At 37.8% G+C, this 72,089-nt stretch overlaps 1 protein-coding gene across 1 annotated transcript; it reads left to right on the top strand.

The window, feature by feature from the left end:
• The first annotated feature begins 13,881 nt into the window (after positions 1–13,881).
• LOC131073947 (3-oxoacyl-[acyl-carrier-protein] synthase, mitochondrial) lies at positions 13,882–64,480 on the top strand. Its single transcript, XM_058010476.1, has 14 exons — positions 13,882–14,119; positions 14,510–14,739; positions 32,647–32,754; positions 32,930–33,001; positions 37,822–37,908; positions 38,158–38,309; positions 56,735–56,815; positions 56,936–56,969; positions 58,767–58,833; positions 59,017–59,093; positions 63,594–63,654; positions 63,759–63,841; positions 63,942–64,013; positions 64,108–64,480. Exons 1-14 carry the CDS (start codon positions 13,972–13,974, stop codon positions 64,270–64,272), a joined length of 1,437 nt encoding a protein of 478 aa, XP_057866459.1. The 5' UTR covers positions 13,882–13,971; the 3' UTR covers positions 64,273–64,480.
• Positions 64,481–72,089: the final 7,609 nt, after the last annotated feature.

Below are 72,089 nucleotides of genomic sequence, written 5' to 3'. Positions count from 1 at the left end.
TGCAATCTCAAAATTGAACCCTATCAAGATTGTCGAAAAATGCAAAATTTTGAATTTTGAAAAAGAGAGGGAAACTGAAATTTTGAATTTTATGATTTTAGAGGGAATGTCAAGAGCAATGCAAAATTTGAAATTTGAAAATTGACTCAATTTCACGCAAAATTCAATTTTGAAAGCGGAAATTGAAGTTGTTGTAATTAAGCACTTAATTTCAAAAGTCACAAAATGCAAGAATTTGAATAAAGCGCTGAAATTTTGAATGAATGCAAACACAATTTTCAGATTTAGGACAGTAAGAACACAATTTTGACACAAAATTTCAATTTCAACAATTTTTGAATGATTAGAAGCCTTAGAACAAGCAATCGCAAGACCAACTTTGACTGTAATTTTGAAAGTGTTATAATTGACAAAATCAGCCAAAATTCTGGATTTTAGCAGGAAAATACAGCAAGATCTCGCTCCCGAAATTTCGGAAAAAATGTCGGGGACGATGGCGCTCGGAGTGCAACACGGTCCTCGCAACTTTTTTCCAAATTTTCAGGGATGAAGGATATTGTGATTTTATTGCAGAATCCAAAGTTACAGCTGATTTGGAGATGTTTTGATTGGTCAAATTGTCGGACAAAGGTTGAATTAAGAGGGTTTCAAAAATTAGGGTTTTGACATTTAACCACTTAATTTTCAAAATTAAAGCACAGATATGAATTGATAATTTGTAATAGAAGAGCAGATCTAAAACAAGCATTAACAACTAAGCATTTCACAAGTTTAATTACTAAAAAGAAATTTTAGGGTTTTTATGCAATCACCTCTAAAATTTTGCAAAAGATCAAACATGGAAATGTAATCAATTTTTTCAGATCTAAGCATGAAAAATCAGAAAGGATGTTCACGTCGGGTTCACCAAAATGTAAAGCGGAAAATCGCGATCGAACCCTGGTTGTTCTCCCCTCTTCCAACTCCGAGGAGAGAGAAGGGAGGTTCGCTAGGATTCGATGGTTTTCACTTAGGGGAGAGACTTTACATTCAAAAGAGGGGTTGAAACCCACAAGATCCAATCCCACACAATGCAAGATTGGATGCTAAATGTGTTTCAAGGGTTAAGAAAGCAAGGCTACCCTCTTTTGTAAAGAATGTGCATAGAAGAATTAAGCTAGGAATACATAGAAAGTGAGAAAGATTCGCTTATAAACTGAGATAGGAATATAGTATGAAGCTGCGGACCTGGAATTAGCAGTAAAATGTCGATACGGCGCTGTCCTGCAAATTTGAGCAAAAGTTGTCGGGACGATGGCGCCCGGCGCCACGGTCCTCCGAAAAATCCGCGAAACGAAGGGGGATCGGTTCGTCTCTGCACAAGGATTTCAGATCTTCAATTTCAGCCGCGTACCTGCAACCTACACACAGAAAAGCGAAGACAATTGGGGGGATAGGGATTAGGGGTTTGCCTTTAGGTCAAACCCCGATTTTGGAATTAACCAAGAAATGAGCAAGAGCTGTAAATGTAAATGACTGTAAAACAAGTACTAATACCTTGTTCTAAGGATGTTTGTATCCTTATGTGCGAAGGTATAGATGTTGTATGTTGTTGTAATAGCGTGTAGTAAGTGATCTCCTCTTCAATGGTTGAATCCTTGACTTGAATGCAACACTTAGCCTTGAATGGAGACTTGAAATGATCAATTGCTTGAAGGAATGCTTGAATGCTTGAATGCTTGAGTATAGTTTCCACGCTTTTCACATATATCCTCCTCATGTATGTCTTATCTTTTAAATGAGAGAGAAAAATGTAGTTTATATACTTGTCAATTAGGGCTGATAGACTGATTTTCCCGACCTTAGGCCGACCAGGAAATGTAATTTCCAAATTGCAAACAAAAAGACCCGAGCCCCTTAGGAGACCGGACCCAAAATAGGACCCAGGGACCAGGGCACGCCCTGGTCCTGAGGGACCAGGGCGCTGGGCGCTCTGGTCCCACCTCCCGGGACGGCAGGGTGCAAGGAGGTTCAGGCCAGGGTGCTTGAAAAATGCAGTTTTTAGTGTCGCGAGCAAGTTTTGGGGTCTCCATTCAGGTTGCGTGTTGCGTTGCCATCGTGAAGACCGAAATGCAGTTGAAATTGCAAGTGTCGCAATTTTAGGATGCTACAACATCATCATTGCTAACGACCTATTTAGGCGAGGCTTAGATAATACTTTTCTTAGATGTCTAGAAATTGAGGAGTCTCAATGCGCATTATCCAAAGTTCATGAAGGTGTTTGCGGATCTCATTCGAACAGTCTGACTTTAGCACGCAAACTACTAAGGGCAAGCTACTACTGGCCAGACATGGACAAGGAAGCTATATAATTTGCTAAAACCTATGAAAAATGTCAGTTGCATGGGAACCTTATACACGCTCCGGCAAGGGATCTCATACCCTTTGTGACACATTGGCCCTTCCAATAGTGGGTGTTCGATCTGATAGGCCAAATATATCCTGCGTCATCTAATGGACATAAATTTATTATCACTACCACTAAGTACTTCACTAAGTGGGTAGAAGCGGTTCCGCTCATCAAGGCAACCGGAAAACAAGTAGCTCTATTTATTCTTAACTATATCATCTATAGATATGATATACCTTCATCAATTATAACAAACAATGGAGGACAGTTTAAGAACAAAGATCTAGATGAACTCTGTGAGAAGTTTAAAATCAAATAACACTGGTCTTCAGTATATTACCCTCAAGGTAATGGACAAGCAGAGGCATCTAACAAAAACCTACTGACTATCTTGCACAGAACAGTGAACAAATCCGGGAAGGATTGGCATCTGCATCTCAATCCTGCACTGTGGGTTTATAGAACAAGTATCAGAACACCTACCGGGGCTACACCTTTTTCTTTGGTGTATGGGTCCGAAGCAGTATTACCTATTGAAGTAGAAATACCATCTCTAAGAGTTTCCTTGCAAGGTCTTGTTACTAATGAAGACTATAGAATATCTAGATTGCAAGAGCTCGAATTACTGGATGAGCGTCGGCAAGTGGCGTTTGATCATTTCAGAGTGTATCAAAAGAGAATGTCTAGAGGATATAACAAGAAAGTTCAACACCGTGAATTTCAGGTTCGTGACTTAGTTCTAAGAGAGAATCCTAAAAATCAACAGTTTCGAGATAACAAAGGGAAGTTTGAACCCAACTGGCTAGGTCCCTATATCATTACTGCAGCTTTTGGCTCTGGTGCTTATCAACTTTCAACATCAGAAGGAGAACAGCTCCGCGAACTGATTAACACCATCCATCTGAATAAATTCTTCACCTAAATATTCTCTACTCCAGCAACTTTTACAACGGAAAATGTCTTGAAGAAATCATAAAAATTAGAAAATGTCCTGAAGAAATCATAAAAATCAGAAGAAGTCTTGAAGAAATCCTAAAAATAAAAAAAAGTCCTGAAAAAATTCAAAAAAAGAAAAAGAAAAAGAAAGAAAAAAAAAAAGAAAAAAAGAAAAAGAAAAAGAAAGAAAAAAAGAAGAAAAAAAGAAGAGAAAATGCCCTAGTGAAAACCTAGTAAACAGGCACCTTGGTAAAAAAAAAATATATGAATCTCTACCAAGCAGGTGAAAACCTGGTAAATAGGTGCCTCTTGTACTCGAGCCCTCCATCTATCGACGCAACATTGGCATTCCCACTTTCCTGTATATTTGCTTTCACTTGTACATATTTCAGTCACTTTTGTGACATCCTAGTTCGTTGGAACCTTCATGGCTTGAAACCGATCAATGTCCTAGTTTTAGGTAATCAACAGAGCACATTACATGTCCTAAGCAGTATCAACCAAGTCAATCTTACATCAATGAAACCTGGTCGTCCACTCCGATCAGTTACCTGTCTCCTGACTACTGAAGAGTTTTATCACTAAGTTAACAAGCAAAACAACATAACGGAAAACAATCACTAAACAGTTTGAGGTATGCATGAAAATTTTATTTGTGTGCTATCTTTTATATTGGTTTTCGATTATTATCCCTTTGAGTAACTCGAGGAAGTCTATTGTGACTAAGAGAAGCAAGGATTGGGGGCATAATATTTTCTTGTTTGTTGCTTGTAGGAATGATCCCAATGATCTAGAAACATCTAAATTAGCTGAGTGTCTGTGATAAGAGCCTTCACATCAAGGTGGAATCACCTCACATACCTTGACTCTGCTTATTTGAATGCTACAGGGAGGTTCCCATCATTTATTTGTCTGTTTTGAGGGCATTTCTTTATTGTGCAATCCGGGTCCATGCGTAATTTGTCCAAGGATATGAACGAAAAAAAGGTCATTGCGGACAAGATCATTAGATATTGCACATGAAAAGCAAGGAACTCTACTCTGCCTACTATAAATTGTAAAACGCTCAATGATAAAAATTAAGCTATTCAAATCCAGTGACTAGGTTTAGGATTGCATCTCATCTTGCATTTCATTCTGCATTTTGTGCATTTAGAGTGATTTCGGTATAATAACAATGATCTCTTTATCTTTTGAACGAGAGTCGGGAGCGTCATCATTTCTTCGCTAAGTGGTCTCTTTTTATCATTTCTCCGACCGAGTACTTGTGTTTTGAGATGTTAGCTACATACATGAGCATCTCATATAGATCCATACATTTGATTTCATACTTATTTGCATTCATCTTATTGCATTAAACAAAAAAAATAAAAATAAACATTTGCATTACTAGTTACTCATTCAAATCATTTATTTGCATCATCATTTATTTGCATATGATAAGAAACAAAAATAGACATCCATGACCATTTGCATTCATACATTCATGCTGAAAAGAAATGCATACATATAGAATAAAGCATATAAAGGACATCTCATAAGCAAATCAACACAAGTACGATGAAGTCAAATCAGATCTTGTATATATATGTCAAGTCTCAAGGTACAAAATGATGTCAAAAGACATATACAAACTCCCATCAGAGCAAGAATCGTATAGGCTACAAAAAATGGGTGTGTCTACAAAAAATATCCGAGCTACAAAAAGAAATCATCTAGCTCGCTCCCTCTCCCTCATCGCATGGTGGTGGAGGAGGACCCTGATGTCCGGGATCCTGACAAGGCACCCGCTCTCCCTCTGACCATGCCATGTACTATGAGTAGGGTATCATCTGCTGCGCAACAGGAACTGCAACACTATACGCTGCAACATAGTAAGATGCCCTACTAGACTAGTGAAGGACCTCCTGTCGCAGGGGATCTATCTCTGCTCCATCTCCGCTCTCAGCGCTGCAATATGACGACCATGCTCAGTCCTCACCTCGGTGATTTGGCGATCACGCTCAGTCCTCATCTCAGCCAGTTGCTAGTCTTGCTCCACCAGCTGAGTCTAAGCCACTAGCAACTGTGACTGTAGCTCTGTAAGACGTGCCCTCATCGACCGTCCAACGTCTGTCCCCTGCTCTCTCATAGTCTCTCCACCCCCATCTCCACCTCCAGCTCCAGCTCCACCCTGCTCCTCTCTCCGTTGTCGAACCTGCCTAGGTGCTGCTCGTGCCTCCTCCGTCCCACCTAATCTCACACCCACTCCTCCTAGGTATCCACCCTCACCCCTCTGCTGTCCTCCCTCAACTGGCACCCTGTTACTGCTAGCACCTGGATCACCACTACCCCGTCGTGAAGTCTCAGCTCCCTGTGCCTGACCCTGCCTCTGGCCCTATCTCTGGCCCTGTCCCTATGTCGGTGCAGGGGCATCATCCTCAACATCCTCAATATGAGGAGCATGCTCACCTGGATCTGTAAAACATGGGAATGGATGCTGCTGAAAATGATCTCTATACTGGGGCAATACCCCCGCATCCACTATATCGTCCAAGTAATCCCACCTTAGGCGGTGTAACCCTGTCAACTCCTGCATCGCCAAAGCATATGACAACCGTGGAGACCATCCCTGTCTCTCCTCGTCAGCATATCGAGCATAAGCTATATACTCCTGTGAGATCCCCTGAGGAAGGCCATACTGCCTCATCACCCGAGACACGATGAATCGCTTCACAATGGTTTGTGACCTCCTAATCAGTGGGCGTGTAACAATCAAGTCCTTGCGAACTAGTCGCCAGTCATCCCATGGCTCCAAACCTCTATATGGTCTCCATACGATGGCTATCAGGTCATCGAGCTGCTGTCTCCAGAAATCTGTCTTGCCCAGATGGGGTTGTGTAATATATTTGACATACCTATAAATGATCGGCTGCCCAGGCTCTCTGCATCAGCTTCTATTGGCCGATACAAGGGAAGGTGCTCCCAAGCCCACACCTGCAGAATATACACACCAACGGCCATGCTCCGCCCATCTCTGTATACAATCTCATGCATCTCTCGATACATTTGGGCCAATAAACAAGAGCCCCAACCAAGTCTCTAAGGGGTCTCTATCAACCTCTGTAACATCCGGCCCCATCCGCACTGGAAGCTTTGCTGACCTCTGTCTGGCATAAGAAAACAACCTATCAATCCTGCTAGGACGCATGCCAGAGGATACTCCTCACTATACCTACTCATAAGAATATCCCAGCTCATGGACCACGTCAAAATGTTAGGATCACCAAAGACATGCCTAACGCCCTGCAATCCTGGAAGGTGCCCTGAATCATAATCCACCTTATCCCCAGCAAAAGGGATGCGGAGGATCTTGTATACATCCTCAGGAGTGATAGTCAACTCCCCCACCAGCAAATGAAATGTGTTATGCTTTGAATGAAAATGCTCTACCAATGTCGTGAGAATTTCGTGATTCACACGGATATCAGGTAATCCCAACAAATGAGTCATGCTGCACAAATCAACATGAGCCTGCTCAACCTCAGATAAATGCCGCACTAATGCCATGGTAGGAGGGTACACATATCTGAATAACACAAGAGGTAATCGAACCTGCAAAAAACCCAACAATGAAGCATTAGAAAACATTCCAAATGAGCCTACAAGAGAAGTAAAACATCACGCAAATCCAACTAAGTCAAAGGCAAAATCAAATTTTCACATTTACGCCTTCAAAAAATGTTCACTGTTTCCCGAACGACAAAGAACAGAGAAGCAGAATCTCGTACGAGTCAAGAATAGGTGTCGTACGACAAACCAAGCCCAAACGACAAACTTTTAGACCCCACATGACAAAATGGTCTTTTTACAGACCTATCGTACGACACATGGGTGGCCCTAGAACGACAAATCTAATGGCTTGAAATGACAAAACAAAATTTTCTAGTTTCTCGTACGAGATAGGATCTTGTCTCGCACGATAAAATGTGATGCCCGACCCCAAACATGCAGAAAAATTGAAAAATGAACAAAAAAATTCAAAATTGGAAACACAAACAGGCTTAAGATCGATCACTTACCGCTAGCTCATAGTTTCAAGGTCGATTATGTCTTCTCTGGCACTCGAATCGATGCTAACGAGTAGGGATCAACATTTTCTTTGCATAAGGCTTTTTGACTTTTCAAACTTGGAGGGTTAAAATGAATTGAAAATGACACTTTTGTCCCATATATAGCCAAAAACCTAATTTTTCAACTTGCTCCGATGGACAGGAAAATTGTACCCTTAGCTAATTTGACCGTTTTGATTCCATTTTCGGGATCGAAATCAAAAATTGAGATCATTTTGCTAGTCAATTTTAGAATTTGGACCACTTAGCGCTCTTTTCATCAGCTGCTTATTCTTTCTTCTAATTGTGCTCAATTTCTCGTTAACCAATGCCAAATCTCAATTTAATTTCTACAAATCAACTTTGCGCTCAATTTCTCGCTAATTTTTTTTTTTTAAATTCCTTTGATTCAATTTGTGCTCAAATAACTTATCATCGCTAAAAAATTGCCTATCGTCATGTACCCTCGCTATTTTTCGATTTCGCTCCCGAAGGGGCATACTCGTGACCTTATGATCTCACATCTTCAAACGTCGAGAAAATTTTCAAATCTTCATCGAAAGTCGAGCAAAAATCTCTTTCAACTAAAATCAATCAAATAAGACCTCATCGCTAGGGGCATCTCAACTTCATCGCTTTATATCAAGTTGAGATTTCTGAATCGAATCAATCTCAGAGGCATATCAGTTTCATCACTTCATATCAAACTGATATTTGTCTTTTATCTGAATCAATCTCTTAACATTTAGGAGTTTCTTTGATCACACTAAATCTAAGCAAGTGTTCAATATTCATTTCTTGATCAAGCTGAACAATTTATCTTCATCGTATCTTGATCAATCAAGTTTAAGATCAATTTTTATCATCACTCACTGTGTCTAGTTCAATCAAGTTCTAGATCAGTAAGATCCGCTTATTGATCAATCAAGTTCAAGTTTGGTATCTTTTGTTTTCTATCATTCCTATGTTCAATCAAGTTCGGGAACGATATCGCTTTAATCAGACTTCATTCAGCTTTGTCGCTTCGAATCAAGCTTAACACCTCACTTTTCATCTAGTTCGTGATGAATCAAGTTCAGAATTGGCATCTCCTAGACATCAAATTTTCTTTGAACTAACGCGCTGCTCACACATTAATTCAAAGAGGGGCAAATGTAATACCCTAAAAATGGTCATCTAAACCATGGGCCCCTAATCTCGACAACGTCACCAAGGTCCTAACCAAAGGCAATTAAATCAATCTTGAGCACACAATTAAATTCTTTAAACATTAAATGTCACATGGCAAAATTAATCAACCAATATTAATTAATTATTTATTTATTTAATTAAATCATTCCAAGTAAATCATTTTTAAACAATTATCTTATTTATTTTATTAAATATCTTTTGCATATTTAATTAAATAAATCAATTTGCCATCAAATCAAGAAAGAGGAATTAATTTTAATTAAATAAATCAATTGAGCACAAATCTTCAAAAATGGAAATAAATCAAAAAAATGAATTAATTGACCAAGAAAGAATTAAAAATTTGAGAAAAGAAATCAATTGGAAACAATCTTGAAAAACAAATTAAAAATTGATAAATAATATCAGAGAAAGCAATTAAAACAATTAAATATTCAAATTGAATGAAATAGAGAATAAATCAGTTTTTTTCTGATTTAATCTTATTTTTTCAATTTCCTTTAAAACTGAGAAAAGCATCCAATCACATCAATTCACCTGGATTGTGCTTCCTCTTGGAAAATCTTGACCGCTCATCATCATTTGATCTCAGGTGTTGGTTTCTTTCTGAATTTTCTATAAATTCAGGCTCATCTCTCATTCAAAAGAGGCTGGAGAATATATTGTTATTATACTGTTTTTGCTCTAGACTCATTGATATATTGCATGTTAGTTATTTCATATTGATTAAATCATTTAGCTTAATATTGCTTAAATCTTGTTAGATCAATATTGCATCCATCTAGCATTCATCATGTTCATATAGATTAAATCCTTCGTCTTGATGTTGTCTAGTCATTGGTATTGCTAAATAATCTGAGAGCAATCTTATACTCGCATCTTTTAGAAGGCAATGGGTCGATTTGTTATGGTTTATTATTCATTGATTAGATCTGATTAACCATGCATGTAATGACTTGATTGAAGTGTTGTGTCTTGCAGATACAGATTCTTAGTCCACTTTTTACACACACACCAAGCCTAGGGTATGGTGGCAAAACCGGAGATCGACCTTCCTTGCCTTAAAAACAAAATGAAAACATAATGTACAAAGCCTCCTAGCATTCCACAAGGTTTCAGTATGTGGTTCCACCATGGAATGCTAGGTTTGAGCCATGAGGTCTTTCAAACCTAGATCACTTCTAAAAGTCCAAATGACCTTTAAAACCATTAAACCACATCAAACAACCTATTCTAACATAAAACCAACTTATTCTACCAAGTACTCTACCTGACACCCTTAAGAGCCCATCGACCAACATTGGCCAATCAATGACTCCTAGAGTCCTTACATACATTTGAGTACTTGTTCACTAACCTATTAACCTTATAACAAACCAAATTATCATGATTCCTAACTCCTGGAACCCTACACAACAAAATTTGTTCAAGTGCTCCTGCACCACATTGATGGCAACATAGAAACATGGTAACTTGGCTACAAGATTCATAAGGAAGCATACACCGACATACACCGACACTAGGAAGCATTCACAGGTAGACACCAACATTGGAGAATCCAGGGTTACACCGACATTGGCACCGACACCGACGTCCAACACTTCAGTGAAGCTGACATCAGGCTTGGACCCGAAGGATGTTTTATTTGTATAAGGCCGACATTGTATATCTTTTGTAATGCATTGTAAGCCGACATCAGACATATTATTTGTAAGGGTATATAGGTCAGTTTGTTAGGTCATTTTGAATAAGACAGAATAAGTGACATAAGAGAATTATAGCAGAATTGTGTAATGCAAAGGATATGCATGAAGGTCATTTTGTATGCGAATGTTAAAATATAGTGATCTATAGATAGTTTGGAAAGCATTCTTGGAGGAGAAGAGATATTGGTAGAAGTGTTCAAGGTTTATGAACTGGTACACAGCAGAACTATAACCGAAACTCTTTTTGGCATGGCAGATGCATTTTGTGAGTTCATCAGTACTATTTTATTTCAGCAGAAGCTTGTAGTCAGTGAGACTCCTTTTGTGGTGAGCAGTGTGCTCTAGGCAGTGTGCCTTCCTGCATGTGCAGGCCCCCATTTTATGTAATATCCTTTCATATGGCTAGTGAAATGATATTGTGGGTCACAAATCCCACTGTTGTTTTTTCTCTTTGAGGTTTTCCACGTATAAATTCTGTGTTATGGTGTTCATTTATGTGGATGGTTCTTGCTTCAAGTTATATGTTTCTTCATTTACCAGTTTATATGTGTATTCTATAAAAGGATAAAATCATATCTTACCAACATAACACTGATTCACCCCCCCTCTCAGTGTTCTTGGATCCCAACAATTAATTGGCCAGAAGAGTGAATAAACAAAGCTATTGAAAGTGATGTTCAACTTGCTAGATATGTAATAAACTAACTCATGTATGTAGGTGATCTCATATTAATTATAAAAACAACACATATTAAAAGAACACTTAGGGATTTAGAGCTCTTCCTTTAGGAGGTCAAGATGCAAGTGAAACCAATGAAGCCAAAGTCATATCTTTTCATCATGGAAGAAAAAGAATCAAACTAACTTCCCTTTCAAAAGAAGCTAGCTCAAAGTGGTGGAAGAATACAAGTACCTCAAGCTTGATTTTGACAATAGACTCAATTGGTAAACATAAAGGAAAAAGGGAATATAAGGGGATGAAAGGCTTTATAGTCACTATGATGCAATAATGCATAATTATCAGACTTGAAAACCAACAAAACCCTTTTTAGCTTCCTCAACAAACAAATGGTCATTTACGAGCATGAAGTTTGGAGCATTAGTGTATTAGTTTGGAAATGGAGCTAGATAGAGAGAATTCAAAAGCATTTAATAATAATAGTATCAAAATTAAAACTTTAGTTTAATATGAGATTCTATTAACTAAAACTAGTACTTTTATGTGAAAAGAATTGTTGATGACATGGACATCAAGTTATCTTAAAAATACAAACTATGGAGAACCACTATTGACCTAGAAATAGTGACAGAGGAAGAGCTAAGCAAAAAGAAAAATATAGGGATGAAGAAAAACAATAAGTGGATGAGTAATGAGACATTAACATACAAGAGTGTCTAAACCTTAGTAAGAAAATTAAAAGTACATGCAAGAAAAAAATAGAGTTGCCAAATAAACAAAACACATTGATTAAAAAAAAGAAGCATTCTATATCAAAGAGTGTAACCTCACATGAAACCATAACAAAAAAGATTGTATATGAGCACAAATTGACTAAAAGGAAAAAATACTATTAATCCAATTAAGGACTAGCTCAAATGATCGTAGATGTAAGATTAATAGATGTAGAACACCTAAGGTGTAGAAAATTAGAATATGCCCATTTTGTAGAAATGAAGTTGTGAAAACATGACACTATAGCATAAATTGCTTACCTTATAATGACAATTATATCAAATATGAAGACAAGGGGAAAACAAACAATCCAACTACCTTGTTTAAAGAAATAAAATTAGACAAAATGACAAACTTTTAATCAAAATGACATAAAAATAACATTATTTTTTCAGAACTTCACAAAGCCCTCAATTTATTATTTTCATTTTTTCCAGTGATTTAAAGAAAATGGATTGTTTTTATTGGTTACCTAAAGCATTTTAGCAATTGGAGGATTCATACAATATCTTGTGCTTAATTTTTACTATGGCATTTAGTGGTCGTGTGCTTTACATAATTGTGTTGGTACTCTTTTTGACAAACATGAAGCTAATAATAATGAATCAACTTGCTAAAAGTGTATGTGGAGATAATCTTTGAAACTTGCGGCTATTCTCCACACAAAATGATATCCTATTCAAAAACACAAATCTACATAACACAATGGTTTTTTGTTTGATTTTTTGAGTTTTAACAACATTGTGGGTGTGGACTATGAGAATTGGGCGAGTGTAAATCTTGTGAAAATTTGTTGTGTTTTGAGGATTTTAGCTATTGTATGGATTGCTATTTTGTGTGGAGAATAGCTGCATCCATATTTGAATATTTATTCTCCCTAAAATGTGTATGTGGAGGGAATATGCTATCTATAGAAATCCATCCATAGATTAGTTATTAATTCTTGTCCAATACAATATTCCACCTTTTAAAAATTGTATCACCTTCTTTCCATCCTTATCCTCTTGTAGATATGTTTGTATTGCAAACAAGATGAGGCTTTCTTGTTCCATGATTGTTATGGTCCTATTTTAGTTTTACTTTAATATACATAAATTTTTTTAAAAATTATGCCGAGTTATGCCGAGAGGCATCTACAATGAAATCAAAATGTCCGTAAACAAAAATTCAATTTTGAAACAATTTGACATGCAAATGACGGGTAAATGCATGAAATATGCCATCTTTAGGTTTTTGTGGAGGTGTTATTTTATTACTCCAAATAAAATAGAACCCTCGCCACTTGTTTCCAACTATGTGAAACTATTACATTCAAATGATAGTGGAAGAGTGCCATAATATTTAAAAGGGAACAATAATTATTATCCTTAATTAAGCAACTCTATTATTATCCATATTTTTGAAACTCTTGTGTACTACTAATATTGTTGCAATTGTGAGATTTCCTTCTATAATAAGATATCTCTCGACATAATTTAACTATATTTTTTAAATATAGATATACTAGTTTTTTTTTAATCATATTTAATTTTACTAGGCTTTCATTATTTTGTGTTTTGAGGGTATTGTTTAGATTTTGGAGTGTCACATTTTAATATTTATCTTACGTTATTATGTAGGGGAAGAGCACCAATAGATAACATAGTTCTAATAACCGTCACCTTATTGTCATGTTGACCCATCAATAGCCATCATAGTGAAAACACAAATTAATAAATTTGTTTTGTTTTGTACCAATAGCCGATCATTTTTTGTAATTAATTGGTCCATTTGTGCACAACTATTGGAACATTTGTCCCATTTGTGTACCACTATTGGAACATTGTGCACCACTATTGGGACATTTGTCAACAAGTACTAGCGATTTTGAGTTGACGGTTATTGGAACATCTTTAGTTAGGTATAGACGATACTTTGAAATGTGTACTTTTTTACCTTTGTGCACATAATTGATTCCACAGCGTGCATCGTTACTACCCAGAAGCCAAATCAATAACTGTAAGTAGTTAAGTCGCATATGAAAAATCAAAATCTGATGTATCCTTTAGGATCTGTAAATGCGTGAAGTTAGCTATGACGGCCACTGGTGCTCTTCCCCTATAATTTCATCAAGAGTTAATGAGCCAATTCAAAATAAAAATATAAAAGACGTTGTTCGCCTTAAACCCTTCAAAAACCCTCTGGCATTCCAAGCAAAGCAAAAGAATGATGATGCGCATACAGAAATGGAACAGCAGACTAAAACGTTGCAATGTCTTCAGAAGCACAAACAGGAGATATTTCAGCAACTCTACAGCTTCTGATGTTTTTGGTCCACCTCCCACTTCTCCCCAGCGCAGAGTTGTTGTGACTGGTATTTATCGACTTGCTCACACACCTTTTTCTTTAATTTCAAAATGAACTTTAAAACCAATAAATTGTTGGAAGAGCAATCCAGGCTTAGACCGCACTTACCAGTTGAGTGGTAGAGCAAATGAGAGTTCTTGCATTGGATACTTTATGTTAAAATTTATTAAATTTGTAGGGAACAGCTAAAATTCAAACCTAACACCTCCTATTCTCTGATTGCTCTACCATTGAGCTACTGGTAACATAGACGGTGTTTTGTTTTCAATACTTCCATTTGCTGTGGGATGTTGTATCATTGATTGCTTCCAACGGGATTTGCTGCTGGCATGCTCGTTCCTTTGGTTTGGATCGTGAACCAATTTGACAGGAATTTCACTTTTGTTTTAAATACCAGGGCTCGGCATGGTTAGTCCACTAGGAACTGGAGTGAAAGCTTGTTGGGAGGCACTTATTGAGGGGAAATGTGGGGTTAGGGCTCTTTCTGCCGAGGACCTTAACATGGAAGGGTTTGAAAATGAAACAGTGCTTCGTACATTGGAGCAGCTCCCGTCTCAGGTGGTTGCAGCTGTGCCACGTGGAAAGAATGTTGGAGAATTTGACGAAGAATATTGGCTGCACCCCAAGGTTAATGTTCTCTTTTGCATTTTTTTTGTTTCAGTAATTGTATTTGTGTTTTCTGAATGCGAAAATGACAGTGGCTAATTAACGATTAATTAAGCTATAAAATACATTATTATAAGGAATACATGACTTACTGAATGGCAGAGGACCTGCTTGTTCTCAATCAAGAAACCATATGGAAAAGTAAAACATTATTTTTTAATGTCGCGTCCAAGTTAAACACCAATTGGCATATGAGATCATGACCAAGCTCAAGAGCAAGCTGACCCTATCAGCCTACCTGCACCTGAAGTACTTTAATAGTGTTTAAATGATAAATCTTACCCTAACTTAGAAAACTATAACAAATACCAACATGGACTATAAATAGTTTTCTGAAAACTACCGAGTGGACCAAGAGTCGAGATATATAGTCAGAGATAGAAACAATAGTAGAGAATGAAAATGATCAAACTTAATATATCTGAGGTTAGCCACCACCTGAATTGCTGCTGCAATTGGTTTTCTTACCAGGAGCTTCTAGGGGCTTATCAAGTGTCTGTGCCAGAACAAACTCATTCTTCTGGAGCATGTCTGCTGGGAATTGAACCTGGGTTGTTGCACAGAAAATGCTCCAGCTCGTCACTAGATTGTAGCCTTGACATTCCATTCATAATATATTCATTGATTGAGTCAAGAATCCACAACACGATAAGTCGATAACTGAGCACTTGGCCTCCTAATCGGGCATTGATGCTAGTTCTGGAGCCAACTTCAAATGCTGAAACGTAAGATGTTTCCTTCTTCTTGATTATGTTAGTGATGTTGCCAATAATTCTTTTGGTTCACCTTTTTTTGGAGGTTCTAAAAAGTGCTTTGGATATTGACAAGGTTGTGACTTTTCTTGTAGTAGATTTCTGGATAAGATCGTGTGCGAGTTTTTAGATCAACGTTTCGGATCACACTCCGTGATCCATCATCAGGATGCATGGATTGTGGAAATCTTATATCACTAAGGTTGTGACTGACGATGGTTTTGAAACTGCACTAAAATTTTGATGCTGCCTTCAAAAAGCTTTATTTCCAAACAAAAGAGTTAGATAGAATTTTAGCAATATGTGATACGAGTTTTGAAACCCAAGGAAAACTTTGACACATAATTTTGAAAGGGTTATGAAAGTATTGTTGGGAGTCGATGGGGTTACAAGAACCTTGTTGGGAGCCACTGAGATTGTGAGAACCTCTTTGGGCATTGACATAGGTTACGGAACTTGTCTAATTTGCATGCACTTTTAAACTTAAGCAAATTTAACTCATCTGAATCAAAAGATTCTCCCAAGTAGCAGAAAAAACTAATAGAACCAAATTGAACGGGAACTAAACTTGAGATATATTTTGTTTGGTTGATGCAAGATTGATTGTGAACCCGGATGCTCTTGTATCATAGTTATTTCAATCAAGGATGTGTGTGATTTGTATTTTTTTTTGAGAAGGCAGGCTGCAAGTGGATGAAAGGGTGGAAAATATTGGGTTGGATGAACCTTTTTTGTGTGTTGAAGAATATGGTTCGGCTAATAAGCCTTCATATTTCTTATCTCTAAGTAAGAGTTTGTGTGAATTGGTATCACATCCTTGGGTGTGTATGGAAGGGATTTAAAGCAATGAATTTTTGAGCAGTGTGCTGTATGGGAAGATTGGCATAGTACTACTAGTAAAATATTCTTCTCAGATTTTTGCTTTAGGTTCCTGTTGTGACCATTTCACACATCGCCCCAGATTGAATGGGGACCCCCTCTTTTTGCTTTTGTTTTGCTTTCTCTCTGTCTGTTCTTCTCTCTGCTTTTAGGATTTTGAGTGAGTGGTCTGTCTGGACTAGGGCTAATCCTTAAGGGTTCTTTTTTGGTATCATTCAAGCTAAGTCCAGTCAAATTTTGGAAAATTGTTAGATATCTCCCTGAGGAATTGAGATTGATGGAATGAGGTAAACCTTTCAGGAGAGCCAAATTGGTTAGGTCAGTGGAGTCAAATAGGTCTCAGGGTAGGTATAGATTGAATAGGGGTTTTTAGGGTAAGGTCCAGTTTGTTTCCAAGTCTGAGTCAGCTGAGCATGGTCGGTGAGGAAAGTGAGTCTAGTGGGCCAAGTTAGATAGGGAATGAAATGGATCAAGAGCCTGATAATGTCAAATTCGCTCCTGACCCTTGCTAAGGGTCCAGGGTGAAATTCCTTGTAGACTGGATTTCCTTCACAATTTTGACTAAGTGTTGACATGCTTGAGGGTGAAATTGTGTGTTCTTGCCTGGAGAGGTTTTTGATCAATTTTTGGAAAGTAAGATGATGCCTAAAATTCAAAAGTCACTCTTGACCCTTGCTGAGGGTCCAGGGCGAACTTCATCCTAAGCACAATTTCTTGTTTTGAGAAGACTTGCTAACTGGTTCCTGGCCTTGAAAATGACCTGACTTTGCCTTGTGAAGTGGTTTGAGACTTCAATTTTGAGCAGTTTAGCCTAAAAAGAGGATTTCGCTCTTGACCCTTGCTGAGGGTCCAGGGCGAAAATGTTGTTTAAGCTTATTTGGCACTGACTTTGGCTAACTTGTTTTGTGCAGGGTCTCTCGGAAGGAAGATTGGACGTCACTTGATGCAATTGAAGGTTTGAAAGTGTGAAAAATGATGAATTTTGGGCAACAAACACATATTCGCTCCTAACCCTTGCTGAGGGCCCAGAGCAAAATTTTGGGTTCTCCTTCTTTTGCAGTGAAAAGGACCAAGTTTTGAGCATGAGTGGAAAGTGAACAACTCCCTCTATCCGCTTGAGAAAGTTTTAACTTGAAAAGATGAATGACTTTTTTGAAAACCTAAATTTCGCTCCTGACCCTTGCTGAAGGCCCAGGGCGAAAATTCTTATTGGAGTCATTTCTAGCCTTGTTTGGTCAAATTAAGATGTCAAAAGCATGATGAAAGGTGAAATGAGCGTGATGAAGCCTCCAAACTTGTTTGAAGATCAAAGATGAAGGAGTTTTGCCCAGGAAAGACAATTTCGCTCCTGACCCTTGCTGAGGGTCCAGAGCGAAATTCTTTATAAGCACATTTTTTGACCTTTCTGGGGCATGAAATCCTATTCATAACACAATACAAGATGAAATCTTCCTTAGCAAAGAGGTTTTAAGGTGAAAAGTGAAGCATTTTGGTCTAGATGGCAAAGTTCGCTCCTGACCCTCTCTGAAGGCCTAGAGTGAAATTCTCAAAACACATTTTTCTTGCAAGACAAAATGATTTTTATGATTGGAATGGATGTAAGGAGGTATGTTTTACCCATTGAAGATAATTTAGATGGCCAACAAAGAAGCAATCAAGCTAAGTAGGGAAAATCGCTCCTGACCCTTGCTGAGGGCCCAGGGCGAAAAACCTAACATTGGACCTTTTTCTCCAAGTTTGAACGAAGCTAAGCCTAGGTATGAGTTTGAAATGATGTTTAAATTGCCTTGAAGTGAAAAAGGATTGTTGAGAGTAAAGGTTTTGAAGGCAATTATCAAAATCGCTCCTGACCCTCGCTGAGGGTCCAGAGCGAATTTCCAAGGTTCTCTCCTTTTTTTGTAGAATTAAGACAAAAGCTTGCTTGGATAGGAGAAGGGCGTGATGTGTTATGCCTTAGAGGTGATTTGAAGTCTAAAGAATGAAGGAATATGCCTAAAACCAAAATGTCGCTCCTGACCCTTGGAGAGGGTCTAGGACGAAAATCATAAAACCAACATGTTCCCTTCAAGGTTGTGCTAAGGCAAGGTTATGTTAAGGTAAAAAAGGCCTCCAAAGACGTGATGAATAATGATTTGCCTCTAAAACTTGATGATTCTAAGCCAGGGAACAAAAATCGCTCCTGACCCTTGCTGAGGGTCCAGGGCAAAAATTTTAAAAACTCTCATTTTACCTTGCAACAACAAAGCAAATTTGGATGAGATGGATAAGGAAGGACGTTGCCCAGCAATGAGTAAAAGTTTCAACGAAAAATGATGATGGATTGAGCCTAATTTGCAAAAATCGCTCTTGACCCTTGCTAAGGGTCCAGGGTGAAAAACTTGGAAAGAGGATTTTCTTGCTTAATTCGGATGCATAAACATGATCTTGCTTGGTGAAGAAGTTTTTTGATAAGGAAATGAGGATTTCTAGTCAAAGTTGCAAAAATCGCTCCTGACCCTTGGAGAGGGTCCAGGGCGAAAAACACCAAAATCACATTTTTTCTCCTACGTTGGATAGAGCTAAGTCTGGAATTCAGTAAAAAGACCTATTTGAGATGTCTTGAAGAAATTTTGAGCTTCAGAAAATGTCAATTTTTAGCCAAATTAGGAAAATCGCTCCTGACCCTTGCTGAGGGTCCAGGGCGAAATTCCTCTAAAAGCATTATTTCCTTGAAGATTTTTGATGAAGTAACTTGGTGATGCAAGGAAATAGATCTTGGAAATTGCGTTGAGAGTTCAACAATCAAAGCTAAGGTGGATTACAACCTAAAATGAAAAAATCGCTCCTGACCCTTGGAGAGGGTCCAGGGCGAAATCCACATTTCCACCTAAATTCCTCATGCAGAATGCTAAAATTTGAAATGCGAGACCTTAACTGGATATGAATTCACCCTCCAGGAGATTTTAGAGTCAAGGTATGAAATATTCAAGGCTAAAATTGGAAAATCACTCCTGACCCTTGGAGAGGGTCCAGGGCGAAATCATCATGAAGCTTCATTAAGCCTTGTTTAAACATGGATATTCCCCAATTTGCACTAAATCACCAAATTTGCTAAGTTCGAGGCATTTGAAAAATTTAAATCAAACTCGCATTAAATTAGAAGCATTTTGCATTTAATAAATTAATTTTAAACCTTGAAATAATCGAAATTTTATCTTGGAGGCATCTAAAATTAATTTTCTTAAAAATTAAAATTTATTAATGAGCGCTCAAGGCATTATTGTGCCTTTATTTTGCAAGTCGGCCACCCTTTTTTGGAGATTTTATTTATTTTTTTACCCCTTTTTTGCCAAGTCGGCCTTGAAGGGAGTAGGGTGAGCGCTCTATATAATGGAGGAGTGTTGCTTTGCATTTCAAATCATTCAATCATTCCTTCTAAGTGCGAAATTGAAGAGCAAATTGGAGGAGCGAAATATAGCTTGTTTGGAGCGAATTTCTACTAAGTGTTGAAGGCTAAGGAGGGTGGAATTTATTCTTTTTGAAGCTAGAGGAGGCGCAATTCATCCAAGAGAGGACTATAATCTAGGCCTTGTCCCTCAAAGTCTAGTTTTCTTTTATCATTTTTTTGAATATTCAAGAGGAGGTATGGCGAAATTATCTTAACATCCTTGTTCAAGACTTGATTTTTGGGCACTTTTTTTAGAAAAGTCTAAGTGTTGATTAATTAATTAGGAAATGATAACTCTAGATTTATCATGAAGTTTCCTAATTAATATCTTAAATCTTCCTTTTAAGTCTTATTTTATACCCTTTAATGCTCAAGGACTAATTTTGAAATGTTGTGTAGGTATCAAGATGGCGACTCCAAAGGCAGGAGCATCTACTAGTCGCCCGGCTCTCATCAAGGAAGATCAAAAGAATGACGAATTGGAGACCAGGATTGTGTCCAAATGGAGTAATATCGGAGACACAACTTAGGAAACTTCAATGTGAGGAAGTTTCGAGAGGTCCCCTACATTGGCAAGCCATCACCCGTTGCGAAGAAGATAATTGAAAGTGGCATCATCAAGGCGGCAGGTTTCCCTCCAGCAGTCAAGTGTCATGAGCTGATGATCGAGTGCGCTCGCCACTATGACTCACAATCAAGGTCGATCGTATCCAAGGAAGGGAACACCTTAGCTTATCTTTCAGAGGAAGCTATAAGTGAAGCTCTTCATCTTCCAGAGCATAAAGAAATGATTTACAAAAGCTTAGAAGGAGCCAGGTCAATGTATGAAGATGATCTCGACACATGTTTGAATCTCATCAATAAGAATTGGTTGCTCAAAAGTCGGCCTCGCCTGAACAAGATTCCCAACACACTGCATAGGATCGACTTCCAGGAGGAGTACAAAGATTTGATAACTTTGCTCAATCGAGTTACAGGGGCTCCTCAAGCCTTCTACTTCGAAAAGTGGATGTTCTTCTTCATTCAAGTAATAGTCCAAGGAAAAGGATTGGGCCAGAATTATTAGCAATAGTCTGGATGTGCAGTTGAGAAGGCTAAGACCTACCAAATCATTCCACATGAGCTCATATGTTATATATGCCTTGATTAGGAGTTTCGAGTATGCAGGGTTACCTCACAGAGGAGTGATTGGAAGAGGACCCAGAGAAGTGATAGTTTGTGACTCTTATGTTCATCTGCATCATCCGCCTAGAAGTGACTACAAGTTAGTCAATGAGACCTCTATGATGAACATCACTAGGATATTGCAAGGTGGGATTCATAATCGACTATCTCCGGATGCACAAGAACTTGTGAAGAAGTATGGTGCATGGTTCATCCAGTTTCAAAAGTTTACATACATTAGAGTTCATGGGTGTCCTTCACCTCCCTACATGTTGCCGAGGTATCCGACAGACAGGATAGTCCTACTTGAGGTGACTAGATAGTTGGTAGCGTATGCAAAGGCATCCAGACACAAGCATGGAAATGGGATTCCCGTGCCCATCATACTAGGGAATTCACTTGAAGTATGTCCTAACACCCAAGCCTCAGAAGATGCAGAGAAGGAATTAGCCTTATATTCATTCACATCTTTTGCCTCGCGGGAGAATTTTGACCCTCACGGTTATATGGAGGAGGCAATTGGTAAGAACTACAAACATGAGTTTCAAGTGGAGGACTTTTGGATGAATCTCCCAAGTGATTTAGAGGTTAAAAGAAAGATGCATTCCAGGCTACCTTTAGATTTCATCAGGAAATGCAAAGTTTATAGGGTAGCTGATCAAGCCCAAGATAATGGAAGATACCTCCAGTCGTCCTATGACAAAGAAGATAAAGGAGTGAAGATAGATTGGAATGAGCCTGAGGTTTTAAATTTGAGAGCTTTGATGGCTCCTGTTTTATCATGTACTTGCAGATGGGTGGATGTACAACATCAGAAGTTGAGAGAGCAGAATGTATCAATGACTTTTACTTTGGAGGCAAGACCAGAAGAAGGAGAAGCAAGCGTAAGTGAGAACACTTCTCATCCTAGAGGTGCAAAGAGGAAAGAAAGACCTGAGAAAAGGGAACCTTCCAAGAGGAAACAAGAAGCCAATCTTGGTCGCCCATCAAACACATCTTCTCGACATGAAAAGAAGGCAAGCCAAGGAGAAGATCAAGGGAGGATGGTACCTGAAGTTGATGAATCTATGGAATCCATAGTGCAAAATGACAAGCCGGAGAAGGGACAGATGCCTCAATATTCATTAGGTCAATCTCCCCAAGTTGATGCTAATGAGCTACATGAGAAGAATGATGATGAAGTGACATCTCCTCTCCAAGAGGATGAACCACTGCCTAAAGAGATACAAGTAAGAGAAACAAGATCCGCCATCCCGGATTGGTTAAAAGAGAGACTGACAAGGGTGATTGTGGTTGAAGAAGAAGAAGATGTATTTGATTTAGAAAGCCTCATAGGAAATTCTCAAGAGGTAATGGAAAAGAAGAAGGCCACAAAGATGTCCAAGGTAATGAGGGATGAAACAGGATCCAGGAAATTGCAAATTGCTACACCAGTGGTGGACAAGTATGAGGATGAGATTCTTGCAGATGAGTATGACTTAGAGACATTCGAGCTTGGTCCACTTACCACCGAACAAGTGATGGAAGAGGCAACCAATTCATATGAAGCACTTAAAGACAAACTTAGAGAAGAAATGGAAAAGAATAGGAAGCTTGAGAGAGAGGTCAATGCTTGGAGAGGCTATTTTAGTCATCTCAATCAGCCCTTGAGACGTCAGGATCCAGCAGTATCTCCTTTACAAGCACTTCCTCTTGAATTAGTTGGCGAAGTAGAAAGGGTCAAGAGCCTGGTTCAGCTTATGAGCTCTTGGATTGATAAATCCCACACGGTAGCCGTTGAATTTGCAACAAGAATGATGAAGACAATTCACCGAGCTATCCAGGTCCTTGAGATTATCCATAATCTAATGATAACTGTAGCCGCTTTCACTCACACTAGAGATGTTATCATTCCTGTCCTGCAAGTAATAAGACAAACACCAAGACGGATCGTGGCACAAGAAAAGATAATGGATGGAGGAACTCATAACCTCCTACAGTGGTCAGCTCTGCTCCAGATGAAAGAGGTCCTTTTTGAAGACATCAGCACCAAATGCAGTCAAGTTGAAGGTATCATCCATCCAATTCAAGATAAGGTGTTTGAAGTATTGTGTGCTATTCTTGGCAGGCGGATCGAGATTGAGACAGATGTGGACATCCAAGAGTTGGAGGAGGAGAGTTAAGGTCATCTTTTGCAAAGAGGAGAACGTCATCACAGATGAGCAACGAGACCTGATGTTCACTACCATGTTCCTGATTGAGAAGATCAAAGAACTTGAACCTAGATGGGAGACAGTTCTTCTCATTGCCTTTGATCAGGTCATTCATTTGGAAGAACGGATGAAGAATCTTCCTGAGATTCCCATTGCTGAGATTGAGGGAATTGTGTCCAGATTCGTTGGATATGCTAAAAAGGAGCATAGGAAAGGGAACAAAAATCTAGATGAAAAGTTGTTATAGGATGATGTGGCAGCTTATTTCCTATTGGTCTATGTTTCCTCGATATTTGTGCCAATTAAATATTTGGCTATGCATTTAATAATGTTCATCTAAATGGGGACCTTTTTTGTAACAAACCCTAATTAGGGTTTAGGTGTCAAAATCTCAACCGTTGATTTTCTTTCGATCTGGGCCATTCATTGTATTTGAGGATGCTATATATACCCTCACTCATTTTCATTTTGATAATAGTTAGAAGTTAGAGAAGAGAGAGAGCTTAGAGAAGAAAGTTATTGTGTAGCAAGATTGAGTAGTGAAGAAAGAATTTTGAACAATTGTTGTCTATTTGGCTTTGAGATCAATAAAATATTGAAGTTATGGTGTTTTATTGCAATACTTGTGGCTATCTTCATGATTGTTTATCTTCTTGAATCATTCTCAGTCGAAGTAGTATTTAAGTTTAAGTTTGAAGGACTAAGTGTTGTGCTTGATCTTTGGTGAGATTCATGTTCCAAACCACTAGCTTCTTACTGATTGTAAGGACGCCTTGTGTGGTCAACTGGAGATATTGAGATTGCTTAAACATTCAATCATTGTTGAAATATTGATATGTATCTTTATGATAGTATCTATATCCTTGATGATTTGAAAATCACTAAATCACCTTAGAAGATCGCATCAATTCCAGTAGAGTTGTAATTCCTTGGCAATACTGAAATTGGTAGAATCTTACCAAGTCCAGCTTACATTGAGTCATTCTTAGGATTAGATTAGCATTCATCTCTTGAAACCCTTATCTTTTGCTATTTTTGAGAATCTGTTAGTATTAGGAAAATCCTGTTCCTGCAGTCAAACGAGAGTAACACGGACAAGCTTTCTCAGAAAGTGCGTAAGACCCCTTGAAGAAACAACATTTGCAACGACCACTGGTGCTTATCCACACATAGAGATCCTACAACGAAGAACCTTGAAGTCACCCTGATTGATCCTTTTCGCGATATCTTCAGCATTCAGAGACTTTAATCAAGAGAGGATAAGGTACCATTTGGGTATATTATTCTGTGTTTGGTTGTGTACAAAATACACGTCAACAGTTCCTTAGTTGAGTTTTTGTTTAAGGTTATGTGGATGTGTTTTTTATGCATGACCAAACACAGAATAAAATACCCAGAGGTATCTTATCCTCTCGAGTAAAGTTACCGAATGCTGAAGATATCGCAAAGAAGGATCAATCGGTGAAACTTCAAGGTTCTTTTACGTAGGTTCTCTACTCGTGGATAAGCTCTTTGTGGTATGATGTGATTTTGCTGGAATCACAAGGGGATTTACACTTGATGACTGAATGTCTGATTTGCTTTGAATATTGCTGGAACACAGGATTTCACTAGTCTAGATTTTGAAAAAAAAAGGAAAAGGATGAGGGCGAGGAAAGGATCTAATTCTGACACTAAGAATGTAGGAGCAATGATTGATCTTTGATGAAATTCTAACTAAGTCTTGTTTTGACATCCTAGGACCATCTCCACAAGGTTAGTGCAATCTTCGGAGGAAAACTTTATGATGTTCAGATCATCGCTACAAGCATAGACACCATCAGGTTGATGCACATCAGTGAAGAAGCGATGATTGAAGTTAAGCTTAAACTGAATGATTCCAGTTGACTACACAAGGCAAGTTTGCAATCAACAAACTGTTAGTAGTATGGATATATGAATTTCACCATCAATCAAACACATTTCTTCCACTCATCTAATAACATGAAATCAAATCTGAGAAGTATAGAGACCATGCAAATTGTTGAATCGACCCATAGATTTCACCATTTCTTCAATGAAGTTTTACAAGTCTTTTACAACAACATCTTGGCAACAATCTTTGCCTTCTCTTCCTATTATACTCTAACTGCTATTCTATTTGCTATTAATCATTAGCTATTCTAACCTCTATGAACTAACTATTAACCTTCTAACTACTGACTAACTATTAGCCTTTACAAATGAGGAGCCAAGGCTTATATAGCGCCCTCAATACAATTCAATGGCTCAGATCAATTTGAGATCAATGGCCGAGATTTTACAATGAAAACCCTAATTAGGGTTTGTTACAACAAACTCAATTTTGGCCAATGAAATAATTGCATTATTTGGACACATGTCTTCTCTGGAATATTCGACCAATGGAGAACCGGGGTAGGTACATCGAAGTTTGTGCCATCTCCCATGAGTCAGGTACATTGAATCTGGACACGTTGAGGTGGACCAATCCGACTGGAGGAGTGATGACTGGGATGCCACCTTGTTTGACACTTGTAACTTGGTAGATATTCAATTTGATGTTGCTGAGAAGCTAGCTTTAATTAACTCTTCTGAAACTGTCTGCTTCTTCAATGAACCCTTGCTTTAACTTCCTTTGTCTTCGATGTGCAGGATGGATGGTGTACCTTTCCTTCAAATGGTGGACTGGAAGAGGTCGTCCCTGACGATGCTGGACTGGAGAAGGCTGTCCTTGATGATGCTGGGCTAGAGAAGGTCGTCCTTGTTGATGCTGGACTGGAGAAGGTCGTCCGTGTTGATGCCGGACTGGAGAAGGTTGCCTTTTAACTGCAAGACAAACAAAAAGATGATTAAGGACACATAATAAATTCATTTCAACATAGCATTTTATACCTTAAATCATCAACAAGAAGACATCAAAATTAAGTTTGTTCAAGAGTCTTTCCAGGGACAAGCCCTATAAGAATTTCGCCCTGGATCCTCTGGAAGGGTCAGGAGTGAATTTTGCACTTTTGGACAAACTCCATCATGTCTTTATTCCAAAATACCTTCCAAGGCAAGCATACACTAGTCTTTTCTCCACCAAGGCCTGGGAATCCATTTCTTGATTGTCATTGTGAGCAATTTAGGTGATACTGGGAATTTCGCTCTGGACCCTTTGGAAGGGTCAGGAGCGAAATCCAAGCTTTAGGTCTCAATTCCTCATCTCCTTCACTTCAATTCATCTTGTAGGGCAAAGTAACATCATTTGAACCTCAACTACGCCTTAGGACTCCTAGTCTTGACTTGACACAAGGAGGAAATAGGCAGATGAAGAATTTCGCTTTGGACCCTTTGGAAGGGTCAGGAGCGAATTTCTTGTTTGTAGCTTATTTTTTCATCATTTCAACTTCAATCCACCTCACAAGGCAAGGAAACACTTTTCTTCTCTCATCCAACCCAAGTTTATCTTGATTTTGCAAGGCAAAATAGGTAATTGAAGGATTTTCGCCTTGGACCCTTTGGAAGGGTCAGGAGCGGATTTCCTCCTCTGGCCTAAAATCATCACTTCTGGAGACAACCATCAACTCAAGGGCAATCACAAGGGCATCTTTTACCTTGGTCTAGGCTTGGTTGGGCACAAATTTTGGAGAAAATGATGGGTTTTAGGATTTTCGCTCTAGACCCTTTGGAAGGGTCAGGAGCGAAATTCTCATTTTGGCTCAATTCTTTCAAACTTGATAATTATTGACCATTCAAGGACATGCCTAAGGACTTCTTTAATCATGATCCACACTAGATTTGGCATGAAACTAAGGGAAAAGATAGGTTTTACACAATTTCGCCGTCCCTTTGGAAGGGTCAGGAGCGATTTTCCTTTTCTAGCCCAAAATCATCATTTTTTCAATCCCAATCTTCTTTGCAAGGTGAAATTTCATCTCTTTTCGCCTTAGGAACAAGGTTTTAAGCTCAAGCAAGGTTAAAAATATATGCTTGTAAGGAATTTCGCTCTAGACCCTTTGGAAGGGTTAGGAGCGAAATTTCCTTCCTTGGCCAAAACACTCATTCCTTAACTCCTTCAAATGTCCTTAAGGGTTTCAATATGCCCATTCTCTCTTTCAACATGCCTTGGACATCAAAACTTGGCCAAATAAGGAAAGAAATGAGGTCTAGGAGGATTTTCGCTCTGGACCCTTTGGAAGGGTCAAGAGCGAAAATCTCATTCTTGACTTGATCCTTCATCTTTTCAACTCCAATCTTCTCTGGAAGGTAACAAAACATCATTCTTCACCCAGGAGACATGGTTTGTGGTCTAAGCAAGGTCAAAAAAATAGGCTTGCAAGGAATTTCGCTCTGGACCCTTTGGAAGGGTCAGGAGCGAATTTCACCTTCTTGGCTAGAATCCTTCATTTTTTTAAAGCTTTCAAACATTTCCAACATCCAAACATGTCTACCCTTCCCTTCAAAATGCCTTGCAAATCAAAATTTGGTCAAAATAGGCAAGAAATGAGTCTTAGGTTGATTTTCCCTCTGGACCCTTTGGAAGGGTCAGGAGCGAAATTTGACATTTTGGACTCTCCGTCAGGATCATTTTATGGAATATAACATTTAAGTATAAGTGACTTATACTTTAAGTTATATTCCATATATACTTCCAGGATGTTTGAGAGTGGTTTCGGACCTCCAGGGGTTATATTGCAAAATCTAGTTTTTGGAGGATTCTTCAGTTTTCCAGACTTAGTCAAATTTCAGGATCAAGATATTCGAGACTTAGCCAAATTTCAAGATCAGGGCATTCCAGACTTAGCCAAATTTCAGGATCAGGGCATTCCAAACTTCATCACTCACCAACTGGACCTAGCTCGGACCTTCAAGAATGATACCCACTCACAAAGCAAGACACAATTAGCAACAAGAGCAAAACCAGGCCCTAAGGAAGACTCTCAAAGAAACCCTAACCTGGAGCACCTGCTGACTCCCCTGGCTCAAGCAAAGCCTACCATCCTATTGATCCCCTGGCGACACTCAAAATGCAAAGGCTAACAGACAAACCCTAAACACTTAGAAAACAAACCCTAGAAAGCAAAAAGCAGGGGTCCCCATTTGCAATGGGGCGATGTGTGAATACGTCACTACAGGTTATCTGTGTTGGAGATTTGGCATATGTTTTGATACAGGTTAATTGAGACAAGTTATTGTTTGTGTTGTTGCTAGATAAAATTATGTCACTGTTTTGTTGAGCTGGTTGCAAAGAACTATATGAGAAGAGCTTGGTTGTGTGTAAGGTTTGAAAAATTCAAATCTAAGAGCAGGTTTTCTTTGAGCAAAGTATTGAAGGAGCCGTGAGTTTCCCTTTTTGGTTGGCATTTGAGTTGGTGCTCTCTTTTGCTATGGGGTTGGTGCCTCTATTTTTCTTAGTTGGTGCTGAGTGGAGAGTTGGTACTCTCTCTGTAATTTGGGTTGGTGCCCAATTGTTCAAGTTTAATAAGAAATCTTTATGTTGCGGTTTTTTACCCGGAAGGGTTTTCCACGAGAAATTTTGTGTTACTATGTTATTTATCTTACTGCATATCTTTTGGGGTTTCTTATACTGATTTGTGTAAAAATATGAAACACTGATTCACCCCCCCTCCTTAGTGTTTATTGTGTGCTCTTCAATTGGTATCAGAGCACGTGCCTTCTGTTAAGGCTTAAAAGCTTGAAGGTTGATTATGTTGACGCACAAAGATGAATGCTCTTGAAGGTTTGGCAACGAACAAAGCTCCTTTGTTTGATAGATCAAATTATGCTTTTTGGTGTGTCAAAATGCGAGCTTACTTAATGTCTGTCAGTTTTGATGTCTGGAATTGCGTGGTGATAGGCTATATAGTTCCTCAAAATTCTCCATCCACTGTTGATGAAAGGAAAGCTTTTGAAAGCAACGCTAAGGCTATGACTGCTATATTGTCTGGATTGTCAGAATTTGAATTTGTAAAAGTCATGCACTATGACACTACTCAAGCCATGTGGGATAAGCTCAAGAAGGCACATGAAGGAGATTAAAAAGTAAAGAAGGTCAAACTTCAAACTCACAGAATGCAGTTTGAAAGTTTGAAAATAAAAGAAGATGAAAATGTTGCACCTATTTCCTAAGGGTAGATGAAGTAGTGAATTTGCTTAAAGATTTTGGCGAGAAGGTTGAAGATAGTTTGGTTATTCAAAAAATCTTAAGGTCTTTACCTTTAAGCTTTGATGCAAAGATTTCAGCCATAGAGGAGATGGTTGACCTTGATAAATTGTCCATTGACAAGCTCAATGGTATATTGACTGCATATGAGATGAGGACAAACACAGAGTCATCAAAGAGGGAGACTGCCTTCAAAGCATTAAAGAAAGGCAAGCAAAAAGAGCATAGTTCATGTGATAGTTCGGATGATGATTTTGATTCAGAAGAACCATTTGTCATGAGAAAGTTAAGGAAGAACAAGAAGAAGATGTCTCTCAAGTGTTCTAACTGTGGAAAAACTGGACATTTTGCAGCCAAATGTCCATATGAGAATAATGCAGATAGTAGTTATGAAAAGAAGCCTAAGTATAACAAAAAGAAATACAGAAGAAAAGATAAGAAGACGTGGAAATCCAGAAAGAGTCTATATTCAAAAGAGGATAGTGATTCATCTGAAGAAAGTGATGAAGAATCTCAAAGTGTTGAGATTTTGTTTATGGCTCTAGAAGAAGCTCATGCTGAAAATAAAGAAGATGAAGATGTTTTTGATGAAGAAGACGGAGAAGTGGATCTTGAACAAGAATTGTTAAGTGCTCTAAGCAAGATTAAAAGTCTCAAAAAGAAAAATTTGAATTTGAAGCTACTGCTCAAAGAAGAAAGTAAAGAAAAAATGAGGAAATCACAAGCTCTTGATGATGCTGAAAGGCTCATAGATAACTTGAAAATCCAGATTGAGGAAGCTAAGAAGAGTGAAGAACTAAAAAATCAGATCAAGCTAAAAGAGGTAAGCTGTGAGAAACTTGAGCCTGAGATTGTCTCTCTCAGAAGGTTAGATAAATCTTCATCACTGTTGAATCATGAGAGTATAAATCAGAAAGGTTCTATGTCATTGGATGACATCTTGAGCTCACAAAAACAATCTTCTGATAAGGGTGGAGTTGGTCTTGAAGAAGGTCAAAGTTCTATCTCTGCAAAAGATGGACAGCAGAAGACAAATGCTAGTGGCACAATGGATTCATCATCAAAAGTCAGAAATAATACTTTCAAGATGCCTCCTATCTCAAGGCAAGGACATATGAACAGGTTCAATAATTCCTTTTTCAATGGTTATTGTTTTTCTTGCAACTATTTTGGACACAAAGCCATCAATTGCAAAAGGTTTACAAGGAATGATTTCAGTTTTAGGAGTTGGAATTCTTTTATTTCTCCAAGGAATTACAATATAGTATGCTATAAATGTAATAATGCTGGTCACATTGCAAAAGTTTGTAAAAATGAAATGGCAGATTTTTCTAAACAGAGCAAAAAGGATGAGTGTGTGGAAAAGGCAAAGGATGTTGCTAAGGTTTGGAAGAAGAAAGAGAAGGAAGTGCTTGTGGAATCTCTGATTGTCCAAACAATCCCCCATGCACAAAATGAAAAAGACAAATGGTATATTGACAGTGGCTGTTCTAGGCATATGATTGGAGACAAAAATGTTTTTTATTCTCAAAAGAACTAATGAAGGTAAGGTAAGATTTGGTAGTAATTTTTCAACAAAAATCAAATGTACAAGTACACTTGTTTTGAATGATGGTGTGACAAAAATTGAGAATGCTCTATATGTAGATGGTTTGAAGCAAAATTTATTAAGTGTGAGCCAGTTGTGTGATCAAGGACATAGTTTGAGTTTTAATTCAGATTGTTGTAAAGTTATAAATGATGGTAAACTTATTGCAAATGCAAGTAGGGTTGCTAACAATTTATACACTCTTGATGATATCAAAAAGGAGAAGCTTGGAGTGTTTCAACTCCATCATTGAGCTGCCTACTTGGACTCAGCGGGAGTTATTTTATTGTCACATTCTTTCAGCCCCATTTCAATTATGCAGGTTGGTTTCAGCTTTTGTGGGTTGGTTTTGTCATTGATGTCAAAGGGGGAGAAGTGAGTTTGGGGGAGCAATATCTCAGGGGGAGCAGTTTTGACATGTGTGGAGCATCCTAGAATAGAAAATGATTCTTATACAAGCTTTTTTGACCTACATTATGCAAGTGGACATATGTGACTCCCAAACATTCCCTCATGAAGCACTAGTTACACTTCATGCCCAACTAATAATAAAAATGCTCTTATAACTGCACTATGTAACTTTCTCATCAACACTCTTACACATCATAATATCTCTCACACCATTATCTTTGTTATAGACACTCTTATACATCTTAATGACAAGATATTCAGACTTTTTTCTACTCACATATTCACATATGTAATACCAATAATTACACATGGCATAATGGCCAAGGAATAAAGTGGGACGTCCCATTTCATGAGGACAGATAAAATAATAAATAATTAAATAATTCAAACATTAGGACATGCAAGGTGTATGGCACACCTAATCCCAAAACCCTTGACCATGATCTCAATTAACAGTAATAGAGGTTTGAATTTATAGGTGAAATGATCTCCTTGATAACTTGATAAGTCTTTGTGCCAAAGAATTTAAAATTCAATTGTCAATTGTTTATTCGCACATGCTTAACAGGGCCAACTTTGTTTTAATGGTCCCAAATTACTACTTAAAAGTCGGCTGTGTGTTCATTCTTTCACATCTGTACACAATAAAAAGAAGGAAAGTGTGAAAATTTGGTGTCTAATGTTTCTCTTTTAGCCATGGGAAAACCCAAAAAATATGAATGACAAGTTGGACTAAAATTCAAACTCTGAAAATGACAGTGCTAGTAGTCTTACCATGTTCATCATCTGCACAGTCTTATGATTATTTAGGTTTTTGAAAGTGTATGGCGAGACTCAGCTGTCATAAAAGTTGACTATTTGTTAGCAAGCACTATTTTCTAATCTATGGTATGAAAATCTTAGTTTGTTCTCATATATGGTATGATGGATATTGCAAGATAATAGGTTCATTTTTCATTTTGTAACTCATATTTGTTAATATGTGTTGCAAACTTTTATGTCAAAAGTGGCTAGTTTTCTCCAATTACCTTATCCTTTGGAATTTGCAAACTCCTATCCAAATTAGGAATTTTCTTTTATACAAAAGACAAATATTTTGGTGCATTCCCAAAATGTAAAGTGACAATTTTACTTGTACATGGATATCTATTACATGTTTTGCTGATTTATTTTTTATTTGAGTTACCCATCACCAACCATTATTTGTAAAATCTTTTCTTTAAGTTTTGTTGAATTTGGTAATACTGATGTTAATCTTTTTTGTTTTGTTTTTGTTTTGTGTTAAATTTGCACCTTATTTCTCAGAGCAGGACAAGAAATATTTGGCACGGTTTATATCTTATGCGTTGTGTGCATCTGAAGAAGCTTTGAGGGATGCAGGCTGGTCTCCTGAAGATTCAGAACAGAAGGAAAAGACGGTTAAGTTTGAAACTTTCTGGTCAATATTTTTGTCCTTATTAAACTATTTCAAAGCAGTTTTGTGCTATACAAAAGAAAGCACTATAATATATTTTCTTTTGGTAAAGTTTCTCATATAAAATTTCTCTCAATTTTATGAAGTTCATATTTTGACTAATTTACTTGGCATTGCAGGGTGTTGCTATAGGAGGTGGTATAGGGAGCATCATTGACATTTTGGAAGCTGCAAAACTTATCTCTGAGCAGGTTGGCGTTCTTTCTTTATAACCCAGTTGTACTGTGCCTATTTTGGCTGCACCTCTCAATGTAAGTTCAATGTATTGTACTTGTAGCTTGTTCATTGTATGTTAAGAGGAGTAGGATGCCGTAAGCCGTTCTCTTTTACATTGCTTTGAACATGGGTGTGCTTGTCAGCCTCATTGATTATGCTTTTGGTTGTCAAGATATGATTCTGATTTCTTACTTCTTTTCCTCTTAGATAATTTTAGATTCTAATGTTTCCTTCCTTACTCTTTCACGATTAATTTTTTCTCTGTTTTTTTCTGTAACGGAAATGGATCTGTACTCCTGCTTGCCCAAACCTAAGTTGCCGGTCCTAGTATGTGTACATGAGTAAGACTTATTTTTTCCTTGGGTAGGGCTTCATATATATATAAATTAAAACTATAGAAAATAGTAATACTTATTACTCATAATTGCCAATAAACAAAATATCTAAATACCTTATAATTTGCAAAAAAGGAAATACTTGTAAATGTACAATATGATTTTTTAATGATTTGTCAAATAGCAATACAAAATGAAAATTGCAACAAATTTTCAAGATTTTTAATATTGCTCTTCATCGAGAGCATCAAAATCAGCATTTAGTTCAATTTAATTTGAACCACAATTGGCTACAATGTCACTCCCACTAGCCATGTCATATGCAAAAGTTGCCTCATCTATAGAGACTTCGACAAGTTGTGCAACTGTAGTATCCAAGTTGGACAAATTTGGCAGTTAGATACCAATTGTTTGTCACCCCCTCATCATAATTAGGTCTCTCATGTAACAAGATGCAACTTGGAGTGCACAAAGACCAAATCCTTAGTTTTTTCGGCACCCAATTGGTTGTGTTTAATTGAGTGGATAAGGAGTATGTACTTCGATTTCACTCAGCTGAAGAAGAACTCGTAACTTGTTGAATTTTCATACAACCTTTATAATTACAAAGCATAAATCATACTACATAGTAATGAATGAAAAATGAGAAAGTTCAAAAACAAAAAGATGCGTATTTGCAGGAATTTTTATTAAAAGAGGTTTCAAGTAAATAGAGTCTTGGCCATGTGTGTACCACCATCAGGAGCATCTTTCTTGTTCTTTTCTTGAAGAGCACAAACATCATGATTCTTTGAAGATATGAATTGGCCAAACTCATTCAAGGCAATGCTCCATATGTCTGCATCTGGGAACATTCTTTTGAATATAGTCTTGTAGCTAATAGCAACCTCTTCATCTCTATATGGTGCCACCTCTATTGGCAAAGAAAGTATATCTGAGATATAATATTTCAGAGATAAAGTAAGGAGATCCAAAGGTGTGGCCATCTTATCCTAACAATCAACAATTATTTTTTGCACTCTTTTGAAGAATGCTTCTATGCGATCATGCTCCTTATTTTTTCCACCATGGGGGCCATGCCATCATAAATTTCCAACAAACATGGATGATTTATATTAACATAACTGATAATGTTGATGATGGGCTCAAAGAAACTCACATTTCACATAAGTCCATCACTCATAATCTAGAATCAATTCTTTGACTTCTTGGGCTCTCATTGTTTTTGATTGCCTCCACACATTCCAAAGAGCGCTGATGACCATAGTTGTCTTAAGATGATTGTGTGTGATGCAAATCAAGCATTGACAGTTTAACATGGTGCAAAAAATAAAACAAAAAAAATATATTAAAATGTAGATGACATGTCACAAATAATAAAGTTAAAAATATACTAAAAAGTAAAATTTAAATTACCTTCAATAGCTCCAAGTTGGAAAAGGTTCTAAAGATGGCTTGTGTCATATGATGATTTGCCACAAGCAATTGAATCTTATGGACTTGTATATTTCTTTGATCCGCTTGATCTATGTGCCATTTTTTTGCAATATCAAGTTGAGTGAGTAGACAACAAATGGTGTCCAAAAAATACATCCATATGTACTCTCTGAGTCTACACTATTGAATTAGGCACTTCTACAATTTTTAATTTGTTTGAATTGGACATTTTTTTTGGGGCCCACCATGTCAATGAATTGTATGAGGATATTGGCAATAAAAGTTGTATCCTTCACTTGCCCCTCACAATTTTCAATCTTTGGAAATATTGCCCTTTTAGGGGACAGTGCACTGACATTGATTAGTGGTCTATTTTTGCAATCTTTTCATCCATCAGAAATGATGGGCACACTTATTTGGGCCTTGTATCCTTGATTGCAATCAATGATAACTCTACAGAAGCTTTCTCGTTGGCTAGTAAGGTGGTGTGCATCTTTTCATAGCTAAGACTAATATAATTAGTAGGTACATTGGCAATCTCCACTACCATATCCTACCAATATGGCAATCTAACATGGTTAAAAGAAAACATGTTGACATAAATGCAATGAGGGATGCTCTCTTTTGCATCCTCCCTCATTTCTTTTGAAGGCTTTTTCCAATAGGTCTCTTTTATGAGAAAAGGGGGTATTCTTTTCTTGGGAAGATGTAATGTATCCTACTAAGAGGCTATCTGTTTCCCAATAAATTAACACATGTTACTATACATTATTGTGGTTTCAGTTCACATTTCTTAACCCAATGCATTAATTATTATTGTCAATACATTTGACATTTCAGTCCTACCTTAATTCTCTTTCCTAATCCTAATGAGGGTTGGGGATTTACTGTCATAGGGTGCTGACACCACCTACAAGGAGGCTACTCAAGGCCCAGAACTACGTTCCTACCCATTTTGGGCTTACCATCACTTGTGATTGGGTTTACTCACATTTCCCTACACACACCAACCTATCCACTCATAGGACTTAGTAAGGAATTAAGACTAGGCCAATAATATAATAATCTTTCATGTATTATGAATGCTTATGAAATTAAGTACGACTTTCATTCATATTACAGTCTATATTAATATTATCAATATTACTACTAAATTCTGCATAAGAACATTATCAGGCTTTATATATTAAGCACATCTCCATGCATACCACCTAGAACAAGGATGTTACTGCCTGTAACTTAATAACAGTTCTGATCTGATCTGATTAATAGTGATCTCACTGGATGCTTTGATTCCTTTCCTTCATATCTCTCAATGTGAAGGAGAGGTCACACCTCTTCATCATGTATGCCCTTTGGCAAGGATACAACCTTTCACAATCAGATCTGCACTTCTGATTCCCAAATTTAACCCCCTTTCAAATAAATTTCTTTTCTCCCTTTTATGTCACATGTTTGAGGGAGTCACAAACTGTCATCTTATGCCTTTTGACCATTCATTAAACTTAACTAAATTTTAGTTATGGTTATGTTTAATTTTATTCTTTTATATTTATAATTTTATTATTATTGTTTATTATTAAATCCTATAATGAAAAGGGGACATTACAGAAGATGGTGTCATGAAAGTATGTGGGCTAGTTGGTTGTGACAAGCCACTAGGTTTCTACAATCCTTTCTTGGAAAGAGAATGTGCTCTTTCCTTTGATCTATTACTTGCTATGTCAACATCCACTTGTTCTTTAATAAATCTCATTATTTGTTGCTTTGGCAAGCCTTTTTATTTGGCTTTAGATAAATTCTTATTCCATAGCTGGTAATGGTGTATAGACGATCTTTCACTCAACCATATGAATTCTTATAACCCCCATTGCCATGAAGTTGTTCAATCATGGTTGTATTAAAAAAATGAAGAGTTAGCATTATAACTCTTGTATTATGTATAAAGGTTTACAAAAATTCAAAACTTAGAAAAGAAAAAACACTTCTAAAAATAGTGATAAATTTTCAAACTATAATTTTCTTTTACAAGGTTCACACACCTTTGATAGATAAATTTTCTTGTGCAACTATTTCTTTCTTTTTGGAATAGGTTTTCTCTCTCTTGTAGCCTTCACCTTCGAAGAAAAATGAAGCAACCTTAAAAAACCAACAACGGCAGCTTGGAGGCAAAAAATCTGTTTTGCTCACTTGTGTTTGTGAAATGAGGAAAAAGAGGTTTAGTGCCCTCACTTTAGGGTGAAATTAGGTATTTAGAAGACTTTTTACTTTAAAAAATGTATAATGTATTTTTTATTTTTCTGCCCAAGATGTTTGTAGGTCCGCTTGGATTCACTTGGGTTTGGCTTGGGTTTTCCCATGGTCTGCTTTGGGCACTTTGGGCAACCCTAGAGTCGTCCAGGTTTTGGACTGGACCCATATAGGTAAAGGCGGCCTTTTTGCAGAACCTGGTAACTCAGACCCAAACTAGGCTAAATCTGCTCCTCTCATCTCTACTTTTTGATACTAAATCTGCTCCTCTCGTCTCTACTTTTTGATACTAGAGTCGTCCAGGCTTTGGACTGGACCCATATAGGCATAGGCAGCCTTTTTGCAGAACCTGGTAACTCAGACCCAAACAACTAGGCTAAATTTGCTCCTCTCATCTATTTTTTTGTCAATGTTTCTTTAAACAACTGTCTATGCAATTAATGTTTGTAATCAAGGTTGTTAGTCCTGGGTCGAAAACTTTGAGATGTTTCTTTTCACCTCATTTGGGCATCTATAAGCATCTCCAAGAAGCTGATGCTTGTCAGGGATTTTTGTAAAATCACTTACCATTATACTTAATATATGGACCTCACTTACCATTATACTTAATATATGGACCTTTTTGTTATTAAAAAATGGAAATAGTATGGAAAACTATATTAATTGGTTGAATAGCATGGTGAATGGCATGCACTTTACAAGTTAGAGTATTTGTAAAAAATCATGTTGCTCAATTGCCTGATTTGCTTGGGGTTTTGGTTTTAACAACACAGCGGGTGCGTCGTTTAAGTCCTTTCTTCATTCCTCGTATATTGATCAACATGGCAGCAGGTCATGTCAGCATCAAGTATGGCTTTAAGGTAACTTCATTCTATACAAGCCTAATTTTATAACTAATTTTTCCAAATTTTGTTGTACGTGCTTTGAAAATTGGATGAAAGACCATGGGATTGCATCTTAATTTCAGGAGCTGATTGTTAAGATATGGATATCAACCTTTAAGTGCTACCAATTTCTGGTTCTTGTAGAGGAACTTCTAGAATCCTATCCTTGAATTATCGCCTTATTGTAACTTTCTTTCTCACACGCTGTTTTGAGTTGAATCCCAGGGACCAAACCATGCAGCAGTCACTGCTTGTGCCACTGGCGCTCATTCTATAGGAGATGCTTTCAGGATGATTCGTTTCGGAGATGCAGACGTTATGGTGGCTGGAGGAACTGAGTCAAGTACTGATGCATTGTCAATCGCTGGGTTTTGCAGGTGCTTAGTTGTTGCAAATTAATATATTGTGGTGTGATGTTTCTAGACAGACTTAAACTCATGAGAACTTCTAGTTTCTGACGAATTCTGTTATGTTTGTGGTGTCTGTTTCTAGATATAGTTGAATATATGATCACTTTTATTTTCTAATATCTTGTGTTGTTTTGTAGAAAAGAATAATTATCCATGATTAGTTCTATCCCAAGATACTAAGACATAACTCTATGTAATTGGTATCTCTGTGTATGTAATGGAAAAAAAATATTTCAGTGAAGTTAGTGAACTTGCAGGCTAGAAAAGTAATATTCATCACAAATCAAAGTTCAAATAGTTCTCTGTTTGGCTCAGAGGAATGAATCTTGCGTATAAGAGCAATGCCCGCATAGGATACATTAGGTAGAAAGAAGTTATCTTCTCTTACTTTGTGGAATTATTAATAAAGCAGAACTTGCTAAATAATGCGCCTAATGCTTGGGTGTTTGCTGGCCATATCTACATTGATTCTGAACTGATGTATTGGTTTGTTTGTCAGTAGTTTGACTTTCTTAACTATTTTGTTGTCTGAGATCTGGGCCTGCTGGCTTTTGTTTTGGAAACTTGTTGATTCACATTAGAGCAAATATTGACATTGAACAGGGTAATAACTGATTTTTGACCATTTTCTAAAGCAAACTGATTAGGGCCGTTTCTTAGAAAATAGATAATTTTCTAAAATGCATTCACAAACATACCTCAACCTTGCATGCTTAGTATGACAAAGTTACAAACAGTTGGAAGTAACCTAAGAAATAGTCAAAAGAAGAGCGTTATGGGTAAAAGTCTAAGAGAAGCTAGATTTGGATGCTATTACAAGAAGATTACAACTTTTCTTTAATCTTTACTAAATGAGTTCCAAACTTGTTAGGCATTTTCCTTGAGATCTTCACTTTTTACAAGCTTCCGGTGTTTTATAACTTTATATGACTCAAAATTGCTTTTGGGAGAATGTATGCTAGTCTAGGCATGACAAGGTTCCACCAAATCCTTGCCATATGGCTTGTGTATTGTAAACCTTATTCAGTATTTTGTTTCTATGGGTAAGTGAATATTTATAAGAAAATAGAAAACTGGGATCCTAAGTTGCCGGTTCTGGTTCGGGTTTGTGGGTTTGACAATTTTTTTTTTGGGTTTTGAGTTTGTTAGTACAAAAACATAAAAAAATTAAAAATATATACATATATGCAGCAGTAGCCAAGTTCAAAATACATCACTATGATAATAGTCAAATGGCATTATATTATATGAGAGTGGGAGTGAAACTCTCAATATTCATTCAGTGAATTAATTTTGAGCGTTTCACTCCCACTCTCATATAATATAATTCTCTTTTATGAAAGTGAAAAAAAGGTCCAAAAACTGTCTAAACAGTTATAGCCACCACCAGTAACGTACCTATAAAACTAGGCCAAAGTGTAAGTTTAGATGAAATATCAAATAACTTTAGAAAGTCCATATCACACTCTCTAAATCTTTTGCAGAGGTGATCCATAAATCTGTTAGTGGACTTAAAATTTTAAACTAATATAACACAAATATTACACTATTATATCCATGCAAGATTTTATGAAACTATGGAGTGATGAGCAAAAATTCTTGAACAGCATATAAGTTCTCAAAGCACTCATTGACCCATAGTTTTATATTAGAGCAACTGATGCGAACACACAAATCATAATTTGAAATTCATATATTAACTCATTGTGTCCTTTTTGGATCATATTTTGATTGTGAAGCTGGATATGGATCAATGTAAGAAAATTCATGTATCCACTATTATGAAATCGACCTAGTTTGATGCTACAGAAAATCAGAAAACACATCATTGAAGAAGAAACTTACAGATAAACAGAGGCTCCAATAATTTGGTTGCTCGGTTTCCTTGAATTTATTACCCTTATACTCTCTCAAAATTTTATCCTATAATTCCTAAAGAGTATTTCAAATCATCAAATTAGGATTGGGGGGTCGAATATGCCTTTTTGGCATTAAAAACAATTTAAAAAAGTAAAAAAAAAAAAACACTTTTTCCACCAAATTCCTGATGGCTTCTATGAAAAGGGGCAAAATTCTGCCTGGGTTCGTGTTGTGACCATTTCACACATCGCCCCATTAAAATGGGGACCCCCTCTTTTTGCTCGTTTTGCTCGCCTTTCGCTTTGCTTTTTAGGGTTTTGGTAGTGTGTCAGTTGTCTGGATTAGGGTCAAGCCTTAGGGTTTTCCCATTTTGATGTTTTCAGACCAGAGTCCAGTCAGTCTTGAGAGCTTTTTGAGCTTCCTCTCGTAGGATGTAGTTTTGAATAAAGTGAATTCGCCAAAGGCTAAGTGAGTTGGTCTAGTTTCAATTGAAATTTTGAATGCAAAGCCTAAATTTGTCTAAGTGTGAATGATGAGATTTTTTTTTTTTGATTTTGTCCGATTGAGTGATTTTGACCTAATTTTGAAAATTTTGATAATTGATCCCGGGCATTGGAAATGATTTGTTTTTGCCTTGTGAAGTGACAAAACCCTTGAAATCTTGATATTTTGGCCTGTGGGAGCAAATTCGCTCCTGTCCCTCAGTGAAGGACCGGAGCTCATTTCTCAAAATTTTACTGTCTCTGCAGGATCAAGACAAATCTCGAATTGGAAGTGATAAAGGGAGGGATGATCTTTCCGTTGAATATAATTTGAAGAATTTCACAAGCATGGAAATGTGCCAGGAGCAAAAATCGCTCCTGTCCCTCAGTGAAGGACCGGAGCTCAAAATCAAACATTGCCTTGTCCTTGCAGGATTTCAACGATTTGACAAATTGAGGAGAACCAAGGAAGTACACTTCATCAGTTGAATATAATTTGGAAGCGTAAACATGAGGAAAATGGACCAAAAATGCAAAATCGCTCCTGTCCCTCAGCCAGGGACCAGGGCGAACTTAATGATAGCTCCCGTCCCTCTCCCAGGGACCAGAGCGAAATTCCTCATGAGGCATGTTTTAGGCAAAGATCAAGCAAGTTTAAAGTTTGAAGCAAGAAAGGAAGGTATAATGAACCCGTTGAAGACAAATTGAAGATTACAATACATCAACAGGGGACTCAAATTGGCCTAGGCGCTCCTGTCCCTCAGTCAGGGACCAGAGTGATTTTTGCCTTAGATCAATTTCTTGCCAAGTTAGAACTAACTCCAGGCCAAGGATGAATGAAATGGGGCACAACAAGACCGTTGAAGATAAATTTGGAAGTTGGCAAAGTGTAAATGAGCTTGCACATGAAAATTCGCTCCTGTCCCTCAGCAAGGGACCAGGGCGAAATGATAGTTATCCTGCTTTCTACCCAAGTTCAAGTCACTCAAAGTCAAGGTGTAAGGTGGTAAGGACATTTTGAGGTGTCTCGATGAAGAAAGAAGTTACAAAGACCACCAAAGACGAAAGATTTGCACTAAAATGCCTAAGTTCGCTCCTGTCCCTCTCCTAGGGACCAGAGCGAAATGTTCAAATGAGGCCAAATTTAAGTTGCCACTCACATTTCAAATGTTCGAAAGGGATTGAAGAACATCATTTTGAGTCTTGAAGACAATTACAAGTTAAGAAGATGAAAGAATTGCACTATAACTTCAAGATCGCTCCTGTCCCTCAGTCAGGGACCAGGGCGATATTCACTATATTTGCCAGTTCATTCAAAAATCACGCCAAGTCAAGGACGTACAAGGTTGCACAAGGTCTAAGGTGTCTTGAGAAGATGATATGAGAGGAAACCAAACGTCAAATGGTGATCAATTTGAACAAGGAGACAAAATCGCTCCTGTCCTTCAGGCAAGGACCAGGGCGATTTTCATTAAATCACTCGTTTTCCTTCAAAATCATGACAAAGCCAGGTTACACAAGGTCGAAGATACCATTTTGAAGGCGACAAACGAGAAGTTAAGGTTAAGAACGAAGAATTTTGGCTAGAACATAGGGATCGCTCCTGTCCCTCACCAAGGGACCAGGGCGATAATCCTTCAAGCATCAAAATGCTTTGTTAAAGACAAGTGAAACAAGCATGGAATGAAAGACTAACGTTGTTTCTTCCTCATGATGAAATTTGGTGATCGTAGAAACAAAGGTCAAGGAGAAAACACAAAGTTCGCTCCTGTCCCTCACCAAGGGACCAGGGCGATATTAATCACAAAAGGCACTCATCCACAAAGTCAAGTTAATCAAGTTTGAAATTCCCAGCAAACATGCCAGTTTCAACCTGAAGATGGAGGTTTTGAAAGTCAAAGGCAAAAGAATCAAGACTAAAAGGATAGTTCGCTCCTGTCCCTCAGTCAGGGACCAGGGCGATAATGGTTTGTGCCCTTACCTCTTCCAAATTTGGCGCTAACAAACATTTTTTTTGAATTTTACTAAATGCTAGAAAAATCGATAAATTGGAATATTCAATTAAAAAGCATTTAAAAATAGCGCAAAACATTTATTAATTAATTTTTGCCTTTTTAAAAATCGAATTAATAAACAAAGGCATTTAATTAATTAATTATTAATTTAATTAAAAATCAAATTTGAGCGCTTGGATTTAAATTCTTACAAAGTCGGCCTTTGGTTTTATTTATAAATTGTTTTAAAATTGCCTTATTTTGCAAAGTCGGCCTTGAGGTAGTTGTAAGGGTAAGCGCCTATAAAGGGAGGGTGATAATTTCATTTTCAAATCATCATTTCACCTTCATTCATATGCGATTTTGAGAAGACAGAGGAGCGAATTTCATAAAGGAGAAGTGCGAATTTAGCAAAGGAAGTGGAGCGAATTTCCATTCCAAGCAAAGTGCGAACTTAGTTTCAAATTGAGGCGAATTTGCTATCATCAAGGACATTGAAGACCCCCCCTCCAAAGGTGGCGAATTGCTAGAGAGATTACTGTTGACGTGTATTTTGTACACCATCATACACAGAATAAAATACCCAAAGGCATCTTATCCTCTCTTGAATAAAGCCTCTAACTGCTGAAGATTCGCATGAAGGATCAGTTAGGATGACTCCAATGTTCTGGTTAGTAGGGTCTCTACGTGTGGACAAGCACCAGTGGTATGATGTGATTTGCTGTATCCTCAAGGGGTCTTACGCTCCGAAAGCTTGAAATTTTACTAAACTAAGAAGCTTTTTCAAAAAATAACAAAAGAGTAGGGTTTTCAAGAGGTCTAATCTAGTCTAACCCTAAGAATGACTTCGTGTGAACAAGACTTGGCAAGATTCAACCAACTTCAATTTTGCCATAAGATAACAACTCAATTGAAATTGATGCGATCTTCTAAGGTAACAAAATGATTTTCAACACATCAAAGATCAAAGACACTACCACGAAGGTACATATCCAAGATACAATAATGATTGAAGGTTAAGTGATTCAAATATATCCAGTCGACCACGCAAGGCGTTCCTACAATCAGCAAGAAGCTAGTGGTATGGAAAGCGAATCCTACCAAAGATCAAGTCTCACACTATGTCCTTCAAATTAACCCACTACTTTGATTGAGCATGATTCAAGTAAATTGAACAACCATGAAGATAACCAAGAAAGTTGCAACAAAACACCATAACTTCAATATTTCATTGATTTCCAAGTCATCATGTACAACAATTGCTTGAATTCCTTTCTTCAAACTCAATCTTGCTACAAAAATAAAATTGCTTCTAAACTCTAATTTCTCTAATCTCTTCACTATTATCTCTTCTCTATCACATCTATTACTATTCCAAATGAAATGAAAAATGAGGGTATAAATAGCATCCTCAATTACAATGAAAGGTTCAGATTGAAAGTAGATCAACGGTCAAGATCATGACACCTAAACCCTAATTAGGGTTTGTTACAAATGGCCTCCTTTTTACTGAACAATATTAAATGCATAGCCAAATATTAAATTTGGCACAAAAACCTAGGAGACATAAACCAATGACAATTAAGATGCCATGTCATCTATAACAACCTCTCATCTAGAATCTTATTCCCTTTCCAATGTTCTTTTTTAGCATATGCAATGAATCTTGATACGATTCCTTCGATCTCAGCAATTGGAATCTCGGGAAGATTCTTCATACTTTCTTCTAAGTGAATGACCTGATCGAATGCATCTAGAAGAGCTGCATCCCATGTAGATTCAAGTTCCTTTGTTCTTTCAATCAGGAGCATGGTGGCAAACATCTGATCATATTGCTCGTCTGTAACATTAGTGTCCTTGCAAAAGATGACTTTGATTCTATCCTCTAATTCCTGCATATCCACATCTGTCTCGACCTCGATCCTCCTGCCAAGAATGGTACGAAGTACCTCAAATACTCTGTCCTGGATCGGATTGATCACCTCCTCAACTTGGCCACATTTAACACTGATGTCCTCGAAGAGAACACTCTTCATATGGAGTAAGGTTGACCATTGAAGCAAACTGTGAGGTCCTCCATCCATGATCTTTTCTTGCGCTAAGACCTTCCTTGATGTGTGTCTAATGACTTTCAAGACAGGAATGATAACATCTTTGGTATGAGCGAATGCGGCTACTGTTATCATCAAATTGTGGATTATCTCAAGAACCTGGATAGCTTGATGAATAATTTTCATCATCCTTGTTACAAACTCTACGGCAACTGTATGAGATTTATCCATCCAAGTACTCGTACGCTGGACCATATTCCTGAATCTTTCTGCCTCATCAATCGATTGAAGTGGAAGTGCCTGCACTGGTGATCTAGCCGGATCCTGACGTCCCAAAGGTTCATTGAGATGACTGAAATATGTCCTCCATGCACCTCTCTCTCCCTCAAGCTTTCTATTCTTCTCCATTTCTTCTCTAAGCTTGTCTTTCAATGCTTCAAATGAATCGGTAGCATCATCCAATGTCTGCTCTGCTGTGGATGGTCCTAGCTCAAAAGTCTGTATATCATATTCTTCTGCTAGGATCTCACCTTCATATTTGTCTACTGCCGGTGTAGCTATCTGCAGTTTTCTAGATCCAGTCTCATCTCGAATCATCTTGGACATCTTGGTAGCCTCCCTCTTCTCTGTTACTTCGTGTGAGCGTCCAACAAGACTCTCTAAATCAATTGCATTGTCCTCGTCCTCTACTACGATCACCTTAGTTAATCTTTCCTTCAACCAATCTGGGATGGCCGATCTTGTCTCTTGAACTTGAATTTCTTTGTGCACTACTTCTTCTTCTCTGGGAGGAGATGTTATTTCGTTATCCTCTTTATCTTCATCTAGCTCATAATCTTGGAGAGATCCATCTGGTGACCCCTGTGGTGCCTGTCCTTCCTCCTGCCTATCATTCTGTACCATAGACTCCATAGATTCTTCCACTTGAATTGTCCTTTTCTCTGGTCTAGAAGATGTACCGGATGAACGATCACGATTGGCCCCTTGCTTCCTCTTTGAAGACTCCTTCTTTTCTGATCTTTCTTTCCTCTTCGAACCTCTTGGATGGAGATTGCCCTCACTGGCACATCGAAGGTTGCCTTCACCTGAATTTCTAGGATTAGGATTGCCTTCACTCACACTAGCTCCTCCTTCGGCTGGTTTCTCTTCCAAAGTGAAAGTCATAGCTATGCCTTGCTCTCTCAACTTCTGATGCTGTACGTCAACCCATCTGCGAGTACAAGACAAGACTGGTGCCATCAAAGTATCTAGATCCACGACCTCGGGCTCATTCCAATCTAACCTTATTGATTTGCTTTCTCGATCATAGGATGACTGGATATGTCTGCCACTGTCCTGTGCTTGGTCGGCCACTTTGTAAATCCTGCATTTCCTGATGAAATCCAAAGGCAATCTAGAATGCATTTTTCGTTTCACTTCAAGATCATCTAAGAGATTCATCATAAAATCTTCAATTTGGTACTCATGCTTAAACTTCCTGCCGACTGTCTCCTCTAAATGTCCATGTGGATCAAAGCTTTCTCTCAAAGCAAAAGATGAAAAAGAATACAAGGCTAACTCCTTCTCTGCGTCATCCATGGCTAGAGCATTAGGACATACCTCAACTGAATTGCCCAAAATGATAGGTACTGGAACTCCATTCCCATGTCTGTGTCTGAATGCCTTCGCATATGCCTCCAACTGTCTTGTTACTTCAAGTAACACAATTCTGTCTGTCGGATATCTCGGCAACATGTATGGAGGTAAAGGACATCCATGCACTCTAATATAAGTGAACTTCGGAAACTGAATAAACCAAGCACCGTACCTCTGCACCAATTCCTGTGCATCCTGAGATAATCTGTTGTGAATCCCACCTTGCAACGTCCTTGTGATGTTCATCGTGAAGGTATCATTAACTAACTTGTAGTTACTTCCTGGCGGATGATGCAAGTAGGCATAGGAATCACAAACTCTGACCTCGCCGGGTCCTCTTCCAATCACTCCTCTGTGAGGTAGTCCTGCGTACTCAAAACTCCTAATCAATGCATAGATGACGTATGAACTCATGTGGAAGGACTTGGTAGCCTTGAGTCTCCTCAACTGTACGTCCAAGCAATGGCTAATCATTCTAGCCCAATGTATCGTACCTTTCCCTTGAACAATCACCTGGATGAAGTAGAACATCCACTTCTCAAAATAGAAGGCGTGAGGGGCTCCCGTAACTCGGTTGAGCATGGTAATCAAATCTCTGTACTCCTCCTGGAAATCAATCCTGTGCGGTGTGTTCGGGATCTTGCTCAGACGAGGACGACTCTTGAGTAACCAGTTCTTGTTGATGATGCTTAGACAAGCATCTGGATCATCTTCGTACATGGACCTGGCTCCCTCTATGCTCTTGTATATCATGTCCCTATGCTCTGGAAGATGGAAAGCTTCACTTATAGCTTCCTCTGAAAGGTACGCCAAAGTGTTTCCTTCATTGGACACAATCGTTCTAGACTGAGGATCATAATGATGAGCACACTCGATCATTAATTCATGGCACTGAACAGTTGGAGGAAAGCCGGCTGCCTTAATGATGCCACTCTCGATTATTCTCCGGGCGACAGGCGATGGCTTGCCAATGTAGGGGACCTCTCGAAACTTTTTCGTGCTGAAGTTACCCAAGTTGGTATCTCCAATGTTGCTCCACTTCGACACGATCTTCGTCTCCACTTCTTCAGTCTTTTGATCTTCCTTTATGAGAGCTGAACGACTGGTGGATGCTCCCGCCTTCGGGGTCGCCATACCTACACAACATTTCATAATGAGAAACTAAATTTTGCAATAAATAACATAGATTAGAGAATAAATTTTAGGAAACCTCATGATAAGTCTTAGAGTTATCATTTCCTAAAAAGGATTTGAGGAACTGGAATTCAAAATTCAAAATTCAAAACTTAGGCTATGACGATCAACGTTCAAAATTAAAACAATAAAGCAATATCGCCATACCTCACTAGAGAGCTAACTCTAGAACGCAAAATGAATAAAATCGCCTAGGTAAAATTGACGTTAGATAGCCCTTTTACAAGTGATTTCCTCTAAATGATCGATCCTTTATCAACTCGCCACCCTTGGAGTCCTTAACGTGATTGGCACGTTCGCTCAAATGTAAACTTCAAGTTCGTAGCGCCTTGGATTGATGTTTACACCTTCCTTTGAAGAAATTCGCACCACCTTGCTTGAACTAAAATTCGCACTTCTAACACACAATTCGCACTTTCCCTTGTCTTCCTCAAATCGCATATGGAATGGTAAAATGATAATGTGAAAATAACAATCTTCACTCTTCCTTTATAAGCGCTCATACCACCAATTTGCTTAGGCCGACCTTGGTAAAATATAGCAATTAAAAATGATTTTTTTTTTTAAATAAATAACAAAGCCGACCTCACAATCCTAGCGCTCCATTTAATTTTTTAATTGATTAATAATTAATTATTAAATGCCTTTATTATTTAAATTGTCAAATTCGATTTTTTTTTTTTTTTACAAAGGCAAAAATAATTAATAAATATCAAGCGCAATATTTAAATGCTAATTAATTGAATTTTTTAATTTATCGAATTTTAGCATTTAAAATAAATTCAAAAATATTTGTTTGAGCGCCAAAATTGGAAAGTGGAAAAAATACAAACCTCATCGCCCTGGTCCCTGACTGAGGGACAGGAGCGATCCATCATCTTGGTCTTGATTCTTGCAATTTTAACGTTCAAAGTCTCCATTCTTACGTTGAATTTGCCATTTTCGTTGGGTCCTTCGAACTTGATTGACTTGCTTGTGTGATCGAATGCTTCTTGATATGATATCGCCCTGGTCCCTTGGAGAGGGACAGGAGCGATCCTTATATTTTACTTGAAATTCTTCGCCCTTGATATCAATTCCTCCTTCATTACTTTTCAAACAACGTTTCAAACTCCTTATAACTTTGCTTTGACATAATCTTTGAAGGATAACTAGTGACTTAGCAAACATCGCCCTGGTCCCTTGGTGAGGGACAGGAGCGATCCTGGTGTTCCTCTCCTTGACCTCGCTTCTTTAATCACCAATCCTCTTTATAAGGCGAATAATAACATTGTTTCTCTATTCCACGCTTGTCTCATTTGTTTTATCAAAGCATTTTCAATGTTTGGAGGATCATCGCCCTGGTCCCTTGGAGAGGGATAGGAGCGATCCTTGTGTCCTGGCTCAAATTTGCAAACTCTTGATCTTTGCCTCTTGTTCATCGCTTTCCAAATGGCGTCCTTGACCTTGTGCGACCCTGCCTTGACATGCATTTGAAAGAAAATGAAGGTTTTAATAAAAATCGCTTTGGTCCTTGTCCAAAGGACAGGAGCGATATAGCTTCTTTGTACAAATTGGTATTTATTTAACGTTTAGAACCTTTGTATATTATCTTCAAAAGACACCTTGGACCTTTTATCACCTCGCATGATCTTTGCTTAACGTGATTTTTCAAGGATTTGGCAACTATAGTCAATATCGCTCTGGTCCCTGCTTGAGGGACAGGAGCGAACTTAGGTATTTTGAGCTTGTGTTTGCTTTCTTCAACTTGCAATTGCTATCATCGTGCAAAATAAAGTCCCTTTGATCCTCCTTGGTCGCTTAATACTTGATAAACTTTCGAAATCTAGGCCTTTATAGGAATTTCGCTCTGGTCCCTGCCTAAGGGACAGGAGCGAACTAGGTATTTTGGTGTAAGTCCTTCATCTTAGTAGTCTTTGTAACTTTGTGCTTGATTGAGACGCTTCGAAACGTCCTTGCCACCTTGTACTCCGTCCTAGAGTGTCCTGAACTTAGGTAGAAAGCAAAATAATCATTATATTGCCCTGGTCCCTGACCGAGGGACAGGAGCGAACTTGCTCTTGTAGGTTTCATCTTTCTTTGCTAACTTCGAAAATTATCTTCAATGGTCTCGTTATACCTCCTTTCATTCATCCATGCCTTGGGATTGATTGTAATTTAGCAAGAAATTTGTCTTAGACAAAAATCGCTCTGGTCCCTGACTGAGGGACAGGAGCGAACTTGGGCATTTGGGTCCCTTGTTGACGTTTTATAATCTTCAATTTATCTTCAACGGGTTCAATTCACCTCCTTGCTTGCCTTCAAACATAAAACTTGCTTGATTTTTGCCCAGAACGTGCCTTATGAAGAATTTTGCTCTGGTCCCTGGGAGAGGGACGGGAGCTACAATGGATTTCGCCCTGGTCCCTGATTGAGGGACAGGAGCGATTTTTGCATTTTGGGTCATTCTCCTTCATGACGGCACTTCAAGTTATATTCATTTGATAAAATGCATCTCCTTGGACCTCTTCAAATCATCAAGTCGTTAAAATCCGGCAAGAACAAGGCAATATTTGATTTTAAGCTCCGGTCCTTCGCTGAGGGACAGGAGCGATTTTGCTTCCTGGGGCATTTCCGTGCTCGTGAAATTCTTCAATTTATATTCAACGGAAAGGTCACGCCTTTCTTTATTACTTCCAATTCGAAATTCATCTTGACCCTGCAGAGACAGTAAGATTTTTGAAAACGAGCTCCGGTCCTTCACTGAGGGACAGGAGCGATTTTGCTCCTACAGGCCAAAATATCAAGATTTTACACATTTAATCACTTCACAAGGCAAAAACAAATCATTCCCCATGCCCGGGATCAAACATCAAAAAACTCAAAATTTGGTCAAAATTACCCAATTGGATAAAATTCACATTTCATCATCAACACTTAGACAAATTTAGACTCTGTATTCAAAAATTCCAATTGAAAATAGACCATTTTGGCGAAATCATTTCATTCAAAATTGCATCCTACAAAAGGGGCTCAAAAAGCTCTCAAGACTGACTGGATTCTGGCCTGAAAAGATCGAAAAGGGAGCCCTAAGGCTTGACCCTAAATCCAGACAACTGACAAACTAACAAAACCCTAAAAAACGAAGCAAAAGGCGAGCGAAAAACGAGCAAAAAGAGGGGGTCCCTATTTCAAATGGGGCGATGTGTGAAATGGTCACAACAATTACGTTGAAGCTTCAAATCATCGATTTGTGCCTAAGCGAATTTCTTGTTTTGCATTTTAGAGTTAAACTCTCAAGTGAGGTATGGCGATGACCCCTTGTCTTTGTTTTGAATTTTGATCGTCATAGCCTTCAAATTTTGAATTTTGAAAATTTGAATTTCAATAGCTCAATCGTTTTTTAGGAAATGATAACTCAAGGACTTATCATGAAGTTTCCTAAAATTAATCTTTAATCTAATCTATGTTATACATTGCAAAATCTAGTTTCTTATTGTGAAATGTTGTGTAGGTATGGCGACCCCGAAGGCGGGAGCATCCACCAGTCGTCCAGCTCTCATGAAGGAAGATCAAAAGACCGAAGAAGTGGAGACCAAGATCGTGTCGAAGTGGAGCAACATTGGAGATACCAACTTGGGCAACTTCAGCACGAAGAAGTTTCGAGAGGTCCCTTACATTGGCAAGCCATCACCTGTCGCCCGGAGGATAATCGAAAGTGGCATCATTAAGGCGGCCGGCTTCCCTCCAACAGTACAGTGCCATGAATTGATGATCAAGTGTTCCCGTCATTATGATCCACAGTCCAGAACGATCGTGTCTAAGGAAGGAAACACTTTAGCTTATCTTTCAGAGGAAGCTATAAGTGAGGCTTTCCATCTTCCAGAGCACAGAGATATGGTCTACAAGAGCATAGAAGGAGCCAGGTCCATGTACGAAGATGATCTAGATGCTTGCCTAAGCATCATTAACAAGAACTGGTTACTCAAGAGTCGTCCTCGCCTGAGCAAGATCCCGAACACACCACACAGGATTGATTTCCAGGAGGAGTACAAAGATTTGATTACAATGCTCAACCGAGTCACAGGAGCCCCTCAAGCTTTCTATTTTGAGAAGTGGATGTTCTACTTTATCCAAGTGATAGTTCAGGGAAAAGGAACAATTCATTGGGCTAGAATGATTAGCCATTGCTTGGACGTACAGTTGAGGAGACTCAAGGCTACCAAATCCTTCCACATGAGTTCATACGTCATATATGCCTTGATCAGGAGCTTTGAGTACGCAGGACTACCTCACAGAGGAGTGATTGGAAGAGGACCCGGCGAGGTCAGAGTTTGTGATTCCTATGTCCACTTGCATCATCCGCTAGGAAGCAACTACAAGCTAGTTAATGATACCTTCACGATGAACATCACAAGGACGTTGCAAGGCGGGATTCACAACAGATTATCTCAAGATGCACAAGAACTAGTGTAGAGGTACGGTGCTTGGTTTATCCAATTTCCGAAGTTTACTTATATCAGAGTTCATGGATGTCCTTCACCTCCATACATGTTGCCGAGATATCCGACAGACAGAATTGTGTTACTTGAGGTAACAAGACAGTTGGCAGCATATGCGAAGGCATTCAGACACAGACATGGAAATGGAGTTCCGGTACCTATCATTTTGGGCAATTCAGTTGAGGTATGTCCTAATGCTTTAGCCATGGATGATGCAGAAAAGGAGTTAGCTTTGTATTCATTTTCATTCTTTGCCTTGAGAGAAAGCTTTGATCCACATGGATATATAGAAGAGACGGTCGGTAGGAAGTTTAAGCATGAATTTCAGATAGAAGATTTTATGATGAATCTCTTAGACGATCTTGAAGTAAAAAGAAAGATGCATTCTAGATTGCCTTTGGATTTCATCAGGAAATGCAAGATTTACAGAGTGGCCGACCAAGCACAGGACAGTGGCAGACATCTCCAGTCATCCTATGATCGAGAAAGCAAATCAATAAGGTTGGATTGGAATGAGCCCGAGGTCGTGGATCTAGATGCTTTGATGGCTCCAGTCTTGTCTTGTACTCGCAGATGGGTCGATGTGCAGCATCAGAAGTTGAGAGAGCAAGGCATAGCTATGACTTTCACTTTGGAAGAGAAACCAGCCGAAGGTGGAGCTAGTGTAAGCGAAGGCAATCCTAATCCCAGGAATACAAGTGAAGGCAACCTTCGAAGTGCAAGTGAAGGCAATATCCATCCAAGAGGTTCAAAGAGGAAAGAGAGACCTGAAAAGAGAGAATCTTCCAAGAAGAAGCAAGGGGCCAACCGAGATCGTTCATCCGGCACATCTTCTCGACCAGAGAAGAGGACACTTCAAGTGGAAGAGTCTATGGAGTCGATGGTACAGAATGATAGGCAGGAAGAAGGACAGGCACCTCAAGGGTCACCAGATGGATCTCTCCAAGATTATGAGCTACATGAAGATAGAGAAGATAATGAAATAACATCTCCTCCCAGAGAAGAAGAGACATTGCATAAGGAGATACAGGTTAAAGAGACAAGATCGGCCATCCCAGATTGGTTGAAAGAAAGATTAACGAAGGTGATCGTGATTGAGGACGAGGACAATGTGATTGATTTGGAGAGTCTTGTTGGACATTCTCAGGAAGTTACAGAGAAGAGGAAGGCTACGAAGATGTCCAAGATGATTAGAGATGAAACTGGATCCAGAAAATTACAGATAGCTACACCAGCAGTGGACAAGTATGAAGGGGAGATCCTAGCAGAGGAATATGATATAGAGACATTTGAGCTAGGTCCATCCACAGCCGAACAGACGATGGACGATGCCACCGATTCATTTGAGGCCTTGAAAGATAAGCTTAGAGAAGAAATGGAGAAGAATAGAAAGCTTGAAAGAGAAGTCGGTGCATGGAGAACATATTTCAGCCATCTCAATGAGCCTTTAGGACGTCAGGATCCAACAAGATCACCCGTACAGGCACTTCCCCTTCAATCAATTAATGAGGCAGAGAGATTCAGGAGTATGGTCCAGCGTATGAGTACTTGGATGGACAAATCTCATACAGTTGCCGTAGAATTTGCAACAAGGATGATGAAGACTATTCATAGGGCTATCCAGGTTCTTGAGATCATCCACAACTTGATGATAACAGTAGCCGCTTTTGCTCATACCAAAGATGTTATCATTCCTGTCTTGAAAGTAATCAGACAAACATCTAGGAAGGTCTTAGCGCAAGAAAAGATCATGGATGGAGGACCTCACAGTTTGCTTCAATGGTCAACCTTACTTCAGATGAAGGAAGTTCTCTTTGAGGACATTAGTACTAGATGTAGCCATGTTGAGGAGGTGATCAACCCGATCCAGGACAGAGTATTTGAGGTACTTCGTACCATTCTTGGCAGGAGGATCGAAGTTGAGACAGATGTGGATTTGCAGGAATTGGAGGATAGGATCAAGGTCATCTTTTGCAAGGACGCTAATATCACAGATGAGCAACAGGACCAGATGTTTGCTACCATGCTCCTGATTGAAAAGACTAAGGAACTTGAACCTGGATGGGACGCAGCTCTTCTTGAGGCATTTGATCAGGTCATCCACTTGGAAGAAAGAATGAAGAATCTTCCCGAGATTCCAATTGCTGAGATCGAGGGAATCGTATCAAGATTCATTACATATGCTAAAAAGGAGCATTGGAAAGGGAATAAGATTCTAGATGAGAGGTTGTTATAGATGACATGGCACCTTAATTGTCATTGGTCTATGTCTCCTAGGTTTTTGTGCCAAATTTAATATTTGGCTATGCATTTAATATTGTTCAGTAAAAAGGAGGCTATTTGTAACAAACCCTAATTAGGGTTTAGGTGTCATGATCTTGACCGTTGATCTGCTTTTTGATTTGGACCGTTCATTGTAATTGAGGATGCTATTTATACCCTCATTTCATTTCATTTTGTCATTAGATTATTAGAAGAAGATTAGATATCAGCATTAGAGAGAGATTAGAGTTTAGAAGCAATTTATTTTTGTAGCAAGATTGAGCTTTGAAGAAAGGAATTCAAACAATTGTTGTACATGATGACTTTGAGATCAATGAAATATTGAAGTTATGGTGTTTTGTTGCATTTCTCTTGGTTATCTTCATGGTTGTTCAATTTTCTTGAATCATTCTCAATCAAAGTAGTGTGTTAATTCGAAAGACAAAGTGTTGGACTTGATCTTTGGTAGGATTCGCTTTCCAAACCACTAGCTTCTTGCTAATTGTAAGAACGCCTTGCGTGGTCGACTGGAGAATACTTGAAGCAATAAACCTTCAATCGTTGTTGTATCTTGGATATGTACCTTCGTGGTAGTGTCTTTGATCTTTGATGTATTGAAAAATCATTTGTTACCTTAGAAGATCGCATCAATTTCAATTGAGTTGTTAATTTATGGCGAAATTGAAGTTGGTAGAATCTCACCAAGCCTTGTCCACATTAAGTCATTCTTAGGGTTAGACTAGATTAGACCTCTTGCAAACCCTATCCTTTTGTTTTTTTTTGAAAAAGCTTGTTTAGTTCAGCAAAATTTTTGGCAACGTAAGACCCCTTGATGACACAGCAAATCACAACGACCATTGGTGCTTATCCACACGTAGAGACCCTACTTACAAGAACATTGGAGTCATGCTAACTGATCCTTCTTGCGAATCTTCAGCAGTTAGCGACTTTATTCAAGAGAGGATAAGATGCCTTTAGGTATTTTATTCTGTGTATGATTGTGTACAAAATACACGTCAACAGTTCGGCAGGGACGAGCCCACAGGACTTGGGCAGGACCCTGTTCGGACCCAGGAAGAACCGGCCCAGGACCAGGACCTGGGAGGTCCAGGTAAGGAACCCGGTAACTTAGCTGGGATCCTTTTATGAAACATCATTGCTCCCTTTCCTCCCCCTTCCCTTCGCCTTCTCCCCAAACAAAGTAGTTGTAACCTGGTCATTAAACAAAGGTGATAAGATTAACATATTCTGCATATAGAAACATGCTCAACTCAGAACCATATACTAGTGAATCAGGGCCTGCACCAAAAGACTGAATTAGGGCCTTCTGTAAGGAACTCTTCTTAAGTACTTTGTACTGTTCTGGTGGAGTAAGGCATGTAAGGTGCATATTGCTATGTTGTTTGGAATCATTACCAACAAACATTCTTCATATCATTTATGAATACTGTGCAAGTTACTTGGGCATATGATTGTTGTGCTAGACAACATGTTAACAAGTAGATTTGTAGCCTTAGGTTGGGTGGGCTTATTTTGTGTTACCCAATTAAGGGGGTTCCAATTGTTTGAGCTATTTTTTGATCAGATTATCTCCATGTCTAGTTGTAAGTATGTACTTCAAATTACATGGATCAGTTTGCTTAGAAAATTATGATTACTTTTGGATGTTGATTTGGTTCAAGGTATGCCCTAACCTTTTAATATAAAAACAGTCTTGGTTGTATTTGATCTGATGTGTCTAGAATTATATATGATTATTCCAAAAGTAAATTGAGTTGTCATGGGTTTTTAACATTTGTATCTGTTTTCAAAACTGATAGTTTTTTTGTTGATTGTGTTGATTATGTAATCAAGAAAAATATATTTTTAGTTCAAAATCCGTGAGTCTAGAATACTGTGTATATTCTTAAAGCATTTTTAAAGTTCCCTCTGATTTCTGTATGTCATCTCTACTCTTGGGGAGACTAACATCAATTCAATTGATGTATATCCTTATTTATGAATTCTCTTCAAACATTATTTTCGCCTCTTGGCATTTTTATGTATTTTGCTTGCACTTAGCTTGGACATTGCAAACCCAAACACACATACATTTATTTAGATTGCTAAATTCCTTGTTATTGGGCGTACTTCGGGTTAGATGCCATGATGAGGGCTATCTCTTCTTTTAAGTTCACCTTGGCTCATTTGTTGGGTTACACCATACCTAGAATTGAATGTGGAAGTTTACCTGTTTCACATTCAACTTATATATTTGAGCATTTGTACATTTAAACATGAAATACATCTCCTTGAGATTTTAACATATTTCTCCACTAGGAAAGCCCCAATTATTCACCACTTGAGTTCATCCGATTTGACTATGTCATAAACTTATTTTAATTAATTACAACATTTTTGAAATTGATTTTGGCTTTTGAATTATCTTTGCAGGGCTAGAGCATTAAGCACAAAGTATAACTCATCTCCACAAAAGGCATCACGACCCTTTGACTGCAATCGTGATGGATTTGTGTAAGCAACAATCTAATCTTTTTTGCTTGTTTCCCACTCTCAGTTTTTGCTTATTTTCACCTCTTTTCCAATCTGTTATGTATCACAATGTTTTTCTCATCTGTTGTTCCTTTTGTGTAGGATAGGTGAAGGTGCTGGAATTATGGTTATGGAAGTAAGATGCTTGAGAAGAAATGCTTTATTTGTGTCTAAAACTTACAGTTCTTTAAATCAAAGAAAGTAAATGTGATCTTACTTGGTTGCACGTGTGAGCTTATCATATATACTGTGAATTAAAACAATGCTAAATTAAGAAATTGAATCTAGTTTGGAATGAATTAGTAGTTGAATATTGATACATTTTAAAGAAAATTTTACATGAATCTTTTTTTGTTTGATGCATAGTGATCTGAATCCTAGGAATATCCTTTGGACAATACTCAAATTGCCAAAATTGCCAAAATTGAGATATGCTATATGTGAAAGCAAATATTACACTAGAACTCGAAATTGAAGCAGCATTCAAACAAATACATGGAAGGATACGGAATTATAACAGAATTTATTATTTAATGAATCAGAACAGTCTTTGCATTGCATTCTCTAAAAATGTAAATGGTTGTCTGTACCTCTTCTATCTTCTTCCTATTTTCTATCTATTGTCTGTACCTATTCTATCGCTAGGGTTTAGGAAGTCTTTAATCAGTTTTTGATCTTGTATTAAAAAATCTTCACAACAACAGCAATAACTCAGTTTGCTTAGAATTTCAATATAATTTAGATTTGTAATTAAAAAACAAAATTTTAAAACAAAAAAAATTTAACAATTAAAAAACATCCAATTTTTAAGATAATATAGTTTAAAATGATCGCAGAGTTCTTTTGGCCGAGTTTAAGTCCTAAATTGCCTTATTGTGTTTGTGCCAAGTTCAAGTCTCATCACGATGGTATGGCATCCCCAGTTTATTTCATTTAGCAAATAATTCTAGATCACTTGATCATAAATTCAGGATATTGCTATATGTTTTAATATTGCATAGCTGAAGACACTTGACTTTCACACACTTCCAAGGGTGTAACATGTCAACAATATAGGGTACTACACACAAGTGACACATTTCCTAAGGATGCACATGTTGCAATTCATGGGACTGCAAGGTAGTTTTTATGTTTTAATATTGCATAGCTGAAGACACTTGACTTTCACACACTTCCAAGGGTGTAACATGTCAACAATATAGGGTACTACACACAAGTGACACATTTCCTAAGGATGCACATGTTGCAATTCATGGGACTGCAAGGTAGTTTTTACACACACACTAACCGTAACAGTGCAAATTAAGTTTCTCCAAAGTTTCTTTAAAAAAGTCACAATGGTTGTTGAAGGCTTACAAGTGGTGTATACACGTGGTTTTACAACCTTTATCTGTGTCGTGCTCCTTAATGCAAAATTTTGATCTAGAAAAAAAATCAGTACAGTCCTCCTGGATGTCCTTCCAATCTTTCAGAGATTGTAATCTTCTCTTGGACTCTTATCTCACTAGCCTACCATGTATTTGCTTTTGGCTGTTATCATATATTCTCTTCCTATGTTTCAAGTAACATTTTATTGTGAGAAGTATCTAATTTTAGGCATGAAGTAATGCCAACTAGTTAATTAGGGCCAATTCTAGTGTGTTTTAATTGAGCCTTATTATGGTTGTGTTATTCCTTTCTTAATCAAGCTTTGGCTGATTGATGTTAGCAAAGTAATTAAGAGGAATTTCTAGTCCTATGAAAGATTATTTGGAGCATGTCACAAGACACTTTATTAAGCCATTGAGTCATGGACTACTGTGATGATGCTAATAGGAACTAGATTTGTTGGAATTGGATTAAATCTGGATTTGGTCTTTTGAAGATTCTGCGATTTGAATTGGTTTAAACTGTTGAGTGTTATCTCACTTTAATATTTTATGTCGAAATGAAGGAACTTGAACATGCAAAACAACGAAGAGCAAAGATATATGCTGAGGTTCGAGGATATGGCATGTCAGGTATATCGGATTTTATTGCTTATTCACTTAATCAATTGTGTCACATTTCTGGCTTTTGCTTCCACTATTATTTTAGATACAATCAGTTGGTTGCATTTGAATTTCTGGAAAAACCATTGGGAATATAACTGAATGCTAAATGATGTCATAATTTGAGCAGATCAGTCTATTGATATTTTTCAGGGGATGCACACCATATTACACAACCCCAAAATGATGGACACGGTGCATTTCTGGCAATGGATAGAGCTTTGAAACAGGTTTGTTCATGCTCTGCAAATGATTGCAAACTAGACTTCTATGGTTTCCCTAGGCCTTCATGATCATTTATCTTGGACCACTCTGCCAAATTGTACATTTATGTATAAATCTAGAGTAGACAGGGCCTGTTACAATGCGTAAAAGAGATGCAGAGCAACTGGAAAATGGGCTCTCTTGATTTACAGACCATATTGTACCTTGTGTGCAAAGGTCTGCTGGGATCATACTGTGATATTGGGGCCGAATCAGAAATGTTTTCTATTTTCAGACCATTGTTTTAAACGTATCTATGACATGTTAATAACTGTGACTTGAATGATTGCCAGATGTACAATTATATGAATATATTATATAATGTATTTGACTTTTGTGAACTGTTGCACTGACTACAATTTCTTCTATATGTACTTGTTGTTTTGATAAATCCAAAGAGCTTCATCCAGAGATCCCTTGGGATTTCACAATTGATTTTTTGGCAGCATTCCTCAAGTATGCATGCTAGTAGTCCAAGTGATATCCCAAATGTCCAACCCGGAACTATAGTCCCAATGCAGCTCCCCCAACTATCGAGTGGAGGAGGGCTAGCCCCCTAGACGCCCTAGGGACTTGGGGACTTGGAGGGGATGCCCCCTTTTGACAAGAGTGAGCAGCCTGCCTCGTTTAGTTAAAATAATTAAAAAGGTAACTTTTTCAGGAAAAAAAATAAAATGCTAAAACCCCTAAAAGCTAAAAGAGGGAGGGTTGCCATTACAGATTCGTAAATGGTTGAAAAGTGTAGTCAATCGAAGGCATTGATTGTTCTTAGGTTCTACCAGAGATTTGGGTATGTTCTCACATGGTTTAGTCCTGTATTAGAAGTTACTCAAGATTGCAAGAGGAGAGGATGGTGGCTATAGATTATTTTTTTAGGACGTTTGACAGGTTGTAGACACAAGAAATTCGCATAAAATATTTTTTAGGTATTGAGATGAAAAGATCTGATCATAATTTTTGGTACTATATTAAGTTCAATTTAGCTAATAAGCTCGATAAGCATTGAAATAGATTTCAAGATGATAACAGTGTGCAATATTCACAAAGATACATGGATAAATAGCATAACAATTTTACAATTTGTAAGTTCATGACATTCATTTCAATGCTCCATGAGGATGTGTCCTTGACTTTGAGCTTGGCACCCCTGTCCCCTATTTTTGAGATAGGACAGTAGGGAATGTCCCTTGGCGGTCACCATTTTTTCTTAAAATTCTGGAACGTACTTGGGATGTCATAGAAACTGCTGGAATGTTTGTGGGATGTTTGGCTGTCCTTTGGACAGCCAGACACCTATGTTCCATAGAGTCTTGGAATGGGGCGATGGGAGGACCAAGGGCCTAGATTCTAGGATGGCAGGGCATATATATACATATGGTGGTCACCAATTTTTCTCAAAATTCTGGAACATACTTGAGACGTCATAGAATTTGCTGGAATGTTTGCGGGATGTTTGGCTGTCCTCAGAGATCTATGTCCCGTAGAGTCTTGGAATGGGGGGATGGAAGGACCAAGGGCCTAGATTCATGGATGGCAGGGCATATGTATATATACTTAAAAATTGTTATAAAAAATGTATATAGAATAACAAGTGAAACTATGAAATACAAGAATAAAAATGCCAAATATCAATATATTTATATTATATTCAAAATGATAATTACATTCAAAATTCAAATACAACTGGGTGATGGTTAATGCCTCTAATTGTCCCTGAAGTCTACATCAAATTGTTGGAATCTTTGAGGTCAAGCTCCTCCAAACCAGTTCCAACCAACCTTGTCTCTGCCATGTCATTGTGAAAGGCTAGCTCCTTTGGCACAACATCCTATTGGGTTGCTGGACTCTCCTTGTATGTAAGTGTGTTATGGTCAATGAAAGACAAGGCGCTATGTATGCCACGTCACTTGTGCCTCCTTTGACATGTCGACTTGGTATCACTGGATTGGTTGATGATGATCGGGTGCCACCTCACCATAGATATCTCTTGATACTCAACATTATTTGATCTCTTTGACTGATTGTGATGCTTTGTATTCCCAAATTGCATCATCTTTGATCAAGTCTCTAACTTTGATTAATTCTTTTGAAACTATGATTCATTTTTTATCACATTTCACTTTTCCATCTTCACATTTGGGAATTTTCCTTCTTTGTGATGCATTTCCATCCTCAACTCCAGAATCTTGAATTACTTCCTTCCTTAACGCTCTTTGATCTTGAAATTCCTTGCCTTGGATTCCCTGATGTAATTCAATCCTTCATGTTGCAATGTCTTGATCTTTATCCTTTGATCTTGGATTTCCTTGTTGAATGGTGGATGTTGTCCTCATCCCCGCATTGTTGTCTTGCATTGATCTCTTGTAGAGTCCATCATCTTGATCTTGGATTTCCTTTGAAATTCAAGGTCGTGTAGAATCCTTCATGATAGAATTATGTCTTGGAACACCTCCTTATATGCCTTGATCCTCTTGATTAAGTATGAGTCTTTGATGTTGTAGAGCAATCCCACATGTTGTAATTGCAATGTGAAATGTGGATCTTGTCTTGTATTGTTGAGTCCTTCATCCGCATGGTTGAGTTCCTTCAGCCCTTGGATTGTTCCTGTGCATCCTCTTTGAAGGTCTTGATCTTGTCTTTGCGAATGTTGTACTCTCCATTTGGTGGAGTCCTTCCTTCATTTTGTGAAGTTCTTTGTGTTCACCATCATTGCATCCACCTCCTTGCATGAAACTTGAAAAGAGAACACAGCTTAAATTATGATTTGAACATGAAACATTAAGTTAATTATGACTAAAACTGAGAGTTAAAAGCTCTTGACTTCAAATCATTGTGAAACAACATGAACGGAGATCCCATGGAAAATTTCACATGCCAAAATTATTTTGTGTATTTTCATGACTTGTGTACGAATTTTTGTGGATTTCTACGAGTCAAGGAAAAATTTACTTGCTCAAACATTTTCAGGGATTTTCTCTAGTCATGGAAAAATCCAAAACCTTGCATTTTTTCATGGATTTTTCAATGACATGGAAAAGAACTGAATTTTTCAATTTTTTTTGTGGATTTTGCTATTGCAAGGAAAAAATTTCATCACTTCACTTTTTTCATGGGTTTTCCCTGGTCGTGGATTTTTTTTGGTTGCGGATTTCCCTTGGTTGCAGATTTTCCTTGCTCACGGATTTTCCTTTGTCGTGGATTTTCCTTGGTCGTGAATTTTGCTTTGTTGCGGATTTTGCTTGGTTGTAGATTTGCCTTGGTCACGGATTCTAGAATTCCTTATTTCAAACTCAGAATTTTCCATCATTTTGCCCCTAATCCACAGTTATCATTTTCAAATTTTATTCCTTATCATGGATAAATCCAACTTTCATCTATCATTCTTCTCTCAAACCTTGGAAATTTTTTTATTTTCTTGACAACTTTCCTTGACAGCATTTTTAAATACCACGCTCTATCAATTGAATTTCAATGATCTCATCCCATTTCTCATCTTTGAAGGTAATCTTGACAAGGATTTCCACATTCCAATTCCAGACTTCCATACTTAAAACATGGATTTTGTTCTTGAGAATCAATTCTTGGAATATTTACTCTCTCCACATCTCAAATTAAGAATTTCTTGACTTACTCACCCTCAAGGATGAACTTCCATTTTCATTCCTTGGAACAATTATACATTTCTAATCTCAAAACAAGGAAATTTCCTAGTCTAGACGGTTGATTGTACATTCAGTTCCTATCCCGGGCTTGGAATTCCCGACTCAACTTAGCCATTCTTGACCCAAGACTTAGTGAATTTCTTGATTCTATCTATCCAACTCCAGGGACAAGGTTTCACACTCTTATTCACTTCAAGGATTGATCAATTGTTATTTCCAGACTGACAAGACATCACCTTCCTTAAGAGCCAGGAGACATAACTATTGCCAAGCTACACAAACTAAGCAAAACACCTATGCTAACAAGCAAAAAGTGGGGGTCCCCATTTGCAAGGGGGTAATGTGTGAAAATGTTACAACAGGTCCATAATCTCTCTCATCATAGATCACATATCCTGCAACAAGTTTCCTAGGCTTTCATTCTTTTGCTTCATCAAAATTTTGGAGATATGGCTGTGAAGTCTGTATTTTTGTGTCTAATCTTCCTTCCTTGCTTTAAAATTTCTTCTTTTTGTGGGAGCCATCAAATCAATTATTAGCAGGCTTAAAATGTTTTCCTAGAGAAGAGTGTCCAGTATCTGTGTTTCCTTTATTTCTGATTTGGGCACTCAAATTCAATCTTTATTCCAAGTTTTAAATTTAGTTCTGATTCTTTCAAATGGAAGTATATACACTTGTTCCATCAATTGAGTATGCGTATTTATATTTATTATATGACTATTCCTAGCTTATGGATTGTCTTATAAATATTTTCATCAAATTTTAAAACTGTGTTTACAGAATTTATTCTTCTTTCCAATGTAGGCAGGCCTGTTCCCAGATCAAGTGGACTATATAAATGCTCATGCTACATCAACACCTCTAGGTGAAGGATCACCTATTAGTTGATTAGAAAAATCATAACCATTCATTTATTTTGAGCAAATAATTTCCCTGTTTGAACTCTACAATCTCTCACGTTTACTCCAGGTGATTGTGTGGAAGCAAAAGCAATAAAAACTTTATTCACTGAACATGCAACATCTGGTAACTTGGCTCTGTCATCAACGAAGGTACTCAATTGTTTAACTTGTGTGTTTGTGGAATGACTAAATCCCACAGATACGTTGCTGCAACTTGAGCTTTTAATTTGGCTATTTTGTTGAACAACAGGGTGCAACAGGTCATCTATTGGGTGCAGCAGGGGCTGTTGAGGCAATTTTCTCAGTTTTGGCTTTACACCATGTATGTAGAAAATACTGCCCTCTCATTTATCATCTGCATATGAGACCTGGCTTAGAGAAATGGGCTAAACATTGTATATTGATCATGAGTGCAGGGTATAGCTCCACTAACATTGAATTTGGAGGAACCAGATCCAATTTTTCATGATGGTTTCACTCCCTTGAAGGCTTCAAGGAAGATGTCTATTAAGTCTGTTTTGACAAATTCTTTTGGGTTTGGTGGAACAAATGCATCATTGATGTTTACTGGCCCACTTTAGTGATAATATCAGCTCTTGAAAGTTGAGACAATTCAGCCTAGGCTTTTTGTATTTTGAGGTACTACATTTTTTTTTCAAACTTTTGGAGCATTTTGATAAACATTCCTTTTCTTTTTTTATTCAGTAGAAAATTCAAGGTTCAGCCAAGAAGCGAAGGTATGTATTTTGCATATGATTTTATATTTTACTCATGAATAGTTCTTCTCAATCTGTCATGGAATAAAGATTGATTGTGTAAGGATGAGATGCCACTTGCAGACTTTCATGTTCTAAACAGTGCATTTGTTGCTTGGGTAGTTTGTAGAGCTATGTTACCAGGTATTGCTTGTTGAGGCCAAGTACACGTACAGATATGGTTCAGGTATGAGTCTGTTACTGGTTTGCCTCCAGGTACGCCCGGGGTACTGCCTAGACAACAGGCTCGCTATGGGCCCTTCGCACCAGGTTTTCTGTGGGCTCTTTTGTGAAGGTCCCACAGTGAACCTGAGCGACAAGGTAGCACCCTGTGGATACTCAAGGGGAACCCAGGCATACCTGTGATTGGGGAAGCCAAAAATGTAAATTTTCTCAACAAAAAAACTGTTTTTAATCTATACTCCCCCTAATGCATCCATTTTCTCTAAAGTGAGGGTATCTACTCATTTGACGAATACAAAACAGTAAGAACATTTTTTCCTCCAAGCTGTTATTGTTGGGTGCTGAAGGTTGCTGCTATAACAACCACTACCACTATACTTAAGAAAACAGTTAACTATTCAAATAAAGAGCTTACAAAATAACTTAACTACTTCAGCTGAAAAAGAAATTAACTAATTAACTAACTGCTTTTCATAAAAAAAATAATCTAAGTAATTTAACTGAAAATTAGCTAAAACTTTTATTGAGCAATAAAATGGAACAAACTTCTTTTGCTATTTAATAAAAAAGAGTTTTCAATATAATAACTTTTATTTTCAAGGAAAAGATAAAAGTTCAGAGATTACAATCATTAAGCTTTCCATTTGAATTCTTTTGTATCAAGTCTTGCCATAGTCTAAAAGAGGGAGAGCATCATAAAGGGCTTTTCAACCCAACCATAGCCCTGGCAGTCTCCTGCACACCTTCCAACTGGAAGTAGCCCTAGCCTTCACGAGTGTGCAAACTAAGGACTAGATGTAGCTGCCATCTTGCCATTTGAGCCTGGTGTTTAGAACCTGCACGAATATAATCAATCACACACTATAGGTACCCCCTAACCAGTATGACCATCTGACTAGTAGGTGTATCTAGTTCTTGTGAACTGACGATCGCTTGCTTAAAGTAACACCACCTTGGCCAAGGTTTCATTTAACATGCACGACAAGTGCTATCAGAATTCACCACCCTTACTCGACTTGTACACACTGGAGTTCAATCCAACACATAGATTTCTCAACATTAGGTACTATTGACCCATTGGATTACTGACAATTAAATGCCCTTTTAGTTTCTTAACAATTGACATTAACGGTCTCTAATGACTTTCATGAGAAAGTGACACAAATAGTTCAGCCAACTGCTGTAATTTTGACAAATACTGACCCAACTGTCTACAAAGGTTTTATTAATTACATCTTCAAATTTCTGAACAGAGACATCGGTTTCCTATTGAGTTTTTAACAGAAGAACAGTTCAAATAACATTCAGATTATACAACTTTCATATTTATACCTTACAGGTCTGCACCAACATAATCATAAGATTCTTTATTGGTCTTATGACCTTAATTCAAAGGTTGATCATTAACCCGTTTTCAGTGCTTTATAATATGATCTATTCTAGCTTATAACTATAAAAAACATATTGATAGTAATGCAAATAGAGATGACCCGCCTAGCGGCTAATATGTTCTTTCTTGATTAAGTTTATTAACAAAGAAACTTTGAATATACTGCACTTTTATACCATGAACAGGGTATACTTACTGGCAGTTCTATGTTCTATTCTTATATCCTCTTTTATAATAGACAAATTTAGTTCTTTGTAATGTGCTATCTATGCATATACTTGGTTTGAACATTCAAATCATAACAACTATTAAGCTGGAACAGCATCGGTTCTATGATAACCATCTTATACAGAAAGTAAGAACATGCCTGAGCTATGATGATGCTGTCAATGGATGCCTCTTGATGGTCAATCCACCACCACACTAGTATGTACTTCCACGAGATTCCTAGCAAAGTTTTCCTTAAGACTGAATGCTGAAATACTAATGATACCATGTTCAAGAATGTTAAGATTATGAATAATTGCAGAGGTTGCAGATGTATATCGCTTAAGCATAAGGAGTCATGATTCATGAGTGAGAGAACGGAAGATAGAAACCCCTCTCATAAAAAATGAATTCCCTTTAATGGTTTCATGCATGGAAGCCCCACTCCAATATTATTAATAAGCAAGGCTTTGGCTTACTAGCTGATAACACATTTCCTACGATGCTTAAGACATACTGTATTTATAAATGTAAACATATTTCCACGTATATCTCATACTTACATTTATATGTATATAGGTACATCATTTCATAATAATTTGAATGTATATATCTATATATATGATGATGATGATGATGATGATAAAATATGAGTCAATTTATATTTTTCTATTAAAATTATTAAACTCAAGGAAAAACAACACACATAACTCAAATGGATGATAAGAGGAAAAGACCGACCACTTATTGATTGACACGATGAGACGACCACCCAAATAGCCAAGGTGACGATCAACTTCTAAACAACTTATCTCAAGATTCAAGGCTTGATGGCAAGTTTGATCTCTTCCAAAGTCTACAATCCTCTCCTTGATGATACTCTCCCTCCCTCTTGAGAGTGTTGCTTATCTTGCATCCACTTGGTCACATGAAAATGGTTAGACCGATCTTTTCTTCTCATTATTCAAAAATATATGAAATAAGCATTGTCAATATTAATCGTTAATGTTCATAAATTAGCTCATTAAAGATTACACATCCACATATCTAAGTGAAATTGAATTAACCATTATAAAATCTTTATGGAAAAGAGGGATGTACCTGTTGCATTTTTTTTCAAAGGTGAGGGCTAGGGTGGAGTAAAACCTACACCAGAAAGTTAGGAATTGCTGTGCAAGAAATTTTTAGCCATCGAACGTAAGTAAATGTTTCATTTTTATCAAGTTTTCAATAATATTGTCAAAATTTATTTAGTATAAAAAAAAATTCAAGTTTTTAAAATTTTTTTTTTAGTTGTGATTTTTTTGAACTTTTATTGCCTAATAAGGGGTTATAATGCTGTTTTTTTTTTTCAATTGTAGTGTCGTTAATTTGTAATGTTTTTCATTTTAGGTTCATATAAAATAACTGGAAGTTTTAGTTCAGTTGTGCAAAATGCAAATAGTTCTTTTAAATTTGATGTAGTGTCGTCTCTTTCGCAACATGCAACAATGATTCATCAACTTTTTGGTGGTGGGGGTTTTCTTTGGTGTTGTAGCCAATGTGGAAAAGAGTATAAGAGCTCATATTTTCAAGTGAAATCTTGCTTATGCTCCATCCCTTGTCAAGGAATAAAAGTTTGCCTTGGGCAAAACAAAAAAGGGGTTGCCAAAGGAACAAATATTGGCTCAAATTAAAGAAGAAGAGAATGTCAACATGAAAAATAATAGATTAAAGGCTCTTGCACATCCACTTACAAAGAGAAGCATGCAAAAACCTCCTAGTGGCTTCTCTCAACTAGTTGATCCGCATCCTTTCATGTCAATGCCACCATCTTCTGAAGAAGAGAATGTTTTTGCTTCATGAAAAAGAGGCCCATTAGACAAGACCTTGATAAATGGAGTGAGGAAGGTTGCAAATTAGGGCATTGCTCATTGCATTTATGCTAATGGGCTTCCTTTCAACATTGTAAGATCACCTTATTAACAAGATATTGTGAAGACTCTTTGCAACACACCTAATTATGTTATTCTTGGGTATGAAAAGGTGTGAACCACCTTATTTGCATAGAAAAATCTTTTAGTAGAGACATCATCGAGAGTAATCGAGAATGCATGGCTCAAAACAAGTGTGGCCATATTTTTGATGGATGAAAAAATAGACCATTAATCAATGTTGTAGCATTGTCCCCTAAAGGGTGATGTTTTTGAAGGCAGTGTATTGCGAGGGCAAGTAAATAATGCAAGTTTCATTGCCAATATCCTCATAGAATCCATTGAAATGGTGGGGCTCAAAAACATTTTCCAAGTTTAACGAACGATGCTAAATATTGTAGGGTAGTTGGGTCTAAGTGGACATTGTGTGCAATCTAGTCACTGAATTTAATATGGCAGAAGATTGGCACACAACTTGAATGGGTCAAACAAATCTACATAGAGGGCAAGGAGATCCAAATGTTTGCAACTAATCATCATATGTCACAAGGCATCTTCAGGACTTCCTACGAGTGTAATTGAGAATGCATGGCCCAAAACAAGTGTGGCCATATTTTTGATGGATGGAAAAATAGACCATTAATCAATGTTGTAGCATTGTCCCCTAAAGGGTGCTGTTTTTGAAGGCAGTGTATTGTGAGGGCAAGTAAAAAATGCAAGTTTCATTGCCAATATCCTCATAGAATCCATTGAAATGGTGGGGCTCGAAAACATTGTCTGAGTTTAATGAACAATGCTATAAATTGTAGGGCAGTTGGGTCTATAGTGGACACTGTGTGCAATCCACTCACTCAATTTAATATGGTAGAAGATTGGCACACAACTTGAATGGGTCAAACAAATCTACATAAAGGGCAAGGAGATCCAAATGTTTGTGACTAATTATCATGTCACAAGGCATCTTCAAGACTTTCTACAAGTGTAATCAAGAATGCATGGCCCAAAACGAGTGTGACCATATTTTTGATGGATGGGAAAATTGCAAAAATAGATCATTAATCAATGTTGTAGTAGTGTCCCCTAAAGGGTGATGTTTTCGAAGGCAGTGTATTGTGAGGGGCAAGTAAAAAATGCAAGTTTCATTGCCAATATCCTCATAGAATCCATTGAAATGGTTGGGCTCAAAAACATTGTCCAAGTTTAATGAACAATGCTAAAAATTGTAGGGTAGTGTTGTGACCATTTCACACATCGCCCCATCAGAATGGGGACCCCCTCTTTTTCTTAGGGTTTTGCTTTCCCTTAGTTTTTCTCTCTGCTTGCTTGGTTTTGCCTGGGCTGGCTAGATTAGGGCTAATCTCTGAAAGCTTGTTTTAGGGTTTCTTTCAAGCCGAGTCTAGCCTAGTTTTTGGAGGTCATTAGTTGTCTGCCTGGAACCTTAAGTTTGCCTTAATGAAGTATTTCCTTTCAGGAGAATCAGGATGGTGAGATTGAAGAAGAGGGCGAATAGGTCTAAGGTCAGGGTAGGTCTGGTTTGATGGTTTTCTTGTTAGAGTCTTGTTTTCTTCCAGGTCTGAGTCGATTGAGCAGAGTCAGTGGTCAGAGAGGGATGAAAGTGGTGATTTCGAAAATTGATGAATGAATGCACTGATGATGAATTAAGGAGTTTTGGAAGGAAATGATCAATATTGTTGACTTTTGAGGCATAATTGAGAAAGTTGATACATTTTTCGCCTTGAAGAAGAGCTTTTAGGCTTTGGAATGATGAAAGCCAGTCTAGGAGGAGATTTTCGCTCCTGACCCTTCCAAAGGGTCCAGAGCGAAATCTCCCTTTCCTGCCTTCCTTTGGCCCTGAAAACCCAGTTCGACCTTACCTAGACCAAATTGGATGGAGATTTGTCTTGATTGTGAAGCAAGGGAGTTGATTTGATCAAGTTTGATGGAGAATGAAGTAAACCAAGGTAAGAAACTAGCCAGGAATATGAATTTTGCTCCTAACCCTTCCAAAGGGTCCAGAGCGAAATTCTTGAAAGCTCTTATTTTTTTTCCTTAGCTAAAGTTAGGATTTAGGTGGAGATGCATGAAGAAGGATCTATGTTTGCCTCTTGAAGAAAATTGGAGTTCAAAAGGTCAAGAATCAAGCTCAAATCTTGATTTTCGCTCCTGACCCTTCCAAAGGGTCCGGAGCGAAAATCCTTGTTGCTCTCATTTTCTTCTCAGTTTTGGCTAAGTTTTGTTTTTTAAGGCATGTCTGAGGACGAATTGATATGTTCTTGCCTGGAGATGGAGTTGATTGATTTTGAAGAGCAAGATTGTGGCCTAAAGGAGAATTTCACTCCTAACCGTTCCAAAGGGTCCAGAGCGAAATTCATCATAAACCTTATTTGTTGCCTTGAATGGGTTAGAAACCTTGTTCCTAATGTGGAGAATGATCTAATTTTGCCTTGTGAGGTGGTTTGAAGCTTGAAAAATGAGCAATCTAGCCTGGAATGAGATTTTCGCTCCTGACCCTTCCAAAGGGTCTAGAGCAAAAATCTTCTTGAAGCTCATTTTCTTTCCTTGTTTGACTAAATTTAGATTTGCAGGGTATCTTGGAAGGAAGGTGGGACATCCTTGTTGCCTTTGAAGGTTTGAATGCATATGAAAATGAAGGATTTTGGACCAAAAAGGAAATTTTGCTCTTGACCCTTTCAAAGGGTCCACAGCGAAATTCCTAAATACTCATATTTTTGCATTGAAGAAGGTCAAGTTTTTGATTTGTTATGACGTAGATGGAAGAAAAATAACTTTTCTTTGCCTCTTGAGGTCGTTTTAAAAGGGAGAAATGAAGGATCTAACCCAAGTCAAGATTTTCGCTCCTGACCCTTCCAAAGGGTCGAGAGCGAAAATCTCTCTAAGAGACATTTCTTGCCTTATTTGGCCAAATTTTGGTGTCCAAAACATGATGAGAAGAAGAATGAACATGTTGGAATCCTTGGGGATGTTTAGAAGTTGTGAAAATGAAGGATTCTAGCCAGGAAAAGAAATTTCGCTCCTGACCCTTCCAAAGGGTCCAGAGTGAAATTCCTTATAAACCTACTTTTTGACCTTTCTTGGACATGAAACCTTGTTTCTAGGGCAATGAAAGATGAAATCCTACCTTGCAAAGAAGTTTCAAGTTGAAAAAATGAAGATTTTTGGTCAGGAATGAGAATTTCACTCCTGACCCTTCCAAAGGGTCCAGAGCGAATTTTCTCAAAACCTCTTTTTGCTATCAAGTTTTTGCTAGATCAAGTGTGGGACAAGGTAAAATCAAGATGAAGTTGCCCCTAAGATTGACTTTGAATTGCTATAAACCATGAAAGATGAAGGAATTGAGCCTAAAAGTGATTTTCGCTCCTGACCCTTCCAAAGGGTCCAGAGTGAAAATCCTTAAAATCATCTTTTCTTCCAAATTTTGAGAAAAGCCAAGCTTGGACAAGGGTGTGAGAAGGCATTTGGATTGCCATAGAGTGGATTTTGGTTGCCAAGAATGCAAATTTTGAAGCCTAATGAAAATTTCGCTCCTGACCCTTCCAAAGGGTCTAGAGTGAAATTTCTAAGATGCCCCTTTTTCCTTGCAAATCAAGACAAGATTTTGGTTTTTATACCCTGGAGAGGAGTGAGACAAGATCTTCTATGCCTTGGAGGAGATTTGAAGTTGAAAGGATGACAAAATAGCCCTAAAACAAGATTTTCGCTCCTGACCCTTCCAAAGGGTCCAGAGCGAAAATCCTAAAATCTACTTATTCCTTTCAAATTTATGCTAAGCTATGCCCATACCAAGGTAAAAGATGCCCTTGAGATTGCCTTTGAGTTGATGTTTGTCTCCAAAAGTGATGATTCTAGGCTAGAGGAGGAAAATCGCTCCTGACCCTTCCAAAGGGTCCAGGGCGAAAATCCTAAAAACTCCTATTTTGCTTTGCAAAATC

This window comes from Cryptomeria japonica, chromosome 9 (assembly GCF_030272615.1).
Source record: "Cryptomeria japonica chromosome 9, Sugi_1.0, whole genome shotgun sequence".
Classification (NCBI taxonomy): domain Eukaryota; kingdom Viridiplantae; phylum Streptophyta; class Pinopsida; order Cupressales; family Cupressaceae; genus Cryptomeria; species Cryptomeria japonica.
This window is presented reverse-complemented; position numbering and strand designations above follow the sequence as displayed.

Bases quoted from the DNA above. Each gene is read 5' to 3' on its own strand.
- LOC131073947 (XM_058010476.1), top strand. From the start codon at position 13,972: ATGATGATGCGCATACAGAAATGGAACAGCAGACTAAAACGTTGCAAT. The intron at 56,970-58,766 runs GTAAGATGCTTG...GTCGAAATGAAG, and splicing joins CTGGAATTATGGTTATGGAA to GAACTTGAACATGCAAAACA. The intron at 58,834-59,016 runs GTATATCGGATT...GATATTTTTCAG, and splicing joins TCGAGGATATGGCATGTCAG to GGGATGCACACCATATTACA.